Source organism: Manacus candei, unplaced genomic scaffold (assembly GCF_025592945.1).
Source record: "Manacus candei isolate 608988 ecotype Guabito, Panama unplaced genomic scaffold, ASM2559294v1 h1tg000028l, whole genome shotgun sequence".
NCBI classification, from domain to species: Eukaryota; Metazoa; Chordata; class Aves; order Passeriformes; family Pipridae; genus Manacus; species Manacus candei.
Window position 1 is genome coordinate 2052606 of NW_026138076.1, and position 72089 is coordinate 2124694.

A 72089-nucleotide genomic window follows, 5' to 3' on the forward strand; every position below is an offset into this window, starting at 1 on the left:
TTTTGCCATCTTTCTAAATTCAAGGGAGAGTTATTTCTCACAACCCTAGGATTCTTTCTTTTCATTATACTGCTATATGTGCAACTGACTAGATTACTTGTGTCCTCCTGGCAAAAATAGGTTATTCTGTTTCTATATGTGCATGATTCACCTAACAGCACAGGAACAAAGGAACTATGATTGCTAAAATGCAAAGGCATTGGTTTATTCTGAGTCCTGGCAACATGCTAAAATACATATTCTTCACCAGTCAGTACATTATTGCTACTGTGGAGAAAAGCAGGTGGAATTCCTGTAAAAGGAATGAGAGAAGACAGTTCTGTGGAAAATACTGTACATCCTAAAATGGTAAATAGTCCTCCTGGCATTTTTGTTTTCAGGATACCCGTAGCTGGAATATGTGTAGAGTATAATCCAAGTGTGTGTCACCGATCCTAGGGGTTAGAGGTAGACTTATATGGCAGAACGAGGTATACACCTTGTTTTTTCTTTTCTATTTTTCAGTCATAGTTATCATATATTCAGGTTTCTGTCAGGATTAGAGGAATTGAGCCACTTTATTTTTAACTGCTGTTATAATACAAAAAGAAAAAAAATACTGAAAGTAATGGAATTCCTGGATATAGAAAGCTTTTTAAACTGATTTTATGTCTATTGTTGAAAAAAAAATTTAAAATGAAAAGGTCAAAATACATGGCTTTTTTCCTAAATGTCTGAGCTCTCAACAGGTGTCAGTCTGATTTTACCGATTTTCTATAATATAGTGGTGAAGCAATGGGAAGAATCAAAGTTTGTTCCAAGTAACACCGTGTTGAATCCTAGTAATAAAAAGTAAGATTAGATTGTACTAGAGAAAACATGTCTTTTTAGAATATAGCTTTCTGCTAATTGTAAATGTATTCAAATTTTTCTCTAAAACAGAGCTAGATATAGAGCCCAAAATCATATATTGACCTGAAGCTACCCTGGAAGTAAAGAAACTATCCATTCTTTTCAGCTATAAAGACTTCCTTTATTCAGGGCATCTGCACTTCCTATTCTCTTTTTTAGACCTTTGAATCATAATGTTTCTTCACACTAATTCTAGATTACTGTTTATTACCCTTTTCAGTCCCTTTTCTCACTGTTCTGTTTGATGTCTGGAAGCTTACATGCACAAGAAAGCAAATTAAATCACAAAACACATTTAATTACTTTTTCTGAAATCAGAGAATCATTTCTGCAGCAACATTCTAGGGAATATTATGTGAATATTTGCATTTTTACAACATGCAAACTTTGTTGTTCAGTTCACTCTACAGTAATAAACAATTGAGATTCTATACCAGTTAAGCTTGAAAACAAATATGGACTATACATTATATGTATATAATATGATCTATAACATAAAAGAAATTGCTTGCCATTGACTGAGCAAAAGATTTTCTTTCAGGAGTAAAATTTGTAGTATGTGTGTTCTCACATCCATCCCAGTTTCTATGTGGTGCTGTGCAGTACAACTTCTTTGTGCCCTCAGGTTGTTGTTTTTCAGTAATAGAAGAATTGTTCCTTGTGTGTGCTGTATCGATGTTTGTAAAATGTTTTGAGTTTCTCTGAGATGGAAGCTGCTATGCCAGTATAAAGTCCAGACAATTGATGTACAATGAGACTTCAGACCTGGATTTACCAGAAGAATCTAAGACTGAATCCTGTCTGATAAAGTCTCCATTAATCTTGTGCTAACAGAGATACATATGCCCTCCAGTGTCTTGATTCATTAACATGATTTCCATAATGACATACCTGGAATGAAAAAGTTCACCTTTCTACTCAGTAAATGAGTTGGAACAAATGTAGAGAACATTGACCTTACAGAGAGGCTTCTGGGTGATTAAATTGTTGAAACCATGTCAGTAAATGCATTAGCCACTATAGAAACTTCCCTGTGGTGCTAATGAAGGAGAGAGGATAAAGATCTCTGTAAACCAATCGTCCATGTGTTTCCATCTGGCTAAGACAGAAAGAAAAAATTAAAAGGAGTTTATCTAATCACAAGTCCTTCCTTCCCCCCCCCCCCCCTACTCTGCTGTTGTGGAACAAAACTAAAAAAACAGTGCTGAGACTGTGAATCAAGAGGCTTTTCAGTCTCACATAAACACTCAGATACACTTAATTCATCTTCTGCATTGATTTTTCAGAGACCTATCAGTGGAAATTCCAAGGTGTTATGGTGAAGGGAACCATATAAAAGCCTGGCAGATAGATAGGACCAGTAGTTTTCAAGTCTTTGAAAAAACTTTACCTTTCAACACATCTGTACCAAATATCTTCCTGTAGATCTAGTGAAGGACAGAGGATTTTTAGAGGGAGTTAAAGAACACAGAAAGCAGAACAGCTTTTCACTGGCACTTTTAATACATTATCCTTTCTAAGCTTAGCTTCCTGTTTGCAGATCTACAGTTCTCTGCATAATTCAGTGCCCAGCAAGAAATTCTGCATGCCTGTGCACAGAATATTAAATTACAGCCTAATACAAAAGGGAATCTGTCCCAGTGTACATGAAGACCGGGGTGTTTTCTATGCTGTACTGCTCTTTCTCAGCATATAAGCCTACAAAAATCATACAAAGACATGGCAGTAGCAAATTCACAGGTTCAGTCTTTTAAAAGCTCACAATGGATATAACAAAATGTTCATGAAAGAGTGCTAACAGAGGTTTTCCAAAATCGATTTTTCTTATTCTCTCTGACCACATCTCAGTCAGAACGATACCCTTGTGACCTACAAAATGTCTGAGAGAATAAAAATGCAGCAGCAGCTGAGCAAAGAGCAGAACTTTCCAAGTCAGGAAAAAAGGCAAAAAAAGCAGGAGAAACAGGACAAAGCATCTGACTTAATAATATTTGACAATGTAACTTTGCTATGGGTGGAAAGTTTCAGTCTTCCTAATGTTAACATTTCTTTTCTGCCACCTAACTTGCACCATGCCAAATAATTAATCTTCTAGAAAATATACTCTTGTATGAGACATACTTTCATGGTGTTATTCACATGGTCCAAGACTATTGGCTACTCCATGAAAAGCAGAACTAATGAGTCTTTTTTTCTTATAATTTGTATCTTTTGTCTCTAACCTTTTCCAGCTGAGTTCTCTTTCATGTCATCTATGACATCCTTTACCAGCAAGAGACAGCAATGTTATACCTAGACTGGAACTATCTGTGTGCTGATCAGCCAGCAAGGGTGCACTTGCTGACTTGCTAGAAAGCTGCTGCCAAATGGAGTGTATATGGGCTGAAATCTATTTGTCTTTTTCTCAGCAGGACATCAATTTATGCCCTACCCTTCCCTCTAACTGCTGATTTTCACAATACATGAAGGAACATAAATATCTTCGATCATTCTCTTTCATATATAGCTGAATACAGACAGTAGGGTTCAAATATTATGAAGGGCAGAGGAAGTACAGGCAAATATCTAGACAGAGTTAAATGTAATAGATCACATTTGTTATCTCCTTTAAGAAAACCAGAAAAAAAAGCCAACAACACTAAACCACAATAACTATTGGCAGAGAATAATAGTTTACAGAGCAACATAGAAAATGCAAATGATATATTTCTATTCTGATAAAAGCGTTTTTATCAGAAAAAAAAAATAAATAACTAAATATTTGTATCAATCCATTTACTAAAATTATTCCTATTTGCAGATCTGCTTCTTGGCTGTCAGCAGAATCATTTTCTTTGATTTCTCAAGGCTGCATTACAGAGGGGATGATTAAGCTGTAGATCTTGGATACAGGTGTTTCAGGAGCACTCTTAAAGACCTTCTGATTCCTACCCCTGCACTGCTTCAAAATCACACAACTGGCTGATTTAGGATTAGTCATTTTATTGGAACAGGAAAATGCTGGGTTATTTTGTCCCAGAGCAGTTACTGATCCCATTTTACTGCAGAACTCCAAAGCGGTTATTCCAGTACAAGTGGACCACATGTACTGAGTGCATTATGTGCCATGGGACACTTGGAGGAAAATTGTGATTGTGACTGAGGTAAAAGACAAGAAATCCTTAAATGTGCTTTCCAACTGACCTCCTTCTATACAGTTACCTCTGTAGGAGATGTTAGGGTGGTATTAATTTAAACCTAATAATTTTAGCATTCTCATCAGGTGAAGTGAAAGGAAATTCATCTCTGTTTTTTGATTAATCCTCTTTTAATAGACTTCACATTGCTGGGTAAATCCCAAAGTCTTTACTTATGCTAAAAGACAATTAACTGTTGTTTGTTTAATAATTTCTGCTGTCATTCACTGGTCACATGATCATCAAAACAATGCTTTGCAGAAGAAACCCTATGGTGGTTAATAAACCTGGTAAATAAAGCTCATGTGGCCTAAAGGAAAGTGAAATAAAAAAATAAAAGATTCACATCTTCTGCATTTGGCCCTATAATCACAGTGTCCCATCAAGCGAGAAATTAATCATTATGGCCAAACCAGTTCATTTAATGTTTCTTTCATTTATCATTGACAAACAGCAATCTTTAGGAGTGTGCATCTTAGTATGACCATTCCTAGCTATAGGCTAAGAATTATCTTTTGTATAAAAACTCCACATGATTTCTGGTTCAGAGGGTAACACAGATGAAGCCCATAAAAATGCTGCTTCAAGCATAAGTGTCTGCTTTAGCAGTAAGCATCAGTGCAAATGAAAACTGCAAGTAGACAGCTGGGAATAACTGCACAAAAATCACATGCTGTGTAGTTGTCCTCCACATTGTGTCCCTGGTTGGGTCATATCAGTTATGCTGTGCAACAGTCAAGAAATCATATATAGAAACAAAAAAAGGCATTTTTATTGGCACCTAAACACTTTGTTACACAATTATGCAGAAGTGAGGTGAAGCAATTAATTGCATACTTTTTCAGTACCTGTAGACCTACAGCAATATGTTTCACATGAAATAGTCAAGATAGAATCAATACAGCTTATGTTTTGTATGTAAATGGTTGTTGAAAACATATTGTTTACTTTAGAGGCATTTTTGGAAGGGGAAAACTTTATTCAGGAAAAACAACTGGACCCACTGTGCCTCACACCACTATCTGCTTTAATCAGGTACAGGGCTTTCGGAGGGGAGGAAGATCTGCTGAGAGTGTGATAGCATGGGAGCTATAGAGTTCTAAGGTACTGGGAGGCCTCTCTGCAGTTTTAGACAGAGCCCTCTGTCTGTCTACATTACATGAGGAATAATTCCTTAAAAATACTTAATACTGGAAAGATTTTAAAATATGTCTATCTCTGCTCCAGGGCTGCCAGCTGTGTGTTGAATCTTTTTAAGATTCACCCAATGAGACTATGTAATTAAATGCCAGCAAAGTTGCCTAAGGGCAATAAAATCCAGCCGTTGTCTTTTCAGTATTTTCAAATGCGTTGTGTGATTGAAATGAACTATTTTTTCTTATTTAGAGAGAGACTTGTGTGTTTATGAATTGTGTGAAATCTAGTCAATCTGATAGTCACTATTAATATATATGTATGTGTACAGATAAAGTGTCTATGGAATTGGAGAGCTGAAACAATAAAGGCTCCCACCGAAAAGGTAGGACTTCCCCCTACAAAGGCAGCTTCAGAGCATTTCTTAGATGGGCACACTGTGGTGATGTTGCTTGGTAAGAGTGAATGCTTTTATCTCCAGGAGAAAAGGCAGAGAAGTGGACAGGAAAGCATTTGAGGACGTAGGGAGTGCAAACATTAAAAATGTTATTTGGTAGACAAGCAGAATGCCACCAAAGAAACATTTGACTATTATCATCTTCACCTCCTACATGAAAGGGCCCTTGGGCAAACCACTTAGGTCAGAAAAAGATCTTTTCTATACTGCTTAAAATGTATTTGATTTCAGAAAGGCTTTCATCATTAGTCTCTTTACAAGTGATACACACTTCCTAGATACCTGGATTTCTTCCTGTGTAGCACACGTATGTGTGCATTAGAATGTGCATTTCTCAAAAGAGAAGAAGTTGCAGTGTTTGTGTTCTACGTCCAAGACATCTGTGTTAAAAGGAATTAAGTACTAAGGAGTTACACAACCAAGCCATAAGAAATATAAGAACTGTGGTTGTCTGAACAGTTTTAGTTGCACTTAGTAATAGCATCACCACCTTGTCTACTCTACAGCTAAGAATACACAAGGGAAAAATGAATTTTAATGAAAAATATTGAATAGTTTAATCTACAAGGTATCTATAACTTGTAAAATTTGAAAATTATTTTATAGAAGCATTGATCTGAAGAGATTGCTTTAAGAACTTGTTTCATTTGGCTTCACTGATCCTTATCTGTGTCTTGCTTTGCTTTACATTCTAACATCTCTGTATTGAACAGATGTTTGTGATATTTCTATTTAATAATTTTTAGTAATTTAGATAGAATTCTTCACACTGCAAAACTCTTCCCTTGCAAAATTTGACTGAAATTAAACAGCATAGGTATTTTTTAGAAAACTCAGGCTTATATGGCAGGAATGTCTGAAAACCATAAGCTGTTCAGCAAGGTGCTAAACATTTCATCCTGATCAATGTCTGATCACCTATAATATGCTAATATTTTAACAGTTGTCTTTTTTAACCTTACTTAAATAGTACAACTTTAATTACAGAACATGCAAGCTTGGCAAAATAGGGCTGAATATGCCACCAGGCTGTTGTTATTGATCTTGTTGCAATCAGCTTCTGAAGTAAACAGATATCATTTAAATGGACAAGACTATCCCTCTCAAAGAAAGGAACAGAGATTGGGGGAAGGTTTGTCCTGCTTTGTGTGCTTTCTCTGTACTTCTGTCCAGCCTTTTAAGAGTTTCTTGTCCTGTCCTCAAGTGACTATAGATTTCCATGGTCTTCAAAATCTTCCAGAATGAAGAGAAGCAGCATGAGGTTTCCTGGGCAATGCACCAAATGAAAGTACTATTAGTGGTGCTAGTAAAATGATCTTTTTGTTTGACTGCTGCCTGGAGATGAAGCCACTAGAATTAAACATTATTTTCATAATATACTGGCAATATTTCAACACTCTGAGACTACATGGCTAATGAGAGTATTTGGGGATGTGGCAATGGTGATGAAAATGGAAATTGTCTTTTGGATATTCACACTGGAATACAGATCAATGGACTGTAGTCAAAGGTACTCTGTTCCTTGTGAAGAGTTTTTTACTGTGACTTCCCAAAAGAAAAGTATCTTCCATTCTTTTCTCTGATGAAGTATTTTTTGTTTGTTTGTTTCATAAGGAGACACAGTGGTTGTTAGAAAGAAAAAAGACAAAGTGAATAACGAAATGAACTTGGCCTCTTCAGCTAGAAGATCCAGGGTTCCATCCCAATGCACTTGCACTCATGGAGCTATTCTTGCTCCCTTATAAATACATGGAAAAACCTGAGTATTTAAGTAACAGTATGAAAGTTCTAATATAATATAATATTTCTATTATACATCTAAAATTTCCCTTAAATTTCTTCAGGCTTGATCAGGAATTAAATTGGCCTCTTGCATGTTTGAAATTTTTATTGTCTTTTTTACTTTCCACTATAATGGCCATATAAACAAATGTTACAATCTTCAGCTGATAGGGAAAAAGCCCACACCTCAAACCCCCAGACATTCTTAATATCCTACAAGATCCTATTTCCTTATTCCTTATTCCTATAAGATCCAAATCAATGTTTACTGAAGTGACTGGAATATTCTTTGATGATTTTAATACATGTTGTATAAGGCTACTTAATAGTTTATTGTGAACTTTTCCACCCCGGTCGCTGGTCAGTGCTCACTGTGCGGACTTGATGAGAATGAGACAGTTGCAAGGTGCTCTTTTAGATGTACTTGCATAGATTTGCAAGCACAGCATCTCATAAAACCTGCTGTAACCTATGTTTAGGGACTTTTAGGCAGTGAAGAATATAACTTAATTCCCTTTGAGACTTCTTTAGGAGGAATTGACAACCCATCTTGCTTTGTGAAGATATTTGGCTTGACAGTATATTGACTTTATAGTTCTTCTTTCTCACTCACTTCCAGTGAGACACATTTACCACTGAATGCTCAACATAATGACATTCCTTAAGGTACCAGAATGAGGTTCCCAAAAAGATATTTTCATTTTGCTGCAAAGTCAAATTTTTTCTTTTAAAACATTTCAGTGAACATAAGCCAATTAACCCTTTTATCTAAATGAAACATGTACATGGATTGAATTTGAAAAAGAGAAATACCAAAATCTTTCTTCTTTACCTTGACGATATGATAACACATTATACCACTGTACTTTGATAACATACAAGGTAATAATCTGAATAGGTCAGAAAAATGTGTGAAAAATTGCATCCATCATGCTGAAAACTCTTCTGTAGAAAATACATGTTGCCTTAGAGTCATTGAAGCAAATCTTATTTAAATTGGCTTAAATTCCAGCACTCTGTCTTTTAGAATCAGGTTTAGTTAGCTTAAATGTACTCCATCTAAAAGACAGACTCATAAATGTGCAAAGGTCCTTTTTTTCTGCACAGTATCACTTTTAAAAACTAAGTTGAAAGGTAGATAGCTCAAAGCAGATTGCTGCTTAACTCTATATAGTCTTGTAGGTATGGAAATATTCATTAGGAAATCTTTTTGGACAGCAATATGTCTGCCTCTGACTTTATTAGAAACAATGAGCAAAAGAAAGAGTTCTGAGTCTTGCTTTGTGTCAATCATTCACATCAGAATCACAGAATATCTCAGGTTGGAAGGGACCCATAAGGATCATTGATCCAACTCCCAGCTCCTCGCAGGTCTACCTAAAAAAATCATATGACTGAAAGTGTCATCCAGGTGTTCAAACCTATTGAGCCAACATTTGCTTTTCCTGGGTGAACTGCATGACTCCATAGCTTCAGAGTCATTCTGAGCAGGGTTTAACACCTTGCAAAATACAGGATCATTCCTTTGCCCTGCTCTCCCACTGCTACACAAAGCCTGATAGCTGTGGAGTTCTCCTGGAAGGTGGTAATTTATTGTTAACATCTCAGAAGCAACTCTTCCTGTCCATCTGCCAGCTCATGGAATGTTGTAACTCATGTGTGAGTCTTCCATGTCTACTGGATCTAATAGTCTGTACATGCAAGCAACCATGACCCAGAGCAACTTATACAACTTGATTGTTTATACTTCATGAAAACTTTTTTTGCTTCTGTTTCTCTATTGCTATTGGAAAACTGTTCCAGAGCTATCTCATCTGACAGGTAAGAACTTGTAATAATTCTTGTTCTGAGTTTATTCCTTGGACACTCTTTTTTGTCTTTTTGTGACTTTGCCCGTTAGTTTAAACAGCCCTTCTGTCTCTAGTGTTTAACTGTGCTGTGTTTATATGGAGCAAACATGTCTCCTCTTGAGCTTTCTTCTATGAGATCCACAAAGCCAAGTGTTCTTTTAGCCTTCCCTGTAAAACAGATTATCCAAACTTATGATCATACTGGTTCCTTCCCCATCTACTTGCTCCAGATAGAGAGTGATTGTTCTTGAACATGTGACAGAATTTTGAAGGCTTAGTTAAAAGAAAATTCTGAAAGTATTTTGTGTAAAAGTAATGATTACTTACTTACCAAAAATATTTCACAGAATACCTAGGATGAATTTCTATTTCCATGTAGGCACATTGTATTGTTGATTCTTAGTCCTGACAAATTTATCTCCCTTCTTTCATTTCAATTTCAGAGTTTTTTACTAATAATGTAAATTAATTTAATGCAAGTTCCTACATGTATAACTTTGCATTTTCACATGACTTACTTTCACCACAATTCCATTTCTAGAGTTCTCAGGGTGTGACACTGAGATTCTTTTTTCTGACCTTTTCTGGGGTCTACCTCAATCAAATTTCAGAAGTGCAAGGTGAAAGCTACTTTAAACTATGCTGGATCCAATCTGTCATTGTGTTGTTCCTCTTCTGGGTCACTGTAACTTCATGGAGTCGAATTGAGTTAGGAATGTATGCATTTGGATTAGCACATAAAGTAAACTGAAATAATGAAATTCTGCATTTTTCCAAAATTAAGTTCTGATAGGGTGTTATTTCGAGTTTCGATATAGTACAGTTAAAGGCTAATTTCTGTTGATGTAATCCAGAGCTAGTACAAAATAAAAGTCCTATGATAACTCTTTGTAACTTCATCAAAGATGTTTAATCAATTTGAAATAATTTAATGGAAGTTGGAAGCCTGATTAGACTATTCTCTAAATTAAATACAATATATAGAGAGAATAGAAAGCTTGTGACACTATGAAAGTTCCCTATTTGCAATGATGATTTTGAGAAAGATGGTTTGAGTAGGAGGTTGTTAGAAGAAATGACTGAACTTGAGGCATATGAAAGAACATACAATTGGTTAATCAAAGAGTAATGTAAAAAACAGATTGTAAATAAAGTTCTCTGAAACTACATTACAGAAAAATAAAATATTTCAACAACGTAACAGTGGTCTAAATATAACACAGATTTGAAATCCTTTTCTGTCATGGAATTTTAACACAGCTCTCAGGATTTCAAAATGTCAGTCCATTCTAAAATACTTCTGAGATCCCAAAGTTGCCTAGAGTCCCAGGAATGCACCAAGCAGGTTCAGATGGAGTCGAGGAAAAGCAGCTCCTTATTCTTCTCAGATACCAAGACTTTTTTTTTTGTGAGAAGACTGTTGATGCATGTGCAGCAATAGAAACAGGTAACACAGGATAAATTTCTTGTCTGGTCTTTCTACTTTCACTTGCTCTCAGAGCACAAGTTAATTCTCCTGCTAGAGTGTTTCTTATGGCATCTGGGAGGGCCAGCTGTGTCCTGTGGGACGTCATGCGTAGCATCACCAGCCAGCTGACGGAGGCAATTGTCTTGCTCTGCTCTGTGCTGGCAGGGCCTCATCTCAACTGCTGTGTGCAGTTTTCGGTGCCCCAATATAATTTTAACAAGATTCCCAGGCAGCAGAGAAGATGCCTCTGGAAATATGTTGCTGTTTGGATAACATACAAGGAGAGCTCTGACTCCAGGAGCACTGAATACCAGCACCTGCTGTGCATCTGGCAGCAGGAAGCAATGAGGCCAGACTTTCAGTAACTTCATGGTAAGCCGACTCAGGTAGAGGAACTAGGGCTTGATGAGTCAAGGAAATGCAGGTATTCTCTGTGGGGGTCACAACAGAGTTAGGAGGATAAGAAAGAGGAACACAGACCGTATAAATCACTGCAAAATGATTCCTCCAATATACATAAATAAAATCAGTTCAAAAAAAGATTATTGTTTAGAGTAAGTTCCTCAGAAATTTCCATGTCTAAATGTCTCGGAAAAAAGAGTAATATTATATAAGCAATTAAAATCTACTTTTGGTTTCTTGAGTTAATATAATTTTACATTTCTGTGAAATTATAAGGAGTGAGGACTCTAAAAGGAGTGAGTCTGTAAATATTAGAGTTCCATATTATTGACAGGAATTATCAAGGGTTCTAAGAAAAGAGTTTAGCAGTAAATATGACTTGAAGATAAAAATTCAAACTGATTACACATGAGATACCTCGCACATAGCAGAACACGTAAGTAAACATTGCAAACTTAGTTATCATATCCTCTGTATCTGTCATAAGATTGTCTCTCCAAAGAAGAGAATTATTTCCTGGATATCAGAAGTGAAACTCCGATTCCACCAACACTGACAAAATAGACCCTGGCTTCCAAGGAAGAGAAGTATTCTATGTGTCATCCTGATCAACAAGATCATAGAATTAAACCCCTGAAAGACTTTCATTTCATTAAATAAATTTTATACTATTATTACAAATGAAACACAAGAATTTTGTCTGACATGGACATCCTACAGACAGTGGCACTATTTAATTACTGACATCCCCATACAGCAGAGACATGGTTACTTCATAGTGCTCTGCACAGGTAAGGGTAACTGTGTGGAACTGATAACACTGTCTGGACCACAGTTCAGTGTACTTCCTGACTTGTGATAGAGCTTAAGTTTCTGAGGGTTATTCCTGAGTCATTAAAATAACCAGGGAGACTATCTAATCCCCTCTAAACATTAGACTGGAAAGAGTCCCTGGAAAGGATGATATTCTGGAATTAATAGACAAGTGAGGAAATATAAATCAAAATGTATCAAGTAATACAGCTTATTGTCCAAAACAAAAGCTCATATAAACTGCTGGATGACAGATACTGTGATTTAGACCTTTTTCTTCCTATTATAAAAAGTTTTTAGAACACCATAAATGAAATTATGTATTTTCAGAAGGAATGAAAAGTACCTTTTGTCTGTTAAAAGTGCTTGTAACTCTTTAACACTGGCTGTGTGTAAGTCCTTTGCATTACTTGGCACTGGAATAGGTTGCCTCGACAAGTTGTGGATGCCCCATCCCTGGAGGTGTTCATGGCTATGCTGGTTGGAGCTCTGAGCAACGTGGTCTAGTGAAAGGTGTCCCTGCCAATGTCAGGGGAGTTGGAACTAGATGATCTTTAATGTCTGTTCCAACCCAAACCATTCTATGATTCTATGATTACCACTTTGTATAAACCCCTTGAATCTGTATAAAATAATTTTGAAATGCTTGTAATTCCAACACCTAAGATTCTCATGAGTTTCTCAGGTTACTCTTCTTTCTTCATATACATCTCTAAATTTAATGATACATTAGGGCAGATTACATGTCCTACGGAACTTTTTAGACCCCAGAATACAAGTTGTGCTGTACTGCGTCAAACTGAATATCCACCTGGACCAGGACTCTGATGGTGACCAATATTGGATACACAGGGAAAAAGTTTTAAAAATCTGAGGAAGGCAAAAGCTTTCTCAGGTTTTTTCTCCCACCTTATGTCAAACAAATAGAGAGAATTTTTAAAGCTAGTATTGGGCTAAAAGCACAATGTTTATCTGCCACTGATGGCCCTGTTGACTGTGAATTTTTCCAGTCCTTTCTGGAACTCACTTTTAGCTTTCACAGGATTATATGTCACTGTCCCACAATCGAATAATGTTGTAGTAATAATCACTGTAATAATAACATAATTACCTATTATTAATTGTTATGGTGTATTACAGAATCACAGAATATATTGAGTTGGAGGGGACCTACAAGGATCAGTGAGTCCAACTCCTGGCCTCACTCCAGCATCCCCACGAGTCACACCATGTGCCTGAGAGCATTGACCAAACACTTCTTCAACTCTGTCAGGCTTGGTGCTGTGACCACCTCCAAGGGGAGTCTGTTCCAGCACCCAACCTTTTCCTAACATCCAAACAAAATCTCCCCTGACACAACTTCAGGCCATTCCCTCGGGTCCTATCACTGTTTACGACAGAGAAGAGAGCAGTGTCTGCCCCTCTTCCCCTCACAAGGAACTAAGTAGTGTATATACATTGTTAATTGTTATAATGAATATTTGTAAACTGCCATTTTAATTTCCTATTCACTGCCTTTATATTATTTATGGTTCAATGATCAGAGTAATATATACTGTTGCAACTATTTATTCCTTACAAAATAATTTTGCAAAACATCATAAATCATCCTTTCTTCATGGACTCTTTTCCAAGCTGAAAAATTGTAGTTTGTTTATTCTCTTCCCCTACAGAAGAGTTCCAAACCCCTGATCATCCGTGGTAGCCTTTTTCTATTTATTTTTTCTGCTATGGTAGGGCCAATGCTGTATATATTGTTCAAGAAGTGGGCACACTTTGTATTTACATGCTGGCATTGCTCTTGTTCTTTTTTCTTTCTCAACACAAATGCATGTTGGCTTGTGTTTTTTTTTTCTTTTTTTCCTCTACCAAATCAAAGGAACTGTTTATCACTCAGCCTTAATCTTAAAACCTGTCATTTTTTTTTTTTTTTTGAAACAGGAATTTCTTGGTAGGAATTTCTACTTATTGTGTCCCTCAGAAAGAACTGCTTAATCCATTCAACACATACATCTTCATCAGTGATGAAGGAAAGTATTACATTTTATAATGAAGCTTCATATATCAGCAAAGTATTTGCTTTAGAGTACTCCTTTTTCAAACTTTAAGCTGTAACTGTCCAGAAATTGTCCTGTTGATTCATGCTTAGAGGAACAGAAGTCCTAAATTTTAGTAAGAATGTGACATGTTCCTTCCGGAAGTACTTCAGTGAAGGTGTGAAACTATTTTGTGGTCTCTAAGGATGCATCCACAAACCTTTTCCATAACCAGTGCTCTGTTTAAGTTTGAAAAATCTGTATCTGTATTCTTATAAATTCTATTTTTGTTTTTGCTTTCTGCATGGAATAAGCACAAACTTTACTAATTTATTTAAAAATCAATATAATACAGAGAGCAAATTGCTTCTATGGCTTACTTTATGGTGTTATGGCTTGCACAGTATTGCAGTAAATGCAGAAACGTTAGCACTGTTTAAATCAAAAGTGAACATTATAAGTTGTTTATAGACAGCAAGCTCAGCAAACAACAGTAGTATAATGGAAAATAAAAACACATTGATAAAGTACTTCATCATCTAATCATTTGCTGCAGTTTGTTTAAAATTAGGTTTAGAAATGTTGGGTAACAGGGGGACAATACTTTCTTACTCTGCATGATTTTAAATAGTGTGTATTCTGCTTTTCTTGTATAAAAGCTGTTATCTATCAATATAGCTAGAAACAGTGATCTTGCCCAATGTTCATTAAAAATAATAATACCTATCTATTCAAGACTGTTCCTTGTACTTCTTGTGGCTTGTAAAATGGTTTTTTATTGTTTTGAGCCAGTGACCACAAATGCTTTCCAGGCTTACCAAGAGTAATGGCTAGGACAGTCTTGCTCTGCAAATGTGACATATTAATACCTAAATGTATTTATATTACATTCCACCAACAAGTCATGCGGAATTTGATTAAACGCAAGTAAAGGGTAGCCCATAGATTTAATGCTTCAGCAACATACAGGATTTAGTGGACATGGGCCCTCAGTGATTGTTGCTGTGACAGAGGTAGGAGGTAATAAAGGAAGGTGACCTTTTTCTGTGTATTGGCTGCACCTCTCCTTATTCCATGTACTTACTCCTCCTGATATGTGGATTCAGCAGCCCCTCAAGGTCTGCTTACTTTGGCCTGCTGAGATCTGATCAGAAAAAAGATAGGATGGTCTTCCTTACACAGTAGTATCCTTTGAGGACATATGCTCTAGGCCTTGATTATCAAGGAGAAAATTCCATGTTCTCCTTAACTGGACTAACACTTTTCCTCTCTCTTTAATGTTGCTCAGCACAGCCAATGCACAGTGGGTTCTAATCCCAAAGCCCAGCTGGATCCACTCTGACACAGGGCTGAAGACACCTGTGTGTTGCAACGACAGTGAGGCATGCTGCAGAGCAGGGCAGCTGTTTAGCTGCGTGTTAGCACAGAACATAATTTCATTTTAACCACAGCCCAGGTAAAGTGAGGCCAGTGCCGGTCCTGCCATGCTTGCGGCTGACAGAACCATGAGGAGCAGATATGGCTGTAACATTCAAACATTTGGCTCAACTGGATCTGCACTACCTTGTGAAATGCACACATTGCCATAAAATTAAGCCCTTCTGCAGAATTCACCAGAAGTACTTCCAGTGATCAGACTTTTGTTGTTTATTGTGTTAAACATGGCCTGTAAAATGAAGTTGGGAACATTAATAAAAAAGGTTAGGATTCACAAAACATCATAATAGAATTAAAGGTACAGCTATCACAGAATCCTAGAGTTATCTTTAAAAAATAGTGATTATTTTTAATATTCTTTGATGCCCATTTTTTTAAAGTATCTAAATGAATAATGGAAATAATTTCCTTCAACTATATTATTATCATGTCTCACTGTACTTAAGCAGATGCATGGGACTAGTTCTGTTCACTCTAAAGGGACTAAGTTCATGCTTAGCTTTAAGTACATTTACACATTTTGTTATGCAGGCGGTGATATTTCAAGAAAAAATATCAGCTTCTCTGCATAAAATAAATGTTAAGATATCATATAATGTATCATTTTCTCCAACCAATCAGTAAATAAAAAGATTCAGTATGAAAAAAAAGGTGTATCTTTAGACTATGGGTTTCTTGCTGCAAGAAATTTTAAAAAATATGTTCAATTATCTGGAGGTGCCATTCTTTATTCCCAGGCAAGATTTTGTCCAAGGGATTGTTATGGACTGGGCAAACTTCTTGCTTTTACAGCTTGACTCAGAGATTTCTGGAATGGCATAGACAACTTGTAGTTGAGTAGAACACGTCTCAGTATGTCTCAGGAAGTCTAGTTATTTCCATAGGAAATAGTTTCTTATTCTTTGTATGGTTAACATAGAATTAACATGCTGTAATATTTAAATTTTTTGTATTGATATTGTGGAAAAAATTATACAATCAACGGATGAAAAAGAAATGGACACCTCAGGAGACAGAGAATGATGCCAAGATCAAAGAATAGGAAGAAGGAGATAGTAAGAGAGCACATGTGTAACAGCATATGTTTTGTAGCCTTCCAGTGACAGCACTCAGCTTGAAGTAGGGCATAGCTAAATTAGATCTTAAAGATCAGTTAGGTTTAGTGAACTGCCATTTTGAATACTTCATTAACTAATTGGTATTGGCATTTTGGCAAGTAATTAATGCTGAATTTCATATAGAATGGTTTAATTATTAGAATTTTATTCTTACAGATATGATGGCATAGTTATAAAATGTTATCTCTGCTAGTAATTCCTCTGAATTGGACATCAGAAAAAAAGATGTTTTGTGCACTCCACTTTCTATTCCTCATTCTTATTTAATTCAGTTAAGGACTAAAAAAGGAGTTGTCAGAGAAGTCACTGGACTGGGATGGTGACTTGTCAAAGATAATCCTACTGCAATGGTGTAAATTATATTGTACTGAACTGCTTCTGGTTGAAAAACAAGAAAAGTGAGAACCAATTTCTAGAGATGCTGAATAGTTTGAAGGTGAGTATGAATTGATAATTAAAGTCTCTTCTATTTATAATTGTAAGCCCAGCTCTTCAGTGTAATATTCCTGCGGCAAAAATACTTTTGACTGTATGACCAGGAATATGAGAAAAGTGTTAGGTATCAAGTTGTGAGAACTTAAAAGAGCAAAATAGCTATAGAAACAGTTGTGTTTTCAAGGTCCTAATCCAGCAAAATTTGTATTTAAATAATAAGCATTAAGCAATTCCTTTATGTTCCTCCAGTGCAGCCCCTTGGACTTTGAACAAGGCCATGATGTCAGTGAGGTTTAAGTGTGTTTTCAGAATAAATATTTATGAAGTTTTGAGTATTCAGTAATGTCAATCCCAGATTATAAAACAGACTCAGGCTGTAAATAAAATTTCTGCCACTCAATTTCCCCTCCCCCTTGACAATGAGAGAAAAAAAGAAGTTAATTTTTGTTTCACTGACATTTACCCTTAGAGCCTTGAACATCCCCTTTGTTCACAGACCCTCTGAAGCTCTATTCCCACAGATGTTAGACTGGAAACACTGAAGTAACTTGTAGTTTCAAAGAGGGGTAGTCTTTCCTAAAGGGATATGGGAAGCAGGGGCAAAAGACAGGTAAAACTTGCTGACCTGATGGCTGACTCCTTACATCTATTTTTAGGTTGAGGCTGAGGTTGCTCCATACTCTGAGCAGATTCTGGAAAATCAATTATTTTGTATCAATCTATTCAGTAATTATAAAGGTTGCTAGCTTTAGCAAGAAATAAAGTTTGTGGGTCATGTTTTTCTTTCCCATTGGGGCACAAAAATAATTTATAACTTTGATAATCCTTTTCTTTGCAGCACTTGCTTTAGCATTTAATTGAACTGTGGACTTCTTAAACCTCGGGCACCTCCTTCCTGCGCCTCCTAAATTGCTGTTATTAGCCCAAGTACCTTTCCTTATTTCCTGCAAAACATTTACCAAAACAACCTTATCTTCCTCTTGTGTGATTATTTCAAAATCATCTAATGTGCCTTGAGTCAAAGACAATGAGAGATGTTCCTTCTGTGAAGCAAGTTGTTCAAGCTGTTTGCAAGACTGGCAGCCTCTCCACGAAATGAGGTCAGCATCCGTATTTGTGTATCTCCCCTACATTTCTTCATAAATTTATCACGTCATCATAGCTGCCATTTAAATCAGAAAAAGAGACGGGAGATAAGGAAGAGAGATTATTCTATAAAGTTTGTGATATTCTATTTGCTCCCTCCCCATGATACTGCACCTATGACGGTCCTCCTTTTGTTACTAGAGAAGACTTGATGCCTCTTCTGTGTGTTGGGTCTGGTGGTTAACAGCCTTCACTGAGACCCCTTCTGGAGCAGCTCGCTAACATGTGCCTGTTCTTTATTACTGGTAGATTTTTAGCCCTGATTGACTGAATATGACATGATTTGGGAGTAAAGACATGCATTCTTTCCTTTTTATGTCAGTATTTCAAATCTGGAATGTCACGAGTTTAATTTGCCTTCCATAAGACCTCAAGGTAACAACTCTAACCTGATGTTGAGAGAATGAATTTGTGGTATGTAAAATGACTGCCATAATGATAGAGACTTTGTTAAGCTGAGACAGGCTGACTGGCCCATTAAAATCTCCAAGATTAAAAGTACGTGTCCTCTGTCACACTAAAAGTAAATAATTAAGTCCTCTGTGTCATGGTTTGATTTTTAGATTTGAAGAGGACTTCTTAAAAGAACCCCCTTTTATGTAGGTTAGTACTGATAATGACAATCTTCTGAAAGAATTCTGAAATATAGTTGGAGTTTCTATCTTTTATCCTTTACTAGCTCTTCCATAAGAGATGTTGAGAAAGTTATCTTTTCTTGTTTCAAAGTTCATTTATTTTTTCCTTGGTCAGATTGTTTTTCTACTGCTTTTTTTTTCCTCCCCAGACTTGTAAAAGGTGTTTTTATATTTCAGTCCTCTAAGTTTATGTTTCATGCTGAGGGAAAATTCTTCTGAGTAAAAGTTAAGCTACGTATACTATATTATTCAAAATAGCAGATTGCAGTCATGTGTAATTATGTTTTGTCAGGTGTATCTTTATCTACAAACTGTTTAAAATTCACAGAACTCAGCATAAAAAGTTGTTTGACTCTTCCGGTATTCTCATTACTCTATTGAGTTCAACCTGTCTCATGGTTTATGCTGTTTTCTGTCTGGAAAAGGGAGAGTTCATTCTTGTCTTTTATGCTACATGCTATTTTAATGTAGATAATAAATCATGTAAGAGCTTCAAGAATTTCTTCTATGAAAGGCAAAAAAGTTTTTCTGAAGAAAACCCACACCAAAATAGGAGCAGAGAGAAATAATTAAATTGTTTTTTATTACTTGTACATGTTTTAAACCCAATATATTTCAAAATCTGCATGATGCTAAATAACAAGCAGTGGAACTACATACCACATTAAGGATTTCAGGAGTTCATTAAAATGATTTAATCTTTTCTTGGGTAAAAGTCAAAAGAACTGGCAAAATATCAGAGCTGAGACTAACACCTAGACTGTTGCCATGCCAGTTGCTGCGCTTGCTACAACAGATCTAAATGAGTTATTCTTAAGGCTCCAACATGAAAGTATATTTAGCATTTTAAAAATACTTTTCCTTGGTTGTGAGGGAGTTTTGCAAGAAGTGCTATGGAAATCTAAGGAACATAAAAATCTTTTAAATCATCAATGCTTGAACATAAGCAATGCAAGCAGGCTTTAAATTGTCTCACAGACAAATGATACTTCCTGCTGAGCTGACCCATTCCATGACACCATTTAAGTAGATTTTTTTTCCGCTGTTTATGATTTCTTATTTGTTCTATTACACTTCAAAGCTGTCTTCTATAATTTCAGACAGCTCCATAAACTTTCATCTTCAGGACCTTGTATGCTTTACTTAATTAAGTGATATACAGGTTTTAAGATCTGGAGGTTGGACATAAAGGATTATGTTAAATGATATAGAGTTGATCTGATCCATGGTTATTCTTATTTTGATCTCAGTTAAACAAGGATCTGTCTCTAACTACCAAATGGAGATGACTTTTTCCTAATTCTATTCACATACAGGGAATTATTTCTTGTTATCAAGCAGCAATTTTACAGTAATCTATTTGATATATATGTAGTCTGAATATATAAAAATGTACTTTGAATAAAGAATACATTATATATTCATATATATGAATATATACTCTGAATATGTAAAAGAATATTACCACCATGGAGAAAGAAAATAATATTTTTCCACTTTCAAGCAAAAACAGAAGCATGCTTGTTTGAAGAAAACCATCCTAAAACCCCAATGTATGGGGAAAGAATCATCTGCTTTAAATATATTTCTAATCCATTTCAGATACCAAGATCATATAGATCCTCTTTTCAGGAGTTGCCTTCCCAGAAGGTGTATCACCTTTCAAAGAGTAGCCCTCATGGAAAGTTATATATAGGTAGAAGATAATGTGTAGTATATTTAGTACTGAGTGACATACAAAGACTGTATGATAAAAACCACCCCCTTGTAGAGATTTTTAATCTTTTTTTCATCTCTTTATTGCATATCCATTACTGACATTCTTTTTAAGAAAGTAAGGAGTGTAGCGTTTCATCTTAGCAATAATTTTCAGAAACAATCTGCCTGAATTTGTTGATGTGACACACAGCAAATACTAACAGTGAAGAGAAGGAAAAGCTAAAATTTACCACAATCTGTATGCAGAAAGTTGTGTAGTCTCAATTTGTGTTTCACCACTGAAATGAGTCCTCTGATATTTGGCCCTAAAATGTTAAACACGAGGGTACCGCGTGTATGTTAGACAAGCTTATGAGCATACTCAAAAGATGGTTTTCCAAATCTCCCTCTGTGGTTCAGAAGATCATTTTAAAGCAAGGGTGCTAATGCTATCAGAAAATAGAAATTCTTACCCAGTATGATATTAAAAAGTGTTGACACTAATTTATATGCTGAATTTGGTTGAAATGAAAGAAAAATGATGAGTCCATAAAAATTACGACTAGGAAATGTTGAAATACAGTTATGCACTTAGTTGCAACATACAAATGAAGACCATTTATATTTCAGCATTAAGGAGATTTATTTTCACTTGTCAAAAATTGTCAGAACAACGTATTCAGCTGGCTTTGATGTGAAAGTGAATCTCTCTATTGTCTCGTAGGAGCTGTGTATCAAGTGGCACACTGGGCTAGCCTCCTCAGCTGGATTGCCTCTGTCTTCACTGAGTAAAAGTTGCTCAGCCTTCATATAAAACACAGCACAAAGGCTTGACAGAAAAATTCCTTCTCTATATAAGACCTCACTTGTATAACCTGGGCAAAGAGATGCTTCCTTTCTGATTCTGATCATGCTTAGGTAGATATGGTACAGTTACTTAATTTCCCATGCTTATCAAGATCAGCAGAATTTTAGTGTATTCAGACATACTTGGTACATTGGGAACTTTAAAGATAAAAAAAGAAAAAAGGAAAATATAAGGTCAGTCCTTCAGACTAGTAAGGAGGCTGGTGTTTTTTTAAGGATAGAGATTGGTGCATACAATGGTTTTAGCATTTTGAAATTTCAGTGTATGCATCTAGTTCTGTCTGCGTGTGATTCTGAATTCCTTATATAGGCCAGATTTTAATTTGGCTGCCAAATAGTTACTTGCCAACCCCTGTAAGATTCACTAGTTTCTTAAGAAAGTCTCTAGAATCTTGAGTTGCAGAAGTAATTTGGAGACACAATTTCTTCTCTCTCTTTCTTCATTATTTTGTCCTTTGATGGGGCCAGTAGTGACTGCCAGTGGCAGAGGGTTATTGGAACAGTTAGTTAATATGCATACAATATTTGGCATGTATAAATTGATTTACCAGACTTTGTTTAGGCAGCAGATCGAATGATAGGGTACATTCATTTAAGCAAACCTAGTGGAGACTACGAAGCATAACATTTTGTATGTTAATGTTTATGTAGTGGAAAAATACATATGTGGAAGAAATACAACTGCTTTCTCTGACAGAAAACTATTTATTCACCTCTTGTAATGGAAAATAATAGAAGACAGGAGGATGTTTGGGCTGTGGAAACAGTTGTCATCCAGTTAGGGAAGGTGAATGAAAGCTAAAAACAATCGGCTAGAAAATATACGTTAGAAGTTAAATTCGATCTAGCATCTGTGCCTGTTGAAAGTGGTGCAGGCTCTAGAAGTTGCTGGCTGGGCACTGGCAACTCTGACTATCCCACCATTACCAGAGGACTACTCTCTCATGGCTAGATCAGCTTAGATCAAGACATTGAAAGCAGTTTAATTTGCAACCAGGTTGTTGGAAAGTCAAGTTCAACAAGATTTCCTCTGTGTGTGTGTGTGCTTGAGCATGTGTATGCACAGAACAAGAAAGGAAAATTTTCTTTCAGTATATAGTGAAAGAAAAATGATTAATGATTTAGGATTCTTTTCACACTGCAGTAAAAATTAATTAAAGATGTGCTGCCTTTAGGCAATTCTATGCTTATAATGATAAATATGGAAATGTGCTGCATTTTGCAGAATGAAAAACCACTGTCTTTACAACACACAGAAATGAATTGTATCCTCATCCAGTTTTATGTAAACACTGTGAAATTCAATTGTTAAGGGTTCAGCTGAATGTCTCTCTATGATTAAAGAAAAGCAATACGGGTGGTAGCATCTTCAATAGCAATTACATTTTCTCACTTAAGAAGGAATTGGAAAGAAAAGATTTCTGTCATCTGTGGACGTAAGGGGAAGTGAGGAGGAGACGCAGGATGAACAAATACTTTCAGTAGCTAAACATATTACAATTTTGGTGAATGTGTGGAGAGATATTTTTAGTATTGTTTGTTAAACTTAATGTGTTAAATGTGAGCTCTGAATCTATTATCACAAATAGGCCCCCAATGTCTTACCCCTTCTATTCCTATAAAATGAAGCTACCAGAGTAATCTTCCTTTCTATTGACACAGAGACGTAACTCCTCTTTTCAAATCTCAGTGGTTCTTTCTCTATTATTGTATTAAATAAAACCTCTTGTTCTCAGTTTCAAACTTCAACATAACTTTGAACATGACTGCAGCTTTCTTTTCCTCTAGTCTGTTCACTTTTCCTTCCTGTAGCTGCCATTTTGAGGGTGTTGGGAGCATTCCTGATCTTTCCCACTGTCTCCCTGCCTCCTGCACAAGGCTATCCTACAGCCTGTCTAGGATAGCCACATGCAGCTCTTATCTCCTCTGTCTCTGACTAGCCTCTCAGATCAACCTCTGCCATGCTGCCAGAAGTGACTTGTTTAAAAAGTGCCTTTCATCTGCTTTCTGCTTGTTCACCTGTCCTTCAGGCTTGTAAAGCCTGCTGCAGCTTATAATGATGAGAAAGTAAACCAAGGTAAAAAAAAAGTATATAGAAAATCCTCTTCATTAGGAACCCTTGTATGCTCCAACTATTTATATTGAAAAATGCTTTAACACTGCTACTGATTTACTGTTGAGTGAGTGTGTGTAGGTCTCTGTATGGCACATCCACTAGAGAATTTAATTGGCTAAATGAGAATAGAAATATTCTCGGGAACATTTCTTGTTCCCTTAGGAATCTGAGGATAAAGGGAAGGAGAAGGAAAGGAATATAACTGAGAGCTAAGAGTGTAACTCCTTACCAGAGAGAAAACAGAATTGTTTGAGGAACCTGAAATATCAGTGGCGGGTGGGAAGCTGCCTCTGTGCCCCCCTGCAGCCTTGTCTGTGTTTTCTCTTTTGAGAGAATTATCCTTATGTCCTTACTGTGTTGACCAGCCGATGAAAAGGGACTTGCACAACTTGCCAAGGCACTGTAACTATACTGACATCAGTGGAATTACCATCTCAAGGGACATCCCAATCTGTCCATTTAAGAATTAAGAAAAGACATGGTTAAGGAGAGAAGGATATATTGAGTTCATAAAAATTAAGAAAAAATAGATATATTTTTGGCATGAAAGAAAATTGTCCAGTAATATGGGTAAAGATTATATAGAACTAAAAATTCTAGAAAACTGACAGATGACTTTTTAGCACCTCTGAGGATGAATGTTTTGATGTAGGCGTAATGTGCTAATGAATTAGCCTTTCAAATTCAAATGGAGCAAATATGCCTCATTCTAGTCCTAGAGCATGCAAAGTAATTTCTGAGACCTAAAAAGACTCATATGCTTTAGCAAACTATGACATGAGTGGAAATTTCCAGTTGGTCAACAGCAAGAAAATTTTTTGGTACAGGCTTCAGAAGTGGCAGTAAGTAAAATTCATGTAGTTTTGCATCGCTTGGGATCACATTTTACTTATATTTTGATCAGTGTTGTTGAATCTTAGACAGAAAAATAAAATAAGCTAGGAAGAAATGAGAACATGAGTCAAATTTGCTTGTGAAGTAGGTTACAGGAGGCCTATGACCAAACCTACTCAGAAGATGTGTGCCCTTGGGATACATTGATATCTGCCCTCTTCTTGTGGAGTAGAGCCAAGCCTGTCCTTGAAAATCCTCTTACAAATCTTAGAAGCCAAGTAAAGTCTAATGGGTGAGGATATTATGTCAGCTTAATTGTGCAAACAGAAATCTTTAAATCGAAATAGGAAAGATTTTCTGACTACAGGTGAAAAAAAACACTGGAAAAGTAGCTAGGTTGTCACAAAGCCCTTTTCAGTGGGGAATATTTGGGGAACTTGATCCAGCGCCTGTCATCCTCTATTACTGCCTGTAGCCACACGGGCCAGTGGGCTACATCTTAATAAGAGGATTTTCTGTTCCTGCTCTGCAGTTTGCAGCCCATTCAGTTCTGTCTCTGGCTTTGCAAGCCTCTGATGTAAATCAGATCACCAGGATAATATAGGTTAAAAAAGAAACTCCTCTGAAAAAGGGAGAAATGAGAGGTATTATTGGATATAACTGTTTACACTGGCAAGGGAACTGTAAATTGTCTTAAATGGCCAGCAGCATTTCAGCCTTTCCAAGGCAGGGGAGTGAGGGAGCGTTTGCACTTACAGGCAGTAATTACAACTGCTGCTCATTCTCTACTCTAGAGAAATTAAGCTGCTCCTGATTTGAGCTGCAGTTTCATGGTACAAAGTGTTATGTCTCAGTGCCTGTTGACTTTTATTTTTCTTCCTTCCCTCCTGCAGCACCTCCCCTTCTTTGTGCTGTGTCAGCGCAAGTCTTTGTTCATGTTAGGTGAATTGGGAATTAGGGAACTAATCTGACTTTAAAAAAACACAACAAACCTGATTACTTCTATGCCCAAAACCCCTGTGATGTGAGAAATGAGGACTGAGTGTACAGAATTAAATTACTGTAGCATCCCTTTTGGTGTTGGTAAACTTGGGCTTCTTATGTGTGCCTAACAGACAGCCTTATTCTCTACTAACAGACATAATGGAGTCACCAAACGAATGGTGTAAAAAAGCATGACTATCCATCAATTCCATCCTTTCTGCTAGGCACACTGTCACAAAACATTAATAAAATCTTATTGTTACTCAGCTTCAAACCTTCCACATCAGCAGTGCTATGCCATAGCTAAGTACAAAACTTATTAGGAAAAAAGCATTACCTTTTGGATTTTCCCCTAAAGAAGAAATATTTCACTGTTGCATTCATCGCTAAACAGAAACACTATTATTTCAGTAAACAGTTTATAAACATTAAAAGAAACTGAGTGAAGTTTATGGGATTTAAATCTACTTTTCATTATGTGTTAACAGGATTTAGCTCCTGCATGCTATTTCAAACATCCCTCCTGAATACACTTTTCTGCTGTTTTGTGTCTTGAAAGAAGATGGAAAAAAAATCTTTCTTGCCTTAGCTGGCTTTCCTGAGAAAATCAGCCGGAAGACCTGATGTCAATTACAGGATTAAGCAGCTGTACAAGTATCACAGAATATGCTAAAACACATCTTCACTGAATACTTTCTAGTTAGACTATTATTTCTGTAATGAATATTTCAGTTACAAAGTTTTTTCTAAATTTGACTTTAATTAAGAGACATGCAAAGAGGAAAGTGGTTATAACTTAATTTCCTTTTGACTGGCCTCATCATGCATTTCATTCAGCAATAAATTATTTCTTTTCTATGATGTTTGCTGATGTCATTTAGAGTCAATACATAGACAAATGCTTTGGGCTGAAAGGTTAATATATCATATATTGTGCCTTTGCTGTGACAAGCAAAATTTGCAACTCTGTTCTTTATATTTACAACAAAATATTTATCTTTTCCGTAGACAGAAAAAATGGCAAACATTTATTGATCTTATTGACAGATTAACAACTCATTTTTAAAATGCATGATCCTTATATACCAACTTTTATTTTTCACTTCATTGCACCACTTTAATACTTTACTCTTGGTGGAGATGGGTTAAAGAGAAGTCAATTATAATTTGATTGCATAAATGTCATGCAAGAAGTTTCATAGAATAACAATCTTGCAAAAAATGCGGTGGCAGGGGTTTAGCGTGTTATGTCCTCTGAGAACTGTTTGGTAGTTACTTTAGGATGCACAGGAGCATCTCTGTAGAAGGAAAGATGACAAATTCACTGACCTCAGTATAAATGCTCTAAAATTGAAGGATTGAAAATCATGATAAAAAGGAATGTTTGGTGGCAAAGAACAGGAAGGAATGAAAAGTTTCACTTATCTGAGAAGATGAAATTCAGTGGCTGATAAGATATGAACATTATAGAGTCTGTAAAATCACTGGGGATATGGGAGAACAAAGTATATATTTTAGTAGCTGCCAAAGCTGTGGTATAGCTAGATCAGTGTATAAACTAAATTGAAACAAAGCCACGGCAATGACTTGTCAAGATTTCACCATCAAGCAAAAATGTGGCAGCAAATGAGGCAAAAGTGAAGATTAGAAGCTTTTGACAGATTCTGAGTCAGCTGGTGGCAGTCACCAGCGTGGAGGTTTGCACGGCGTCTAGCCAGGCGTTCATATCAGCTATTGCTTTGTAGAGATTATTCTTACTTTTTTGCTCATATTATAACTTCACAGAGCAGGCTGCACTTTCAGCCAATAAGCGAAGAATGTATCAATAGAAAATTAATAGAGGACTGCTGCATGGTTCAGCAAGATGATTACAAACTGGATTTTTTTGTCTGTAATTTCTCAAGTGCTGAAAAAAATTATCTTGGTTAGAACGATTACAGTCAAGAGAAACCAATTAAACAGATTTGTGTCCTGTGGAATGTCTCAAGTGTATTAATCTCTATGTAAATTCTGTTTTCAAGCAGTCAGAAAAAGCCCCTTTAGAGCCATTCCTTCCTGAAAAATGGTAAATAAAAAGTGGAGGCTGTTGGTAGATTCGTATGTCTGAGATATTTTTCAGCATTCAAACACTTTAAGAAATAGAAGATAGTCTCTATGAAAATGTAAAATTAAGTGATAGCCCAACTTTTGACCCTGCTGATGAGCCATCTGTGTGATGTGTTTTCTGTGATTGTAGTGTTCTTAAAACAAAACAAGGACGTTATGCATTCAAAACCTGCAGTATTAAGGTTGTGAAGTCAAGCACTCAGAAGACAAGAAATTCCATTTTAGGGTCTCCTCTGCGTCTTATTTTGCACCTACCCAGCTGTTTATGTTATTAGCTATTCTTTTAATAACGTACAAATTCTATTTTTGTTACATTATTTTAGCATATTTAAACACTTTTGTTTGTTTTTTTTTTTTCTTTTGACTACATAGACAAACAGTTAAAAAGTCCTTATTTCAGTAAAAATATTCTTGATGCACTGGCAGGCTGTTTGTAAAGCAGTAGCATGTTCTGGAATCACATTCACAACTGTATCAGGTCTTCCTGTTCCTAAACAAGGTTCCATCTCAGGTCTGTCTGCACTGACAGCATCCCCTATAGGCTACCTGAGCCTCCTTCATCTGTGTCCTATATATCACTCATGCACGTTTTATCCATGTTTTATTATATATATGCAAAGTGAAGCCTTTCTATAATGCAGGATCTTTTCAGGATGCTGTGTACTTTATACAGTGTGAGAAAGGGTTGGGGTTTCAGGGTTTTATGTGTGGTAGAAATGGTGCTGACTGCCTTATACCCTGTGAAGCTGAGAGATGTTCCAATGAAATGAGTAGGGTGAGTGTGAGAGAAGGATGTAAACGTCACCCTTCCTGCAAGTGTGGCCGGGTTGTGGGGCAGGACAGGCTGGTCTGGATGACAACAAGGACAGAGATAAAGACTTCAGGTTTTTTTGGGTCACCAAACTATGAGGGAGGTGGGGAGTGTGACAACATGCTTCACTTTACACCGACACACTACCACCATATAACGTTTTTTTAAAATTCTTCTTATGCTGCAATCTGTTAGCAAAATATAGCTCTCTTCCACTTAATATTTTCTCTTAAAGTAACATATATGGTTCCTGAACTTTTATGTTGTTGTAAAACATAGAGCACACTTTTATAAATTCAAGAGAGATAATCAAGCACTGAACAAAGACATAGATACAGACAATTATGAAGTTTAAACTGAGCTGTGAAAGTGAATAGGCTATACCTATAGAATCTTGCTCAGTGTTTCTGACCATTGACCTGAGAAATGTGGGTCCTTAACCTGAGAAATGTGGGTCCTTAACCCTCACTGACACAAAGGAAGCATAGGATAACTTTAATGTTGACCCTTGTTATTGGTGTAAATGCAACCTATCTGCTCAAAAAGATGGTTCCTATACTGTATTACACTGAACCTAGAACTCAAAATCTAAATTCAGTCAAATTTCAATGAAGAGAATGGGCAAAAATGTGTCATGTCACTTCAGAACTATTGGTTTGAGCTCAGTTACCTGCAAGGCTTTGTGAAGTTTCTCGGAGAAAAGAACAATTGAAAATGCTTCAGGACAACAGAAAACAAGAACCGCTTAGGAACCACTTAGAAAAACAGTTAAAATGAAACACTCATTTCCCCAAAAGTGGACTAAGCCTGGTTAACCTGTTGTCTTTGTTTGAATAATTTTAGAGAAATAATTATACCACAGTATTATCCAGGCAATTAGTAGTTAACCTGCTGAAGACAAAGAATGGTACAGGAATTATAAGGAAGTGAGGAATCAGCTAAAGCAGAGAATGAAAATGGATTTTGTTAAAGGGGATATATTAATGAAATTCCTCCAAGATCGGTCTTGCAACTGATGTAATGTAAAATTTCCATTAATAATCCCCACACAAATTTGAACTTGAACACAAGGAAAATTCTCAAATGAATCTTTGGGGCATGGGTGAGGGAATAGTAATATGTGCCTAAACCAATAGATCTGTGATAGGAGTGGAGAAAAGTTACGTCCAGAGGCTGGCTCAAAGCACCTAGGTTAGCTTCCTGCTCTGAATTGCCTTTTTTACTACAGAGAGGGAGTCAAGATGCAGCAGGAGGCTTATCTTCTCGCTGTAGGGAGTAATGACATTGTTTATTATACACGGTTGAAAACCCTACATTCAGGCCTGTTCTAGTTCTTGTTCACGATGTTAAAACAGGGCTTGAACATTGACTGCGAAACCTGCAAGCCTTCTCTGGAGACTCTACTTGAGTCCATAGATAATTTAAATGTACATGAAAGGACTTGCCTAAAGCCAATGTATTTCAAGTATTCTAGATCTAGGTCTTTAAATGATGCTTTTGCAGTAAGTTTCCTTTTGTTCCCACAAAATACATTTGTAGGACAGTATCTAGTGCTCAGTCTCACCAGTACTCACCTGCTGCTTCATTGCGTGCCATGTACCTGCTTAAGCACTAATCCTTTCCCTCACAAATTAATGAAATTAAATTAGAGAAAGAGATATTGCTCTCAGCTTCTCACCTCCAAGTCTGATGCTCCTTTTTCAAAACTTGCCTTGTTTAAAACAAGTCAAACCCAACTGTTCTTCTCCCCAAATTTTAAAAATCTAGGTGAAAATCAATAATAATTGCAGCAATACAGAAGACACCAAGGAATAATAAAAGCTAGCTGCAATTCTTTTGTCTCTTTTTGTATTTGTTTATGATTACTTCTCCGGCTCCTGGCTGCTTGTTGCTATGCCTTTTGTCACAGCCCATACTTCCAGGGCTGAGTGTGCAGGGCAGGGGGCAGTGTGGGGAGGATGGCTTGGTTTTGGTTTCTTTTTGCCTGGGTCATTTCTGTGGTTTGGTTTACATTTTGGGGCCACATGTGACAGTATGATGGGAAGGTAACAGTTTGCAACTCAGTTTAAGAAAAGAGGCAGAATGGCCCAAATTTTCTATACTTTCTGAAGTTAACACATGAAGTAACAGTTACACTACTCTTTTCTTATTCCCGCTTCCCCCTTTCCAGATCTGACAACATAATCAGATGGTCCTCATTGATATATACCATTGATCTTATTGATCAACTGTTATAAAATATCCAAATTTCTTTCTCTTAAGGGAGTCAAATTCAGCTACTAGTGCAGGTTTGAAGACAAAATACTTGTTTGGTTGTTCTATAAAAAAAGCACCATTGTATATAGAGGTTGATCATGTGTTTTCTAAAAGGAAGTGGAAAAAGATATCAGAATGCATAGAAATACCTATCATACAGCATGAGACTAAATTGGTTTCTTCAGACTATAGAGCAGGGGCTGGGAGCTAGTGAATGTTTCTTGTGAATAGTCTGGTTTTTTGCCATGAGGATGAATGATAGGAGATGTTTAGCTTTAAAAAAAAAAAAAAGTATTGTAGAGCTGCAGGGATATGTACAGTAAGGCAATGAAACGTGGAAGAGAATTCCAGCAAAAATAGTGGAAGTTAGAAATGTAACAAATTCTAATCTGAAGATTGATTGGTTTATGAAAAGTGTGATTTTGTGGTTGTTATGATATACATGGTTTTGTTGTGTATGTTAGAAAATGTTCTAACTCACTGACTCCAGTGTAGGCATATTCTGTTTTCCCAAATTATTGTTATTTATTCTGGACAAAAGCATTTACTATGTTAGCTGATGTCAACCAGCCAAAGAAAGAACTTACACCTTCATTTGACTACTTAATTTTGAACTTTAACCCTGATCCTGCAAGAATTTGTATGAACTTAAACAAATGCAAGCATCTATAATTATTGCAGTAAGAACAAACTCAGCATATTGTGAAGTACATATGGGTTACAAGGAAATGTGCTATCACCACCTATATTCAAATAAGATCTCAGAAGACTGTGTGCTGTTAGCTGATAGAATACTATTCAGCTATTCAGTTTACAGAATAACATTCCCAGCAGCTGTCACCATATTAGGGTCTTGAGCTAGTCTCCGTCTGAGCAGAGTGTAGCAATTTGGCAGGAATCGCAAATGAGCAGCAATCATTGACTTTCTGTGTGGGATATGAATGGCAGAGTACTTTGAGGGTTAACCCTGAAATGCAGCAGATAATTTGAGAAAGATTTTTTTTAAAAATATTTGAACAAGAGACTTCTTCAAAACAATAGATTCTGAAATAGGAAATGCATAGATAAATTATGCATTCAAGTCAAAGGATCTCACATCATATAGGAATGTTCTGTCTCTTAGAAGAGTGTGCTGAAAGGGAGACGTCAGAAAATGGAGCAGTCAGAACAATCCATATTTTCACATCCAGTTTAGTTTTGCTATAGTCCTGCCCTAATTATTTAAAACCAGACTAGAATGAGTGTCTGCCAGTCTCTCTATTTATGCCACCTTTAAGTTTTCTATGTAGATGGTGAATAAAGTTCCCATGATGTTCTGTGAATTAGATTCTTGTTTTAGGATAGGTACATGATCACCAAATTTATTTTGATGTAAGATATTGTAAAGTCAGCCAAATAAAACCACTTGAGAAATCTGGAAAAGACTGATCCTTAAGGTAAAAAGGTCCAAAATCCATCGTCATGCTGCTGCCAGTAAGCTACTGTTAGCACATGCTTCAGCATATGCCTTTCTCAATTTGCAGATGTTGCTGATGCTTCAGAGGTTTTGGGGAGTAGAATGCATAAATAGTAGTTATCACTATGGTCATTAACTTCTGGGTTTGGAAAGTCTTTTGCATTATGATCGAGAATTTTCTTCCAGATGACAGCCAGAGGCAGTAAAAGATGGATAGAATCTTTAGGAAGATAGCACTCATACATAATTGTATGAAAAATTATGATGACAAGGTTGGGCTTAGGGTCTGTAGTGTAATGTACTGAAATGAAATCCATTTCTATACAGTTCATGCAGGACTACTGCTATTTGTGGTAACCATCTTTGCAAACAACAATATACTATCCCTGCATGGAGAGACACAATCTTTTTCTGCATGAGTGTTTATTTTTAAATTTTTTTCCACATAACCTAATCTAGTTTTCAGATATAAACATAGTTTGCAGGGGGGATTCATATGAAGTTAATACAGCTTCAATGGACTGTCCAATAAGAACTACATCAGATTCTTGGCATATCTGTGGACAACTGCTGAAACCAGAACATACATAAAGATCTTTTAAAATATATTATTTTACATAATTATATTTTTGAGCCATAATTTTTATATATAAAATAAAATCATTGTAATTCTACCACAAATAGTTAAACGGGAAAAAGAGTAACTCTTTTTAAATAGGAAGTTCTTGTAAATCCAGAACAGGGAAAACATAGCTAATGTTACAACTCATTTTGATTGCCACTAGTCACCAGCCTGGGTTGCTGACTGAGGAACATGTAGCAGTCACCAACTAGGCTTGCTGATTAAAGACATGCTTCTGATCCACCTTCTAGATGCAAGCTGAAGCAGCTGAGAGGTGGAATCACCATAGAATCATAAAGTAGTTTGTTGGAAGAGACCTAAAAAATCATTTACTTTCAACAAGGTCAGGTTACTCAAAACCCCATCCAACCCAGCCTTGAACACTTACAGGGATGGGGCATCCACAACTTCTCTGGGCAACACATTCTTATCTCTCATCATTTCCATAGTGAAGAATTTCTTCCCAAAGTCCTATCTAAATCTACCCTCTTTCAGTTTAAAGGCATCACCTCTTGTCTTATAACTACATGCCTTTGTCAAAAGTCCTTCTCAGGCTTTCTTGTAGGTTCCCTTTAGGGGCCTGAATCCTCAAAATGAAAGCAAATTGCTAATCTCTCTTACTGGGAGATGCTAAAGCAAAAATGCACCATATAAGTCCTAGTATTACTTTATTATCCAATAATGGAGGTTGCATTAGATGTACTTATCACCTACTACTGGTAAGTAAAACTGCAGCTGAGCAACCCTTGTCAGGTCTCACTAATTACTGCAGAAGAGTCTAGATCCTTGTATTATGTCTTAAGACCCTAAGGGTATTTTTTGATGCTGCTGTGTCTGTATTATCTCCTGTTTTCTCCTCCCCTCTCTTTGAGCCTCTTTGTTAAATTTGAATAGATCTGTTTCCTATTTCCTTTCCCTGTCAGGGCTGGCAAGTCCACCACACAGAGCTAACCCTTATCTTTCAGATCTTGAAAATCTTGTGTCGCATCTCCTGCTTCTTCCTTTGTGACTGCAGATACTTTTAAATTGTCTAACTTTAATCAATATGATGATTAGATTAGATTGCCTCCAAATTACATGTTTGTCCTTGCAACACTAGTTTTTCTTTGTCGTTTCTTCTCTACCTAGGTTATCTTTGTACCCACACTAGCTCTGAAATTTACTTTTATATAAATGTTACCTAAGACTTCTGGAAATGTTTGAATCTCTTTTACAAATACAGATGTGACTGTGACCTCATCCTTAGGACTTGCCCTGGAAGAAAGGATAGTATTGACACTTTTCTTAAGGTAACAGAGAATATCTTTGTCTCTGATATAATGCAAGAGAAAGTACTTGCTTGGCAGATTTCATGTGGGCTGAAAAATCAAAATGTGTGTATCCTTGAAATACTACATCTTAACTAGGAAAGTCAAATAAGTGTCTGTTGATATAAATTACTCTCCTGATATTTTCTAATAAGCAAAATAAAATTTGAGGTGTGTCATAAATAAAGAGATACTTTACTAAGTGCCCAAGATTTGTGATAATCACAGTAAAAAGATGGTGTGGGTAAAGTGTTGTGAAGGCTTCCAATGCAAATTTGGAAAAAATTTGGCCCAATTATTAGGACTAATTTTTACAGGGGACTGCTAGATTGAAATCATAACCCATACTTACCCTTCCCAGAAACACTACTTCTGACACCATAAATGATGTTAGACCCTTTTCTTTCCGGAATATAGAACTGGATTATACCTCTTTATTGCTTTCTGATGTGTCTTTTATTTTCCCAAACAATGCAAGGACATAGTGTAGACCTTTTAAGTTCTACAATAAGAAGATAATCTATTATTCTATATTAAAATTTAGGAAAAAAAAATGAGAAAAAAATTCCTTTATTATACCCGTAATGTAATTGGAAGCAATGCAGAAAAATTTAGATGGGAGGTCTACTGACAAGCATATGGTAATAAATCAAAAATGCAAATGAAAAATCAATGTATGCACAAAAAGGAAAGATGTCACAGAATTCTAGCCAAGAAGAAAAAAAGTTTGGGAGTTGTTGTGTGAAAAGTCTGTCAATTCTTTAGTTCAGTGCAGTTGTAGTGCTGAAGAAAAACATGTTTCTCAGATTGTACTGTTAGAAGGATAAAATCAATGATGGATGTACTATTTTCTATCTAAAATTGTGGCTGTACCTCACCTTAAATATAGTGTGAAATATTGGTACAATGCAACTTTCCAGTGTATGTCACTGACTTTCAGAGCTCAAAATAGTAAAAAAGAAAAAAATTGCTCAGAGTGTAAGGATTTAAACAGGAGAAAAGTTTAAATTGGATTTTATTATAATTGCAAAATGAAAAGATTCAGTGGAATTTACTGAAGTTTCATAGTTATGGCGGTAGTTAGTGAGTATAAAATTCAGTGTCATTGCTGAAATATAATTACACAAAAAGTACCACAATACATAGTTTGCTAAACTAGTGGAAGCAAGTAAGAAGTAATAAAAATAGGTTCAGACACGTGATAGAAAGCATAATGTTATACTAAGGATAGCTGCCAAAAGAACCAAAAATAATGAGAATACAAGGGCACAGTCTTTGTCGCAAAGACAGCTTCAGATTGTGCTTCTGCATTATCCTTTACTGGGAGGCAATGACCAGTTGAGAAGCTGGTCTGTAAAAAAATGATGTGAGAAAAAGATTTATTTTTTTTCTCAGAGCCTTTTTTCAGTGATCCAATGGAGGTGAAAATTTGAAAACAGGGAAAGGCAATGAGCACTAATGAATAGGGCAGGTGAGCAGTGTGGTAAAGCTGGGCTACAATTTTCAGAAAGAAGTAGATAGGCGTCTGCACTGCTAAGGCAGAGAAACCTAAAACAAAAGGAAAAGGAAAAGGTGACAATGGTTGTCAGCATCAGAAAACATTTTATACAGTATTTATTTGGCTATAAGAAGCAATTTTAAATTATTTTTCTGAGAACATTGAATTTATATATCTCTCATAATCATAATAACTGCATCTTAAAAACAATAAATTTGCTTATCATCTTAACGTGACTTTTATTTGGGAATTTTGCCCACATGAGGGAGAAAAATATTGCTTACATTTGCAGAGGAAGTTTGATTCAGAGCAGGAAACTGTAAACAGCCTCATTTTCTCACCTCTGAGCAGGCTTTGCAGGTTGCTTATAATTAATCCATCTCTAGAGCAGATTTCTGTTCATATTCATTTGAGCTTTAAACTTTGTGTTCCTGAAAGCAAGTCTGAATACAGGAAGTGGTGGAAATGCTCACAGACATTGGGTTTATGCAAATAGTATTTACAGTGTGTAACTAGGAAATAGACAGTGCCAGGAAGCCAGGGACTTTTGACTCCAGACTGTATACAGGAAAATAAATTGTGTCAGGGATCATATAAAGGAATTCTTTACTTTATATGATTCTTTACTTCCTCATTTGAGAGGAAAGAGGATGCTTCATGTGGAACGCCTGAAAATCTGGACAGGTTTCTTGTATGTTTTCTAGGTTTCCTACTCATAGAGCTCATAATCTTAAACTAGCTAATGTTACAGACAAGCAAAAGATATAAAATATTGCTGTGCAGCATCTGAGGTGAAGATAGAGCTGAAACTGTGTAATCTGGTCTGGTAGCTGCAGGTTGGAGCAAAATTTTATATGAATCTGACCGGATAGGAGAAGACACAAATGAAAGAAGCTGTAAATGCCGCTTTGGCTGTAAATGAGATGATTTAGTTTCACTCAGATGGTTGTGAGTGAGCTGGTACTGTTTACAAATAACACTTGTGAACATCAGGAAGCCAGACAGTGATTAACTGGGATGCCAGTATCAGATTTCAGTTGCCTTTATGGATTGAGTTTTACTAGTTTCACTTCCAAGTAATTGTTACATTTTTGCACATAAAAAACTGCTGTTTCATAATCCTGAGCACTTGTGAGTAGGAGCAAAAATTAGAGAGGACCAAAATGATTAACTTCTAAATTCTGGCAGTAAATATGATTTAAAAAGAAGATTTGAGGAGGATAGAAGGATAGCAGCATAGGTATTGAGTGGTTTTTTGTTTGTTTCTTTGTTTTTTTCCCCAAGTACATAGCTATAGTATTAATTTTTTAGTCTTAATGATAAATACTATAAACATTTTTAATAAAAATATATTTTATTTTTAATATATGGTAAGAGCAGTAGCTCCTATAATTAGCTTTCTTAAGGCTTTCCCTTAGAGAAATACTTCTGACTTCTAGCTAAAGTAAATTTTTTCCTTTTTACAACCTTTCTGATTTTTGTTTATCCCTCCAACCTCCATAAAATTTCAGTTTTCTAAGGGAAAGAGGTTAGAAGAAAGTGGGAGTCCATCAACTATCTAAACACCATACAGAAGAAAATGCTTTATAGAGAGGAGAAATCTTTCTCTGTAAAATGATAAAACTTTTCAGCTGAAGCTTGATGACCTGTGAGAGAAGAAATTAACTTTGATATACATACCTTGAAACTGAGATTAGTACATTTTCTTTTTTTTTTTGAAATGATATTTTTAAAAATTTTAAGAATGTCTGGAAGGTTTAAAATTGACATATGTGAAAACAGTAAGAAATACAGGAAAATCAGAAGCAGTTTCAGTGATGACAAAGCTGAGAATTGGTGAAGAACAGCATTTCAATTCTCCGCACAAATCAATGTGCCCATATTTCTGACTGCATAATTACAAAATACGTTATGTTCTAAAGTGAACATTTACTGAAATTGCTGAGAGAATTACCAAAGTAGCTGGACTCTCTTAAAGTGTGTTGGTGATGATCATTACGATGATTTTGCTGACAGGCATTCCTTATTACCAGAACTGTAAGGCTGCATTTTCTAGAAAGTCATCCAAAAAGAAATTTTATATCTTGAACTCTGAAAGAGAATATGAATACTTCACTATGCAAGTAACCGAGCTGTGCAAAAAATGTGACGCCAAATTAAGGCCTGCGAAGTTTGAAAAGTTTTAGCTAAACTAAAGTATTCCATGCCACACTTTTAGTAGAAAGCCTTTACTGAAACTTTTGTTAAAGCTGGATACATTGTTTTTAGTAAGTTTCCTTAACAGACTTAGTTTTGACAGATGTATTGGCTTTGCCTGGCGAGGTTTTGGTACTGGGAGGGCAACAGGGGTGGCTGCTGTAAGAAGCTACCAGAAGCTTCCCCCACGACTGACAGAACCAGTACCAGCTGGCTCCAGGACGGACCCACTGCTGGCCAAGGCTGAATCCATCAGTGATGATTGTAGCGCCTCTGGGATAACATATTTAAGAACAAGGAATATCTGCTGCACAATGACAATGGGAAGATAGGAGTGAGAATATGTGAGAGCAACGGCTCCGCAGAATCCAAGGCCAGTGAAGAAGGAGGGTGTGGAGGTGCTCCAGATACCAGAGCAGAGGTTCCCTTGTAGCCCATGACAAAGACTGTGGTGAGGCAGCAATCTCTTTGCAGCATATGGAGGTCTGTGGCAGGACAGAGATCCACGTGCATCCTGTGGAGGATCCCATGCCAGAGAAGGGGGATGCCCAAGGGCAACTGTGACTTTACGGAATAGCTTGCTCTGGAGCAGACTCCAGGCAAGACCTGTAGTCTTGTGGAGAGCGGAGCCCAAACTGGAGCAGGTTTGTTTTCAGGACTTGTGATCTTGTGGGGTCCCATGTCAGAGCATGTCTGTTTCAGAAGGACTGCTCTCTGTGGAAAGGACCCATGCTGGAGAAGTTCACAAAGAACTGCAGCCTGTGGGAAGGACTCACATTGCAGAATTCATGAAGGACTGTCTCTTGTGGGAGGGACCCCCTGCTGGAGCATGGGAAGAGTGTGAGAAGTCCTCCCTACGAGGAGGAGTGAGCAGCAAAGACAACATGTGATGAACTGAGCACAACCCCCATTTCCTGACTCCCTGTGCTGCTGTCAGGAGGAGTTAGAGTATTTGGGAGTGAACCTAAGCCTGGGAAGAAGGAAGGGGTGTGGGGAAAGCATAGTCCTTTAAGATCTGGTTCTATCAATGACAGGAACTACTGAGTTATTTCTTGACCCTTATCTCGACCCACGAGCCTTTCATTTTATTTCCTCTCCCCTGTCCACCTGAAGAGGGCAGTGATAGAGATGCTTTGTTGAGCACCTGGCATTCAGCCAGGGTCAATCTTCCACAGCAGACAATTGGACACAGTGAACTTCAAAGACCTACTTCACAGCTAATCTGTGTCTTCTGATCTTTTTTTTTTCTTTTTTAATTTTAGAAGGAGCATGAGTATACTGACTTTAATGTTCCTAATTAATGATACTGCAAATAAGATATTTTGTCTTTTTTTTTCTTTTTTAACCAAAACAGTTAACTACAGAAATATATATATTCTTTTCTTTCAGAGAGCATTTTAGACTAAAACCAGTGGGAAAATTTTTCTCCTAAGTTATATTATTGTTAAAGTCAATGAGTTAAAAGAATCCTAACTCATGTAGATGAGAGCACACAGGCACAGTTTGTTGCATTCATCTGGGGATCTGAAATCAAAAATAATGAGACACGCTCCAACCAGGGATTCCACCCACTCCATGAAAACTCAAAAGCAGTTTTCTCTCACATTTTATAGTGTTTCAGGAGGGAGGAAAGCTCCTTGCAGACAACCAGGGTTGAAGAAGAGCATCCATCAATTCTGAGGTTAGCAGAAAGACATAAAAGAGGGAAGTTGCCCTAATCATCTATGAAGCAGCCAAACAGAAGAGTTTTAATATCCAGACCCTTTTTTTCTTCTCACCTCCTTCCTGGAAAGACAATATAAGTGGGAGTAAAAGAATCTAAAGGAAGAGATATGTTGGTGGAATTCGTAACGTTCCTGGGCCTGGGTGTAGAGGGGACCCAAGGACTATGCAAAGGGCCCCAGTAAGCTCTGGGAAGTGTTGGACCTATGGGCGTTAACCCAAAAATTAAGGTATATGTAAGGTTTCTCTTCTTTTTGGATGTAACTGATGTTTAAAATGTTAATTTTAAGTAATATTTAGTTAAACTTACTGCTGGAGATTTTTTTAAAGCCATCCTTGTAATGCTGAGGTTAGAGTGCTTGCTTGCTTTGTGGACATATGAGGTTGGAAGAGGAATACTAATGAATGGACTAGCACAATAAAAAACTGAAATATATGCATCCCGACTTCTCTCCAGGTTCAGTCAGGTGAATTTTGAGGCTTAGTGATTACAGTCATGCATAGGAAGGTTATTAACTTCTGTAAGTGAAGATGGCTGCGTGCCACATTGTTACCATATGTCTATGTTTATCTACATATTCTCCTTTTTCCCATTCAGAAGTCTTACATAGATAGAATTTGAAAACTGTGAGCACTTACCCTGGGGTATCTAAACAGGTTGAAGTCATTCAAGGAACCTTTTATCTACGTCTGAGGTTATATGGACAGATAACAGAAAAAGGCTATATGCAGTGACTGAGTTGCATCTTGGAAAAATCAAACTCAATAAATACATACTACACATCTCAGGCAGATTTCTGTCTTCGAAATCCTGTAAAGATATATGGGAACTCTGGTTTTCCCCTCTGCATAGATGTATTGAAATAGATGAAAATTCCTGAATTTATTTTATTTTTGCTTTTGACTAAGTATTTCATTCATATTCTTTTTTCTTTATCCACTGGGAAGAAATATGAGAGGGAGAGGAAGGAAGCAGCAAAATCTAAGAAGACTTGGGAGACCAGGTTTTATTCTTGAACATGCTATACTTTGAATCAAAATATTTCCCTTTCTACAGCATTTGGAGATCCTAGGGCTAATAGTGGTTCTGTACTGAGGTTTTATAATTAATTCTTGTTCATATTTAAACTTTCTTCACTATTTTATGATTCTAATTAAGAGAAAAGTAAGTAAAAGGCTGTATTGGAACGACTCACTGTGGTGGGTTGACCTTGGCTGCTGACCAGGTGCCCACCAAGCCACTCTATCACTCTTCTTTCCAGCCGGACAGGGGAGAGAGAATAAGAGGAAAATAGCTCATAAGTTGAGATAAGGCAGTTTACTAAAGCAAAAGAGAAAGTTTGCACTTGCAAAAGTTAAGAGGAAAATAACAATGTTTATTCTCTGCTTCCCATTAGCGAGAGATGTCTGGCCACCTCCAGGGAAGCAGGGCTTCAGCAATGTGGAGCAGTTGCTCAGAAGGCAAACGTAAATAATGAATGTCCCCCCTTCTTCCTCCTTTCCTTAGCTTTTGCATCTCAGCTGATGTAATATGGTATGGAATATCCCTTTGGTTAGTTTGGGTCAGCTGGCCTGGTTGTGTCCCCTCTCAGGACCTTGCCCTCCATTCAGCAGGGAGGAATGTTGAGAGACAGCAGTGATACTGTGCCAGCACTGCTCAGCAGTAGCCAAGACACTGGTGTGTTATCAATACCTTTTTAGCTACCAATGCAAAGCACAGCACTGTCAGGCCTGCTATGGGGAAATGAACTCTATCTCCGCCAGGCCCAATACACTCACAAAGAACTCTTGTTCAGCGGTGTTTCAAGTTTCTCACTTCCTTACTGTAAATTATGTTATTTTCATTCAGAGACTGCAATCAACTATCCAACTGTAGAAATGCAAATTCAGTTAGAAAACTGTTCAACTCTTCATTTTAACCATAATATACAGCTTCCTTTTTCTTATTCCAAATAATTTCCTTCTTGTTTCCTATAGTCTTACTCTATGAAGTTGCAATACAGGTCAGAACATAAGAATTTTCAATGTCTTATAGGATATATTCAGAGGCTTGTTGTACTCTCCAGAAATGCAGTTGGTAATTGAGGGTTTTTTTCCCCCCCTAATAGGCTGCAAGCTGAAAAGGACACTCCATTTTACTTAAATAGTCTATCTGACAAATTATGCTCTTTACTTCTACTTAGGAAACTGTCTTTTACATTAACTAAACATCACCTCCCTACTTGGCCCTACTTGACATTTAAAGCTTAAGCAACTACAGCCTGCTCCTAAAAAGTTTTCCTTCGATATAAATTAAAATGACATGGCATTGAAAAAAATCATCCAGTATCAAACAGTGCAGTGCTTGGGGATTTTTTTTAATATTGTTCATGTATAAATAGAGGAATTCAATTAAAAAATAACCTAAAGCACTATGAAAACTTGCAATATTAGCAGAATACAATGTAACTTGTCAGAAATCTCACCTCATGTATTGTTGTATATACATAAACACAGGTACACGTATACATGGGCACACATATATGTGCCTAAAATGCTCCTAAACAAAGAATGTCTTCTACTCTCATGATTGTGATGGTTTTATTTTAAATGGGATTATCTTTTGCTTTATTTGGCTAATTAGACTTACTACAATAAGCTTCCTCAACAGCAGTATCCTGGAATTTTAAGTTCTGTAGGATGCAGTTACAGTAGCTCGCAAAGTAAATGGTATGAATTAAACTCTTCAGATTTTTACTCATCACCACAAACTCAGTTTTACCATCTACAAATCCTAAAAGTGGTATTTGGTACTTGAAACTACCACTGAATGAATGACTTCAGCAGATTCTCTGTAACTTGCCAAACTGCCTAAAGTTAAGTCTAATCTCATTTGAGCTCTGTCTTTAGTTCACCATCTTTTGAAGGACAACAGGAATAGATCAATTCCTCACAACCATGTGAAGTAAAAATGGAACCTTCTTCCAAAACAGGGTGGAACATAATTATGATTAGACTTTTTGGGCTCACTTGAAACCATCTCTCTGCATCTTCAGAGGATAATGTATGGCAAAGATGACTTTTTTAATACACAGCTGTGTATTAAGTTTAACTTACACTAGACATCTGTTGAGCTCTGCTTTTTGTTTTGTTTCACATTCAGTATGCATTTTTAAAATAGCTTGATAATATTAATGAAAAATAGTTGTACTTATATAGCATACATCCAAAACTATTCTGTTGTGCATCAATTGTGTACTTGTAGGGGTAGAAGATCACTACCTGTAGCACTTGAAAATCCTTCCTCTTTCACTGTTAGTGGCATTACTGTCTCAGGTGGAAAGAGTATAGTGTTAGTGAAATATCTTGTGACTGAAATACTGAAAAGTTAGATATCAAATATATTTAATTCATATTGTCCATCCAGGAATCTTAAAGATCAGACTAATTTTATATTGTTTTTTGTTAATGAAAATTAAAAAATGACATGCACCAATGCAAACTCCTTTTTCCATTCAATTTTTTGTTATTTTTTTTTAATGCCATTTACAGCTGTTCTTTTGGGTTTAAGCATTTCTTTGCTTTTGTGAGTAAACAAGATTTCCTGGAATTGGGGTGATAGATTTATTGATATGTTATTGTAAGTGCAGAAGTATTTGTTTATGTAAAATATAGTTGCGAATATTTTAAATCATAGCCTACCTACAAACAGCTGTATTTCCAACTGATGGGAACCACTGAGTATTGAGATTCTTATAAGTAGTTTAAACAAAGGACTAACCAGTATGCCTTCTTGGATCTGGTGTGCATTACATGCATAGGAACAAGTGAAAGTCATTCAAGAGCTTAAAATTTAAAATATTTTTGAGACATCAGAAGCTAAGCATAGAATCACAGAATCATAGAATGGTTTGTTGGGAAGGACCTTGAAGATCATTTAGTTCCAACCACCCTGCCATGAGTGGGGGGCCCCTTCCACTAGATCGTGTTGCTAAAAGCCCCATCTAACCAGGTCATCATCGTCATGGCTGGGCTTCACGATTGAAGATTTGGGAAGGGCTCTACCCATGTTTGTTACAAGCGCGCTGGTGGCTAAAAAGGCCAATACGAGACAGATATGTCCGATTGCAAAAGGAGCAGCAGAAAGACTCCTTAGGTGGTAAATTCTGCAAGACACGATTCTTTCTGCATTGTCTTTTCTCCTCAAGGGTGATCCTGCGTGCTTTCTCAAAGGTATCAGCAGCGTTATAGATGGTGTGTCTCCAGACCTCCTGATTGGAGGCCAGGGTAGACCAGTTATGGTGATCAATATGGCCAAGGCTGAGATGTTGTTTCAGGGAGTCCTTGTATCTCCTCTTCGGGGCTCCTCTCATGCGGCAGATGTATTAGTCATATAATCTGACCAGTGGATGTTTAGGATTGTATGGAGACAGCGTTGATGGAAGTGTTCTAGGAGTTGCAGGTGGTGGCAGTAAACGACCCATGATTCAGATCCACATAAGAGAGTAAACAGCACTATGGCTCTGTTAACACTGATCTTTGTACTTTTCTTCAAGTGTTTATTTTGCCAAACCAGGTCATCAACACTTCCAGGAATGGGCCATCCACAGCTTCCCTGAGAAACCTGTTTCAATGCCTCACCACTCTAACAGAATAATTTCAGTAAAATTGATCCTGAAGAACTAAAAACACCCAGACTTGCACAAGAACATAAACTATTAATCAAATAATTTAATTTAGTCTTTTTTCTGCAGCAATACACTATTTGTTAAATACACTAAAGATGCTGTCAAGTCCAAAAAGAGTATTAGAGAAACACGTATGTTGCTTACTGATATGGTATACACAGTTTGACAGTTATAGAACTAATTCAGGGAAGTACTTAAACATGTGCTTAACTTTAAACACTGCTTGAATCTCATCAACTTTAATGAAATTTAATTGCATATGCAAGCACCCTCAAAGAATAAGATAATTTCCTGTCAATAAATTTTTTAAAGAGACACTGCTATATGAGAAAAAGCTTTAAGTTTCCAGTAATATTTCTGCCCAGTAACTGAACTAGTTTTACTAGTTAAAATAATTTTAGCTGATTTGTTTGGGGAATAGAAAAAGTAATGAGTGCTTATCTATTTTATTCTCTCTTTAATGCAGGTGAATGGAAGAAGTAAATATGAAGCATAGCTGGTTACTTTTATCCTTAGTGAAACTCCACTGGCTTCTGTGGAGTGTAACTAGGGATGAATTTGGTCTGCTGTTGGCAGAATACTTGTTCTGACTGCATGCAACAACACAATTTAATCAAAGCATAGTAAATATACCATTTAGGCACCACACTTTTAGCATTTTTGAGATCCATAGGAAAAACATGGAAGCACATATGGTAAATTGCTCCCTGGAATTGATTGTTGGGTTTGATTGTTGTCTACAAGATTAAAAATAAACAGAAAGTTTTTAAATCAGGAATTTCAGAGGAAAACTGTAAGAGTTGATAAGCACACTTAATATACTATCTAGATGGACCACTGGTTTCATCTGGCATGTCAGCTCTTATGTTCCTGCAAATAGCTTTTCAGCACACAAATGCCAAAAGAATTTGGTTTCAAGCAGAGAATAGAACAAGACTTTATTTTAAAATATTTTGGTTTATAAACGTTATAAAAATAGAATGATCAATTTTAGTAGAGTGCATACATGTTAAATGCATAAGTCCAACATATTTAAGAAAACACAAATTACTTCAGCTTCCTACCTTTCTGGTGTTGTGGGAATTCAGTTGCTTCCAGAGTCAGACCAATCAGTTTCTGATGATTTTCAAAAAAAATGCAGACTTAAGGTTTATTTGAAGTTGAGCTTATTTTGTTTACTGTACTTCAGTGTCAAAGTGCATGAGTGTTCCGTTTTCAAAAGCAATTGGTTTTTGAGATCCAAGGGGCAACTACTAAACCATTCAAGCGCGTAATTTATGGACCTGATGCTTTTATTAAAGATCTATGAAATGCTCAGTTTTTGAAATTGGAAATATACTGAAAGATGAAACATCCTTATAGACGAGGAAAGTACAAGGTGGATGATCTTTTAAGTGCTTGAATACTCAAGGAATGTGAGAGCTGTACTAGTCGTGTATTTGCCTCTTGCATGTGCATTCATTTTAGATATTTTACAGAGTCTGTACAACTGAAGCAAATTGACTTAAGTGTAAATTCAAAGTAGATCAAGTATTGCACCAAGGATAATATTATTGCATGGCAACACCTACTATAGGATCTAAAGATTGGTCAACAAAAGAACCCGATTTTTTTTGACATCTGAAGTCAGACTACTTTTGTATCACTTGTTTTTTACGCATCGGTTTAGCTTTTTTGAAAGTTAAGATGGAGAAACACTATTTTTTTCTCAAGTTATTATCAATTTCTGACAAAAATTTAGTCAGGGCAAGGTATGGAAGAAGACAGCTGTCATAAACTTGTTCTAGGGCATTAATACATAAAATCGCAAGGTCTCACACTTGCTCCATTGAAGAGCTGTGATTTCTGTCATTGTCTGCAAGTTACCTTACAAATGAACTAAGCTACTTAATCTTTCTTTTCTTTTTTTTTTTTTTTCCCACTTTTCCTCATGGTACATTCCAACTATGCCCTTGACTGGCTATGACCACCTGTTCTCCCACACCTGTTTCAATTTCTAAACCATATGTTGCAGTCACTGACTAGAACTGCTATAGATATGTGTTTTCTTGTAAATATTTCACAGACTTTCTAGTCTCTGTGATTAAAAATACTTTGAAAGCATTGATTTTGCTGAAAATCAAGACTGAAAATACTTTCTCAATATTACCTCTGCTCCTTAGACAAGGAATTATAATGGTTGATGAATCATAAAAAATCGTTCTAGAACTATTAACATATTGCTGCCAGATATTAGTGCTATCTTTCCAAAATGAACTGTACTGTGATCAGTGGTAAGGAAACGGAGGATACAATAACTCTTTTTGTAACCAAGTACATTTGCAAAAAATAATTTGCAGGATGACACTTCATAGACTGATTAAGTGTTCAAAAAAGTTTTGCAATGACGTATTCAAGCAGAAAATTTCTTAAAATTACTTTCTGTTAGGTAATTTGGATAGTTGGCTAAGTCCTTTCCTGGTGTACACTAAACCTTTTTAAATTCTTTTCAATGAAGATGTAACAATTTGTACCTTGAATGCACCAAAGTACATAAGTGCTCCATCCACGGGGATGGATACCTGTAATTCCATAAACTTTTAGAAATATGATATGCTTGGATATTAAGCTACAGTGTACCTTTCATTCTCTTGGCAGTACAGTAAAAGCTCATTCAAACTATATTCTGTCCCTTAAACTGTTCCCTGAACAGGAGAGCTTCTATACTCTGGAAGATATATGGATGCTTCTGGTAGATAGTAAAAACATTTCTCATTAAATTAGTAGGCTGTGTATTAGATCCATTCTTTGAACTTTCAATCACTTCCTACACTGAAGTGTGGATTCCATTGCCTCCCATAAGCATATATCTTCACCAGCTTATGCTGAATTGATTTTGAAAGGAAAAGAAACTGTTTTGTATAGACATGCTTTCTGAAGCCATTTCCCCATGATGGAGATGGAGATGGTCTTATGAAAGCCCTTTATGCTTCACTGACTTTGATCTACTGTAAAGCATTTGGATGAAGTGGAATTGCTTGCAAAATGATTTGTTATGGCATGGAATCTATGCTTCAGTTTTACCCTTCATAATGAACTAGGAATGTATATTTATTACACTATGCAGGGCTAGTGAATCATCATGGGTGATGCAGAGCTGAATGTTTAATTAATTTCATGGATGAACTAGAGTAATATTATGCTCTTTGCCTATTATTGTTGAAAGAGTAGCAGCTGCTAACATAAAAAGTCAATTATGTTTCTAACAGCTTGTACTCTTGACAAATCAAGGCTACTGGAGGTGGTATGCATTCCTTCTTTGTCTCTGTACTTTCTTCACCCCTTTTGTGCTTGTCTTTTGCTTCCCCATTTTTCTTTACTGTATATTCAGTTCACTGATTACTTATTCAGATGGAAAGTTGTAGTGTTAGAAATAAACCACGGCTTCCTTTCTTCCTCTTTTCCCCCTTCCTTTTCCTTGGATTTCTCAATCCCATTCATCTTCATTGTCTTTCTGTCTTGGTTTAAATGCAGTCAATAGAAATGGCAGTATATGGAAACAAGAGAAACAGGAAAAGATAGTGCTTCAGACTATGACTATTGTAGTTTAAAAACAATATTCCTGACCACAAAGCTCAAGGAATCAAACCTTACAAATTTTTAGTGTCTAAAAACTTAATTGTAGCTTAACTTGCTCATTGATCTATCAGAAGTTTGGTTTATTATTTGTCAAATAATATTTATTAGAAATTCATAGCAAAAGTTAAAATTCCTTTCGTTTTGCAACATAGAGTATCCACAAAGTAAACAAAGTAAACAAAGAAATACTGATCCTTATTTAGGCCAAGAATTTAGTTTTTAAAAGACTTGCTCTTCTTACCGATTTTGCCGTTATTTTAGAGGACAAAAAAAAAGTCTTTGTGGTATTTATCTGCTGGAAGTTACAGGATATAAGATGGAGTAACTTTTCCTCATTTTATTTTGATATTATTTTCACTTTGCCATAAGGTAAAGTCCTAGATGTACGAAATCTAGTTTCCAGATGGTACCTTTTGGTAGTTGGGATCTAATATTAACTGAAAACACTTCATTATCTTTAAGTATCCTCTGACGGACTTCTGGACGTGTAAGTCAGTAGTAGGCACAAGGGGAACTGGTTTTAGCTACTGGTGGCAGCACTGCACTGGTTGACTCAGAGATTGATTTCTGCCCCTTTCTCCCTTTCCATTTAAAAGGCTTAATCTGAAAATGCTTTTTTTTTTTTTTTTGATTTAATAACAAACTTGGGGTTCCTTGTCATTCCAGTTCAAATTAGACATTTTCTGCTTAGAAACAAAGGACTATGGCTCAGTTCTCAGAGTTGTAATTAGTGAGTTCAATGCAATGAAGATAAGTTAATTAAACCTGATGGAACTTGGGTTATCATCCATGGTTTTTCAATATGAATTTTTCATGTTTTATTTTATTGTAATTGTCTTGATCTCTAACACCACAGACTCGCTCAGATGTTTTCATACCAGCTTAGTCTTTCCATATTTCTTCCAAAATCATATTCTTTCTTGTGTTTTCATCCATACACCTAACTAAAATAGCAAAATGCTTTCCTTGGGCTGCTTAGAGACATTTGGTAACATGGAGAAAAACAGAGTAAGCCTTTTAATTGGTAGTTCTGTCTATGGAAACAAGCAACTAGTTTCCAACACGTGAGATGTGACAGAGAAATATATCCAAAGATGTTAGGCTGGGGCTAACTTATGGAATCTGATTATGGAATGTATAGAAAAAAGAGCTCAGCATTACAACCTGGTCCTGTTGCCACAAAACACCAGGCTGAAGCCATACTTTAAATGAAACAGAAAATTCAACTCAATTAGGAAATTAAAGTGTTTGGTGTAAAAGGGAATGTGATGGACCAGTGACTAAAATCCTTTACTAAGCACAAAGTCTGACTTTCTAAGAACTTACTACTCAGTAGTCAGAAAATACATGTGCAAATGTGTTTCTGTTTGTTCATGCTATGCTTCAGACAGGGAAACTTTATGTATTTGACTGAGCTGTGCTACTAGGATTCAATCCATGCTTCGTTTTAACTCTGCCATAGGAAAAAAAATCAGTAAGACTCATATTCGGCTGCTGTAACTTTCCCTCTTAAGGACTTAACTGGTATGCTTCTGTCCTTACAGGACAATGGCTCTCTTTTGAAGGAGGCTAATAAGCAAAAGCTAGACTGGATGTCAAGGATAAACTAAATATCAAGGTAAAATCTGGAATGCTCCAACATGACAAAAAATATAAGCAAAAGGAATCACATCTCGATATTTTACTCTCCAACAGTATTGAAAGAGCCTTAAACCAAGATCCTCAAGGTGGGGATTTGAGACTTTTTTTCTCCTCCCTCTTTAAAAAAAATGTTTCCTTATTTATTATTTTTTGAGCAACCACACTCTGTCATGACAGAACTCAAATATTTAGTGATTTAAGAGAAAAATAAGATACAGTATTGATAGATAAGTATAGTTCACTCCACATCCTTTACTTTCCCACCTTCTAAAAGCAAAGTGTAATTATAAGAATGCTGCTGCCAGGAGAGCCATCCACAATAACTCTCCTTACATTCAAGTGAAAGAAAATATATCTGTTTTTTCTTTTTCTTTTATGTTTTTTTTTTTTTGGTGGAGGTTGGGGGTGGAATGCTATATGCCCAAGGTTTGATATGGATGTTTTTCCAATCAGAAAGAAGCATACATTTATTTTGCTACTGGAATACAATTGCATTCCGGTAAACACTGAGGTGACAAAACCCCAGGGTACTTTCCTACAGCCAAAGGGTTTATAGGTTAAACAGTCCCACGTTAGGTTAAACTCAAAGCAGGTGCAAGTTATTCAGTGGGAAGGTTGAAGAAAGGTTCTCAGAGTTATAGCCATTGATTCTGGTTAGTGATATAATGATTAATTAGATGTCACTCAAATAGAGATGTGTCAATAACAGCTTGCTGGGCCGCAGTAACAGGTATCATTAGGTAAAATTTAGTGTGAGCTCTAAACCCTCCTACTGTTACTACCTTTCTTAGTAAAGCTTAGAAGCTGTTAACAATAGCAGAGCTGCTTGGCTTTCACTGAAATTCAAACATATAACAAGATCATTCATTGTCACCGGTTCAAAGGTATCTAGAAGAAGCAGGAAAAAAGAAAGACAGAAATGATGCAGCTAAGGTAATAAATGAGGCTGTCCTGGGAAGTTTGGGAGTAAGCTAGCCTGAGTGTTTCCTTGTGGATCTGACTGTAAGTGAAGGCCTGGAGAACTTCACCTGCTACAGCTCTGTCTTGTCTCTTTTATGCTCAGTGTCCTAACGATGGAGACAAGGTGTTGTTGGGGCATAAAATTTTTCTTTAATTCTAGCCTGGAATGAATTTTACCTGCTTTCAGAATTCAGTAAGCTTAGGGATGGACATGGAAAATTTTCTGTGATTTCCTGTAAGTACTCCAGGTACCTGCATATATACCTCTAGAAATTTAATTTTATTTACTGTTCCTTATTAAATATATATTCATGTCCAGCCAGAAGAAGGAAAGGTAAAGGTACAACTCAACTGCAGCTGCTAGGACTTCTTAATTTCTGTTTGATTTTGGGGCTAGCATTGAGGAACTTAAGCCATTTTGATTTCAGTAAGGTCTAAAGTCCTCACTGCATCTGTGAATTGGGGTCTTGGTATGTTTTCACTTTAAATCTCTCTTTTTAAAAATAAGTTTCGCTCTGGGATGAAGAGTAGGTTATCTCTTCACAAAATAAGTTCTCAGTTTAGAAATTCCATAGAGGTAGAGGTATTTAACATGCAGATCATGTGAGTTCCTGGACCTGGAAATCTAAGTCTGCAAGATCCAAAATACCCTTTCTACTAAACAATCTGTCCTTATTTTACTGGGTTGTAATTGTCAAAACTTGCTGAATTGCAGAATACATTTTTCTCTCTGGGAGCTCAGTTTGTTCTAGGGAGTTTAGTACTTTTTTGTTTTGAATAAGAAAACTCAATCAAATATAAAATTTGAATGAGAACATTTACAAATTTAAACCTCTCTATTTAGCAATATCTTTAAAGGTAGACACAAAAATGACTACATCTATTCCTGCCTTTAGATGCATTTATCTGTCATTCCAAAATTATTCCAATAGTCATTAAATGAATTCTAGATCTCCATTCACTGTCTGTCTTGTCACACGTTGTTTTGAATCATAATTTGTTATGCTGTAATAGCTCAAGTAGACACATTTTCTTTTACTTGTTCTTTACTGTAAAACCAGAAATATTACTCCAGAAAAAAGATTTTTGAGGAGCTAAAACAACCAAGGGTATGATTAAAATTCAACCTTAGTTGTTATCTATGGTATATGCTTACCTAGAGGCTGTCTCTCACTGGTGTAATACTTTAAGAAAATTATTTTCTGAATAAACCTGAAACAAAATGGCTATTGAGGAAATATAATGAAGCACTACAATAGCTAGTATTTTTTTTGTTATGACACTATGGTAGTTTCTGTTCTGTTTCCCAATGTTCTAGTAAAAGAATTTTAAAAAAACCCCAAAACAACGTATTTTTGAGAGATCTTTATTTCTCTTCTCCATGAGATCCTGGAGTACATTGACACTGGTGTTCTAAAGTAAAATGCCTAAAATAGAGGGTAATAATACACTGTCAAAGGCATTACAAATCAGATATACTCCTATTTTTTTCAGTGTTGATTTGTTTTTCTCTTGTACAATGTGTCCTCACATAATAATAGTAGAAAAGGTTTCTTCAGAAACAAAAATCACAATATTTAAGATTGGTCTCAAGAAGTTAAATAATGCTAAAAGCTAAATATTGGAGGTTGTAACTAAGCACAGCACACTACAGAATTAGATTCCTAGGAACACTACTGAAGAAAAAGAAAAAGCTTTTTTTTCTTCTGTTTCTGATAAAAGTAGGAAACCCTGCTGAATCTGAGATCCTTTATTCTGGTAATTTAAAAATAGCAGTTTATGTTGATCCTGAAATAAGTATATATGGGATTTGGATAATGATTCTGACCTACCTGAACTGTATAGTTTAGACCAAGTCTGATTTCAATAGTAGTGTGATATCCTCAAACAGTAAAAAAACTACCACTAAAGTGGTAAAAAGATCCTAAATGCTAACTGTTACAAGTGTTAGAGAGCCATAGGAAGAATATCCAGGAGCTTTGGTTTGGTTTTCTTTCTTCTTGCATCCTAAATTTTCTTTAAAGTTGCTAAGTATTTTTTCCTCCATATTGCACTGTCATCTTGAGTGATTTAAAATTGTGAAATTTCATGGAGGGAAAATATTGGATATTAAAGGCTCCTTCATCTATCAGAGAGAAGTGATGGTTCCTCCACCTCTTGGTATTTCCAGATCAGTCCTGGATGTTTATTTCTGAAAGGTATGATTCAATCAAACCCATTTATTACTGTTGTGACTACAGGAGTAACTGGGTATATTGTTTAGCTTGAGATACGTGCAAAGACAGGCTAAATGCCTCAGTGATTCCTCTTGATCTTGAAGCATTTTATTAGACAAGTCTTTTCAAGTGGAATATATTTTAAGAGTTTAGGTTTTATAGAAAACCATTTTATTTTTATTTTTTAAAGTGTTAGTTTCTCCCCTGAGGCAATGTTTTACCACAGACATATTGTACTGCATGTTGATAACTGTTTCCCTTTTAAATTGGTTTCTAGTAGCCCTATGATAAAACAGGGAGTTTGATTAAATTCTATCCATCTATAATGATCTTGCTCTATATGTTTATATTATATTTTTCACGATCTTTCCACATTTTGAATTGTGTGAATCTGAAACAGCTCTGAACCACAGGCCAGCAGGGAGAAATCCCATCTAGTATAATTTTCTGGGATCATTGCTTTAATGCAGCTACAGAGGCACATGGTTTACAGCATAGTCGGAGAAAGCTTAAGTCTGTGTGCCAAGGCCATATAGACCATAGAAATTCTTGAGAAGTGCCTTTTGCCCCCTAAGAGCTCTAGCTAAAATTTTTTGTTTATATTTCTACTGCATAATTTTAAGGGCATTTGGAAGAGAGAGGCAGAATTTTTTGTCAGAGAATCACAGGGTGGCTGAGGTCAGAAGAGATATCTAAAGACCAGCTGGTTCAAACCCCTGCTCAAAAGCAGGGCCACCTATGGCAGGTTGCTCAGGGCCATGTCTAGTCAGATTTTGAATATCTCCAGAGTTGGAGAATCTTTGAATTCATAACTCTCAACTTTCTAAGCTCAAAAGAGGATTTGGGGACTGTCTGAAACACATCTCTGAAAAATAGTAGTAGTAACATGGTTGTTTTCAGTCTTCCAAATTGTTCTGAAGGAATTTCTAGAGGCAGCCACACCTGGTGGACTGGGAGTCCTATAAAAGCACGTACAGCCCTCACATGAGTTTTACAGTTAGCCTGAACCTATTCCTTCCCTCTGTGATCAAGACAGACAAACCTGCTGTCTGCTGACCTGTTCACATAAAAATGTTTTTTTCATGTTTCTTCTCTACTTTCCCATGTTTCTTCCTCCCCAGTTCACCTTGGCAACCCTCCTTCCCCATCTTCAGTCCTTCCCTCAAACATGCCATAAAATTTTTTGAATGTTCCCACAATTTACTTAAAACATCCCATAAGAATTTTTACACTATCCACAAATCCTCTTCCCCACTCCGTTCCATGATAAATCCTGTACCCTTGGATGTGAAGGTCAAAAAATAAACAATCCCAGGTTGGGGGTGAAAACCGGAATCTTTATTTAACACTTACTTCGCAACATAAAGTCTTGGAAGCAGGACATGTTAATGAAGAGGATGGGTTACACTAATCAGGGGATGGATTATGATAACTAGATGATTACAAAATTCTCTGCTACAATTACACAAAGTGGTTAATATTTTCCCGTAGCGAGGGCCACATGGGGGGGAGAGAACAAAGGGGTTTCTACATTGTCTGACAACATCACCACAAAGTCTTTCATATCTTCCTGAAGGAGACAGGACAATCAAACAGAGCTAAATATTAATGGGTCTTGTGATGGAGCTTCTCAGAGTAAGGAGTTTCTCCCAGCTCCTGCTGTCCATGGCCTGCTACATGATCCTATCCGTTCCTTTTCTGCTGATAGTTGAGTTTTGGATTCCAACACTTGGAGGCAATAGTCTCCTTTTAGTCTGAAGGCCTCTGAGAGAGAGAGAGTTTCTGCTGTTGACTCATCTCAGTGGGATTCACACCAGGGACAATAATTTTCTCTTGATAGTTGTAGAGGCAGCTGATTCAGTGTGCTCTAATTTTCACTGATTAGGTTTTCACTGATTGTGTTTCTGTGGGTCTTCCACTCATGACTATTCCTCAGATCCTTGCTGTGTCTTTCTGTTCAATTTATTTATCCTTTCATCAGAGAGTCTCCCAGGAAGCTTGCTTTTAGAGGAAGCAAATGTAGACTTTTAAAGAACGAAAGAATATTTCGGTTTTTCTTCCTCCAGCCTGCTTTACCTATTTAAGGAAGAAGTTACCCAGTTTGGAAACTGAAATAATAATGTGTCCCTAGCTTTTCATTCAAATCATAGGAAGGATAGTGTGGGGAGTTCAGCGTCTTTCAGGTTTTCTCTAATCTGTTCCAGAGAAGCAATGTCTGCTATTAAATTCATATCTCTATGTTCACTATTGCTGGATTTGTGCACTCAATTCCCTGATGGTCCCAGGTTGATCAGATATAACACGGTTGCATTTCTGTTCACAAAGGCCACCCAACAGAGTTCTATGCAGGCTTTCCACAGCAGTGGAATGGGTGATATGTGATCTGGAATAATATCTATATGGAAAAAATTAGCTTTTCAAAATTTTTTAATCCTTTTGAACTGACAAAGAGAATTTTTCAAAGCTTTGTCTTGTTCAACTGACTTATTTTACTTCCATTTTTGGTACCTTTCTACTTAATATCAGATTGACTGATTCATGGAACCACAGTGTAAGCTGTAGCTCTGGAGAGTGAAAGTGGATGGGTATAAGAAGTAGCTGCTCTTAGGGAGTGTGAGAAACTATAAAACAGGAACATTAAAAGCAAGTAATTTTTATTTGAAGAGTGAAGAAATGTGCTTCACCCTTTTTCCACTAATTCTCAGAAAACATCATCCTCGATCTTTCACTCAATATTTAGTGCCACATAGTTTGCAGATAAATTAATTCTTCCACTTCAAAGTAATAGGATGTTAAGCAGAACTTAAAAAGGCAGTTTATGTTCCACTTTAACCATTGAATTATCACTTACTCTTTTTGGTTAAACATATACCTATAAATTTAATAAAATTGACTCATTGACTAATGTCATTTTTGAAATGTCCCCTATTTGACCTAAGTTTTGACATAAGTTTACTACTTATCCTAGACCTTCTACTGGGAAAATAAAGATAACCTGAGGTCTTAATTTTAGTTGCTATCTGTTAGTAATGAGAATGTTCATAAATAAGTTTCAATGGGTAAGTGGCTGAAATTACCATCATTTTTAAAGTTAGAAGATGCTGATTAAGGGATTACAGGGTGACTTTCATTTCTTGCTCTTTTGAAATTCATCTAATTTCACTGACTTCAGACCCTTTGTAATTGCTCATGGATAGTTTGATGTTTCATGAAGCCAGCAGTTAGATAGGGAACTCCATCTTCCAGAAAACTTGTTTCATCACTGTTGTGTTACACAGGTAGAAACACATTACTGTGATACTAATGTATCTTGCTTACTAGTTTAACAGAGTGTAAGGTATTGTAAAATGACTTAATTTCACTTCTATTATATATATTATATATATATTTATATATATAAAAATTATATTATATTTATATTTATATATATATTATATATATTATATATAATATATTACATATATTATATATTATATAATATATATATATTATATAAACTGTATACTATGCTTCAAATATGGTGAAGTTTAAAGGCTCCCTTTAGTGCTTCAAATAATTCCCTTTGTTATAATAAGACCAACAGGCAATGGCAAGAGTACCTTACAGATACTCTATGTAAAGTCATATTCGTTAAAAAGCTAGGCCGTGATAGCACATATGCTTACATTTAAAAAAAAAAAAAAGACTTCCTAGTTGATATAGACCAATGCATTAAAGAGCCCATACAAGTTAAAAAAGAAGTGGTTATGGTTTTAAAGCCTAGACAATTTTAATTTTTTTTCTTATTATCACTGTTAATAGTGTGCTAGCATTACTGTTTTCATAGGGAAGGGCAGAGTTTACAGTTTTCTGTAAAGCCTTTACCAGGTCTGCTATATGTAGCAGAAGACTTAATATGAGAAAGAACTGCAGGAAAAAAAGAGGCTAATTTCCCAGTTATGCTTTTTAAAGTGAGTTTTATCATTCCTTCTGCTTCAGAACTCCTACATGATCCTGTACAACATGTCTTCAAAGACTTATAACTTAGTCATATGTGAATGAAGTTCACTGGGGATTCAAAAGGCTCATCCATGACATGAAGACTTTTGGTTACCTGTTATCAGCATCACCAGCACATTGATGCATTGGATGACAACATCACAAAATCACAGAATATTTTGAGTTGGAAGGTATATATATGGTTTTACTTTATCTACTGTGTGTGCATCTTCTGTGTTTCTGTTCTACATCTAAAAGTTTTGCAATTTGAAGAAGTCTTAATTTTATACAGCAGATTTTATAATTGTTACTGCTATTGAACTGCACAGAACATCCTTAAAGGCAATTTACACAGCATCTTTACTGGGGACTTGTTGTAGCTGGGAAACTGAAGTTCATGCCTCCTCTGTATCTCAACCTTTCATGACTTCTGGCAAATTAATACGCGGAGGAGAGTGCCATTTTACTTGGCTGATTCTTCCTTTTCTCATGTTACTTTTTTGTTACTTTGAGACTTTTTTTGCTGGTAGTCAAAGATGGTCTGTTTACTGGGTGGTGCTTACATTCATTATAAAACAGGAAATAGCATAAAGTATAAAAAAAAGAAAACTTTAGAACAGTCTTAAGAAAATTAGGAAAACTTGAAAAGGTCTTAAATTTTGAATCAGAAGGCCTAGGAGTAGCCCAATGTAGGAACATGCTGTTTAGCAGATCTGAATGTCTAGATGGACTACATTAAAACATAGTTCTGAAATGACTGACACTTGATTTGCATATATTATGAAGATGCCTCCTACTAGTCCATGGTAAAAACTAATTGAGTTTTTCCAAGGCTTCCAATTCTCTATTATTTCATAAAAGAGGTCGGGTTAAAAGCAACCCTACTTCTGCACTATTATATAGATATACAAGTAAAATAACTTCATATTAAAGGAATAAGTATTTGTGTATTTAATTATCCATATTAAAATGAAAAAGAAGCGTGCAATTCTTTTTGAACGCATTATATAGCTGTTAGTAACACATTATTTTAAAAGGGTTATTACATACCATGTCTGCAGTGTTCATTTCTCTAATGAAATGTTGCCGACAACTGAAATGTTAAATTTGTTGTTATTGAGGGAAAAATAATTTTCAAAGAAAGTTTGACGTTCTTCCATAGGAAGCATGAACACTTCTAACTGTCTGTGTTACTAAAATATAACTTTGTGAATTTTAGTTGTGTGGAACTGATAAATAGATTTTTCTTTTTAAATGTATCTCTACAGAAACAATGAATTACCAAAGAAAAGTTTAACAGTTAAGCAACTAGTATTTTTATAAAATGATTTATAATTATACTACCCTCACACTTTCTTAAGAAACTGGTGCTTATTTACTATTGCTTATTTTCAAAATTGCCTTTATCATTTTTTTAAATAACCTTCTTAAAAATGTTTATTACCATTTTAGAAAAGAAGCAAAGTTAAACTTTCCACATTCAAATGGTTAGAAACTAAATCCTCCACTGATACATAAATACCTATATGTTCTCTACTAAAATGAAATTTGAGCATGTAAATACCAGAAATAAGTGACGGCAAATATTCAAGCTTATAGTGTGGGACAGTGCTGTCCACAAGGCAAGTACTAAAGGCTGTTTATTGGAGTCTTCCTTCAATAACTGGCCGATATCTCATACCAGCCTATGGTTAAGCTGTGTTAATTTTTTATGATTGGTCTTCTTTCAATACGGACATTGCTAAAATTGCAGCTACAATTTATTCTGGTAGGTTGATGATCCCTCCTGCCTGCCTTGGATACCAGAGGTATCCAGCAGTCTGCTGTGTGACATCTGCATCTATCAGGGGTGTACAGAGCAGTGCTATTGCGTGCTGCCACACCAACAGAAGAAACACAATAGTAAATAGTGCCTTTATATATTGTATGCAGTGCTATAAAGCTTTCAGTGAGCTGTTTTTGGTTAGTGCAAAGGACAGCTACTGAAATCTGGAAGGGATGTTATCATGTTGTCTGTGCACTGTACTTTTTTAGTTCCTCCTGCTATTTAGGAACAGCAGGGATTTTGGCTTGTAGCTGTGGGTTCTCAGCTGGCTCCTCCTGGAGCAGGTATTTCACTAATGTGCTTACTGGTTTTCTTTCTATCTAATTTTTGTATGTGTGTATATATATATATATTATTATATATAATTATATATATATATATAATCTGAATTATGGGTCATCTACTCCCACCACCTGCAACTCCTAGAACGCTTCCATCAACACTGTGGCCAATACATCTGTTCTAGAACAAGCAGCAATCACAATTATTGAGACCATGTTGATGAGAACACAGCTGCGCTGGGCAGGGCACCTCTCCAGGATGAAGGACCACCACCTCCCTAAGATCTTGCTCTATGGTGAACTTGCCACCGACTGCCACATGAGAGGAGCCCTGAAGAGGAGACACAAGGACTCCCTGAAACAACATCTCAGCCTTGGCCATATTGATCACCATAACTGGTCTACTCTGGCTACCAATCCGAAGGTCTGAAGACACACCATCTATAACGCTGCTGATGCCTTTGAGAAAGCACGCAGGATCACTCTCGAGGAGAAAAGGCAACGCAGAAAGAATCGTGCCTTGCAGAATTTACCACCTAAGGAGTCTTTCTGCTGTGCCTTCTGCAATTGGACATGCCTGTCTCGCATTGGCCTTTTTAGCCACCAGTGGGCTTGTGTCAAACATGGGTAGAGACCTTTCCGAAATCTTCATCCGTGAAGCCCAACCATGATGATATTATTATATATAATGAGATATATATAATAATATATATATATAATAATAATATACATGTAAAGAATATATATAAATGTTCTCAGAGTTCTGCTTGGGTTGTCTGGTCCCATTTCAGGCTTTCAAAGCTTTACAACAGTGATATCCTGAAATACAGCAGCATAATAAACATGTAGATATGTGAATAGACTCACTGAAATGATGGGTTATGGTAAAAAGTACTGGAGGAAAGGATGTTGCCAGAGAAGTCTTGCTGATAAGATTAGTGGTAGTGCTGATACTGGCTATGTTAGCATGACAGACCTTCACAAGCTCTGTTATAATAACACTGCAATTCAGTTTTAGACAGAAAACATGAAAAGAAATAAAATTAGCTGATTGGTCTATTTCTGTATTTATGATCTTCACCACTTACATTTAGCAGTAAGAATACAAAAAAAATAAGAAAATGCTTTATCTAAGAAAGAGTTTCTGCATCTCTAATGTTCTTAATTCCCTTGCCAAGTCCTCAAATCGAAATTATGACCTAAAAAATAACTTTCATTTCCATGTAGCCCAGAAGCTATAGATTACAAAGCTCACCACTGTTGCAAGGCTGTGAAAGAGTTAAGTTTCCACTGGGAATAAAGTATGTCCTATAGTGATGGTGGCCATGTCAGGAGGAAAGATTTCAATCTCTTTGTATGCCAAGAGTTTTCTCAGTCTGAGACACTTGGTAGGCAGCTATTTACCACTAACTCCAAACGATATTCAGGTGACAGGCCAATGAGGAGTCCCAGCCAAGGTGTGTACAGAGCATGCTGAAACCATGACAATGAGGTTCACACAGAATATGATGTTGTGATAACTGCTTTTTGGTGTCAGATACCCTTTTCTAGGCTTTAAAGTAGAAATCAAAATCCCCTAGATGCTCACTGATCTGGGTGTAAATGGATACCAAGTCCTTTAGGCTGTATGTTCAAAGTGGCCAGCTCTGTTATTCTCACAGCTCCAAAAATTGCAGGAAATGCTCTCTTGCAGCTGCACCCCTGAAGGGTCCCTGTTTTCAGTGAAGCCTTTATCTTGATCTATACATCCAGCAAAATAATGTTTGAGCTTCATACACAATTAACTTACTGTGTTGTCAAATCCATAATTTTGGAAGAATGATTAGTCTCTTGTTTCCAGCACTTTTCAGTAGAAGTGACTTTGCATAAATAAGATTAAACCAAAAATAGACTTTCATTGTCTTAGTAGAAACAGCCCCAAAATCCCCAAATTCTGGTTAACCACTTATGTCAATAGATTAGCAATAGCATTCATATTGACATTATGAAAATTTCACTGCTTATCACTTTAGTTTAAAATACCAACTCCACATGAAACAACTGGATTTGGTGAGTAGTCAATTTTATTGCAAATAGCTGGTCACAACAGTTGACTTAAAAATGAATGAAACCCAACCCAAAGGTGTCCTACCAGACTCAGGATAGTAAGCCTGATTCACAAAATCAATTCAAAATAAGAGAGTTCTACACACCAAGACAGATCTAAAGGTGAGCAATACTGATTTTGACAAAATAGGTTAATTTTTAATCTACATAATTTTGGCAAAATAATTAGCTAGGAAATTGAGTTTTAACCCCAACTATTACTGCTCATGATTTGGGGATTAAGTACAGGCAAACTAGATAGGAATCCTCAAACCTTATAAATAATACAATTTCACAAACACAGCGTTCTGGGAAGGAAAGACCACCTTTTGTATTTAGCTTTTCTCCTTGTTGTCCTAATTCACATACCATGCTATTTACTGTTTAGTGTTGCTTAATCTTAGGAAACTTCAGTCTGAAAAAAATGTTAATATTGAAATCCTTTGTGTCTACAGATATGTTAATTGGTAGTTCCAGATGCTTTTTTTTTTTTCTTTTCCTTTTCTTTGATACAGTAGTGCTTAACTTGTCTTCCTTTCTGGAATGAAAGTTAATCCTTTGTGTGAAATAACAATAGCAAATAGAAAGACAGGTAATTATTTCCAAAAACGTGAACTGATTTGTTTGAAACTGAACATCTGTGGACTAAGCCATATCAAATTTAGAGAATGCTTCTGAAAAGTGGATGTATAGTAAATCACTAGCCTGAGGGCATGCAAAGCCTGAAAGACCAAAGCGATGTCCCATTTTACCCGTAACAATCTGCTATAAATGATTTTGTAAGTTGTAGCAGTATTTCGGATTGTAGGAAGAATAAGTAGTGCTTATGTGCAGTGCAGAATTCTTTATCAGTTGCTTTAATAGGAAAGAATGTAATCCTTTGTGAAAAGACCTTCGTTCGTAAAAGTGAAATGGTTAAAATGTTATAAAGTGGATGACTATTCTTAATTTTTAGATTACTCTAATTTGGCATCTCTGTTATCTAGCAAATCCATATGCAAAAGACAACTGCCCAGAATATTAAATGTAACCTCTAACTAGATAAGAGGAGCCCTCAGCTCCGTAGATGTATTTTTACAACTACTAGAGCTAAAATAGATCTCAATTAGTGAACAAAAAGCTTTCTCAGGGTTTTTCTGATGCTGAATTGTAATAGAATGTGAATTCAGTGAGGATTAAGAGCAAGTTCTTCAAATGGCTTTAGGAGTAGGAGCACCATATCCTGAAATCTCACTTTCTCCTGGATTTAACTCTCTCTGTGAAGTTGGAATTCACAGCCTCAAACTGGACTTAGGCACATTATCTTCTGGGTGCCAAGAAAGTATTGGCATTTTTCCTCTAATGCATGGTGCAAAGCAGCAGGCTGTGGTCTGTGCTATGAACAGACCAGCTGGTGAGGGCGGAGGGCAGCGTACACCCAGAGCTTCCTCAAATGGAGGAGCCCACACTGTCTGCTCCATCCTCACAAGGGGATAAGCCAGCAGGCATAAAGCTATGGTGATATCAGATGGGGAACAGACTCTACCTTTGAGTGGTTTGTGCACTAGATACAGTGGAGAAACAGGATTTGATGCAAAACTTGGAGCCCAGGTCCCCTGTATTGTGGTCTGAGGGTTTTCTTCTCTGTGTTTGCAGAAATCTCTGCTGCATCATGACACAGCTTTAACACAAGGACTGCAGAAGGTATCTGCTGCCTGGAGCCAACAGGTGGTGGACTGAATCACTTTTGGCTACAGAGAAGAGATTTGACTTGGACTCCATTAAGTGACTGTAGTTGGAAGGCAGGAGTTTGGGCTGAACGACTTTTGTAGTGATTTCTATTCTAAGCTTTAAAACTAGAAGAATGTTAAACAGTTATTGTATCAAGAAGAAGAGAAAATGAATCTGTAGCTAGTGATTAAAGTTTCTGCCAACAGAAAAAGAACTATAAAAGTAAATAAATACTTTTTTTATAAAACCTTTGTCCTGTTAAATGACAGAAATCTACATTCAGCTAGCATAGTGTGATTTATGCTTATGGTATCAAGAAAACTTGAGGCAGAAACTAATTTTCCGCATCCACTGAACTTGCATTCATGTGAAAAAATCTAATAATTGTAATAGAACTACCTGTGGGAGTAAAATCCACTGCAGAGTATGAAATGTCCAAGAAGGTTTAACATATGCAATGTAATATCATACAGATGTTACACAACACAGTTTCACCCTATGAGGTACTGTCTGCTTTCTTGGTAGTTCCACTGAAGCTTACAAAGAATTCAAGTTTTTGTAGAGTTTTCCACCTCTGTGTGCTCAGTTCAGAAAACAGCTGAAGGCTAAACTCTTTTCTTATGCAGTTGTTAAAGTAATGTTAAGTACAGTCAGATATGCATTAAGGACATTTGAATAGAGTTTAAAAAATATTTGCTTTACTTTTTCATTAGCAAGAAGTGAGTTTGAATTCCTTTCCCCCTCCTAGGATTCTAGCTCCAGCTATCTAGAGCTATCTGTTATACTTTGCATGAAGTTACTTAGTGCTTACATGATTGCTTCCAATAGTTCTGCTGTGATGGTAGTAATCTCCAGGATGGAGCAGGACTCTATTGCTGTTTTCCATGCATGTACATCTTAAGGCAACCGGTATATTGATTTCATCAACCTTGAGTATTAATGCTGACTGTAAGCCAAACACTGCCTTCTAGAGAACTTTATGGAAGTAACATGATTTAGCCCTTTCTACTTTCAAAGCCTTTGAGCTTTTCTGTGCTATACATCTATGTATCTATCTCTGTTGTATTTCAAATACGGATGAAATCGATTCATTTGACTACACCAGTTGACTACAATATCGCTGGTGCAGAAATTAAATGGGGATAAGTCTATGAGTAGACTTCTCATTTGCAAGCCAGTATTATTGCCTTGGATATATATGCACTTCCCATGTGGTACATTGAAAATGTCACAGAATGGAATATTACGTAATAATAATATTTATTATTATTTGTGAATCAAAATGTTTATCTCTTTTATACTTATTTTTTTATTATTTATAAAAGGAGTTTGTAGGCAGAAGGCATTTTTGTTGACCATGTTTTCTGTCCACCTACTGAAGTCAGGTGCACTTAGTGTTGCTGAATCCGGTAACCTGATAGAAGTGAGACTTCTGCAGCTTCTTTTCCTGATGTTAAGCCTAGTGGGCACACGTATTCACAAATCATATATTTATATTTAGACATGTCCAGCTACACAGATCAAAACAAAGAGAAACATTCAGCACTCACCCAAAAGAACCCAGCACGTATGGCCTTACCCTGTTACCCCCTGTGGCTGATCAGGATGAAGATCAATTAATGGGAATATATATATACACATACACACAGTGGGTCCCTCCAGCAACCACACTCAGACACTCGGTCTGTGCAGTAGCTTCCACTGGATCACAGGCTCTCTGGCACTGGGGCATGCAACCTCCAAGGCTGGTACAGATTGCCAGGTCCCCTTTTGCACACACAGGCCGAGAGACACACAGACACCTGCATTGTGGATCCATTCAGTAACCAACCTTACACACTCAGCCTCCGCAGTGACTGGCCTGTGTACCTGATCTCACGTTGTTGCGCACACACACGCTCTCTCTCTCCTGTTTGATCTCTGGACCCCGTGGTCTCTAGCAGTCAGCCTTGACCTTTGGGTCCCTCCAGTAGCTCTCTCCCTCATGGAGGTGAACACTCAGATCCACCCAAAACTTGTGTCCACTTCTGTACCTGGCTGCCAAGCCATGTATCCTAGTCCCTGACTAGTTCAGATATTTGTTGATGATTACATGGTGACACACTTAGTTGTAGTGTGCACACAGCCTGGTGTCTGCAATTACTTGCACCACAGATGCAGTCCCTCTAACCCGTGATCTGACTTCAGTTACTGGCACTCAGATCCTCCCCTGGCAAGCACACACAAGTCCCTCACTAAGGTAAAGAGTTAGAAATGGGATTTAATAAGAAGAGGACAGACTGTGGTGATGGGCACAGGGCATGGCCAGGCAGGCATAAGGACCCAGTGGAATATGAATATATAAATATGACTATTTACACCTGACCATCTCCTTTTATCACCTTATTAATCTATTTTCCCATGCCTGTTCCATCAAACACTTTGATTCTTCCTTTCCCCGTCTTTTGGCTTCTCCATTAAACTTCTTATAAGTCTTATGTAACGTCAAGAAATTTCTCCTATTCATTCCATCACAAGTTGTGCACCTCTCTCAGTCTGAGGGGTGTCAACACCCAGCCCACTGGGGTGAAGCTCCCCTGGGACACCTCAGGATGAGGTAGGGAGCTGGTGTGGGTCATGGAGTTACTGAGGTTCCCCTGCCTGACCCTGTGCCTCCCACATCCTTGTGTGGGCAGAGGAGCCTTTTTTTCACATTACCTGACAGATATGTGTAGAAGTGAACTTGCATCTTTCTCACATTGGTTTTGAATGTGACAACAGCTTATTTCAAATAGCAGAACAGCAAAGATACAAATGAAAAATCCAGAGGAGACTCTGTATACAAAATTTTCCAGTCAATGCATGTCAATGGTTGGGCTGTAACACCCCCACCTCCCCACACCGCTTAGCAACAACAGCTCTCTTGGTGCAGCTGACAGACCTGTGACCACAGCAGTGTTAATGGATACCACTGTAATTCACAGGTAGTGTTCATGGGATATAATCTGGTCTGACACTATACTATGTAGTGCATATTCCCTGTTCAGGAAAATGTCAGTTCCATTCCTTTCTGTATAATAATTTCAGCAGCTCTATTTCTTTGTGTAGGAAGCTGAAAGTCAGTTTGCAGCTCAAAGGTATGAATGCATTACTTAAAGTAACAGATCTCTATAGTCACAGTCCTTAGACTTAGAACCCCTCAGAACCTACAAGTAGAAAACATTGTTATCTACATAATTTTAAAAAAAATCAAGATTACAAAATTATCAGCTAAAAGGATGAAAATTCTGTATAGGTTGCATTTTTTATGTAGTCCCTTTGGAAAAGTTTTCAAATAGTTTTTGGTATAAATCTGGTTAGAGGCTTTATAAGAAAGAACAAACAGAAATGAATACTGTTTAGACCTTTAAACTTGTTGATATTTTTCTGAAGTGTGGCAATAAAAGCATGTAGCATATCATAAAAGGAGTAAAAGGAAGCACAATTACCCAGTGTTTCTAAGACTGGGTCTTTTGGCTTCAAAGAACTATTTTGTATGGGGCAAAGAAAATGATGATTCACAAGAACTAACTATAGATTGTTTTATGTGAGTTCTGGATCTTCTTGTGAGTATGATCACAATCCATTCACCAAATTTTAGGCCATTTTATATGTTTTTAAATAGTAGTATACTTCTGAATTTTCTGGGTGTAATAGCTATTCATGATACTTTTATATTTTTACTGTAAGTATCTAACAAAATGGCAATGGCTTAAACATTCCCAAATCATCTTTTTTAAGGTTTCATGATATGCTGCACTCAGGGTTGTTAGAGTATTTAGGTGCTTTGCTGAGTGTAGAATACACTACCCTGCTGGTTTAATCAAGATGTCTCATACAACTTTAAGAGAACAGTCTAAGTCTCCTGAATTTCGGAGCTTGCTTCTTAAATGACAGCTGCTGAAATCAGGCTGAGAAATTCATACATATTCATGTATATACATCCAGATTCTTCCTGGATGTGATGGCTTGAGAAGTGAAAGGGTAAGAAATAGAAATTCAGATGTATATTGTGAAGTTATGGAATTTTCTCTTTCTGTGGTCTTTCGGTGGCTGAGCAGATAGTTTTAAGGAGTAGAATAAGCATCACATTTATTACCAGACATTTTTCTTTATATAAATGTCACTCATGGATTTGTGTCATATTTTAGTAAGTGGGATAATAAACATGGAAATAGTTCCCTCTTTGTGACTGTTTCTCTAATTTACATACTCCCCTGTTTTAGAGGCACTTAATCCTTTACCACTTGTCTAAGCAGCTGTTATTGCATCAATGTACCCCCAACATTTTGACTTGAAGAAGTAGCCTGGTTCTGAAGTTAATCTTGCAGTCAGTTGCACTTGTTACACATGTTTTTGTTCAAATGGAAGTTTTGTTACACACAAACCAGATGTTCACTGGAGGAAATTAAATTGGGAGCTCTGCTCTTTCTATGCACTTTGTCACTGTACAAGGTCAAACCAATGTCTGATCCTTCATAACATTTATATGGTGATGGTGTTTGGTCTGCAGACCAGGTTAAAGCAAATCTGAAGGGAAATTGCAGGCTGTGCATGGTGTTGATGCTGAGTTTCATCACCACCTGTTTTGATCTACTGATCTTCCTCTGTTGTGCTGAATTACTTACTAGTTTAAGCTAGGTTGATAAATACCAACAGAGATATAGAATGAAATATGCAGAAACATTGTATTTTTCTTAAAAACAATACTTGGTTTAGAATATTACTTTTTAAGTGTTATTTTTCTTCATTAAAAGCTGTGCAAAAAGCTGTTTTTCTCCCAGTGTATGAACACGGATGTGAAGGTACTGAAAGCAAAGCACTCTGTCTTTGATCTTTCCTGACCTAATCTGTAGCTCATTTGACAGTTATGGAGATAACAGACAATCTTTGATGAATTTGTTCCTGTCTCACTGAGATAGAAAGTCAATCCAATTCTCCATTTCTCAACTCTGTGTGATAACAATTAGGGCCAATGTCTTGTCATCAGTGTTCTCATGCAGGCCTTTCATATGGCAATCAGTATATATTGAATGAAAAACATATACCACAAGAAAGTAGATAACAACTCTGTCAATATTTTAGGATCAAGTGCATCAGGATTCAGTGTCAAAAAAAGCCCAAAAGTGAATATTAAGTTATTTTTTTCCATTAAGAATACAGAAGTGCTGCATTTGAATGTTATGTGAAGGTCATGCTGATCTAGCAACATTTTAAATGATCACCATAAAATTATTCCTGGATATTAAAATGTAGGGTAAAGTGCATATTTTGAAGCTATATTACTGGATACATGTTAACCTAGTCAACTCTATTTATAAGCACTTTCACAAGGAAGATGCATACTGAAGAAAGAAGCTCTTTAATTTGACTGCAAAGGTATAATGAGATCCAGGGATCTTATTTCAAGGTAAAGTGAGATAAATTCAAGGTTGATAAAGCAACTACATATTTCTAAAAGTAAAAGTAATTAATCTTTATAGAATCTTATCTAGGGAAGTTATGGATTTTCACTGCCTGAAAACTTTAAATAAATCCAGTGTTTTACAAAAAGAGATGTGCTAGTTAAAAAGGGGGATATGGGCTTATATGTATTATAATGGAGAAATTTCTATTGTGTGTGAATATCAGAGGCTAGACCAGATGATTGTCATGGTTCCTAGGACTCAAAGGCTATCAGCTTGTCTGCTAGTAACTCAATCAAGGTTTGTCTTCTAAAAAATGAGAAAAAACCAGAATTTATCACTTTGTGTTTTAGTAGACAAGGACTTAAAGCAATAGATGCTCAATTTAGAGTGCTTTTGAAGGCAAATGTTCTGTATTGATAAAGTTAAGCAGTGACAGGTTGCTATTCTATTTTGAATTCATGAGCGAAGTGTCATCAAATACTTGGTGGGTTTATCTTATGGGCATAAGAGTTTCAAGTTTTTACAATACTTTGAATTAATGAACAAACTATCATTGATTATTTGATTTGTTCTTAAGAGGTGGGTGAGTAACATCTTTAACAAATGTCAGAAGTCTTGCTATAATACCAGGAGCTAATGAGTAATTTTGCAATAAAATAATTACTATTATTATGTGTTTAAATTACAGTGTTATCATTTATGAATTCATTCTGCAGTACTACCCAAGTTAATCAGGTAAAAAAGTGTTAATTAGGTTAGGTTATTATTTGGATAAAAAGGTAAAAATAGTTCTGATCTATTTATGTTACTGGTTATTTCTGATTTTAAAATCAGACAACCTACAGGGGAAAAAAAACAAATAAAAATGTGAAAGGGAAAATACGAGGCAATACTTTCCCAATACAATCAGTGTATATGCATGTATAATATAACATATGTATATAGGTCATACATGTATATTATAGCATTTGGAAACTTTCTACTTAATTAAAAAAAACCCCCAAAACCAGCATAGAAGAGTCCCTATCATTCCATTGAAAATTTTCCAAACCATTCAAAATAAATGAGAAGAACTGACACACAAATCTCTTTGTATATAATAGAAAAAAACTCCCAAGAGATTTCTTAGCAAGGGACATTTTAAAGAATGGTCAACAGATTTGAAGATGTCAAAATATTGAGGAATAATTGAAAGACAGGAAGAGGAGAAGCATATAGACAGAAACTTTTACCTTAGATTTGTAAGAAATGGAACACAAAATATTCAGATTACATGAACTGTGAGAAACTTTTTTGAATTTTACTTATTTTCAGGTTTGCTAACAATAAAATCAAGACATTCTGCTACAAGTGCACAGGTATTTATCATTTGACTAGAATATATTTGTTGCTAGTGGCTTTAAGTAGAGGCTAACATTGAAAAAAGTCAGATTTTAAACTGTATGAATGTCTGACAGAGACAATATGTGATACAGTAATATATAGTTTATCAGAGCACTGATATTACATTCTGTAGAGCTCAATACAATACATTTGTACTAAGTATTGTATTGCAAGGACAGTTAAGCAATAAAAAAACATCAAATATAATTCTCATTGAGTTTTAGACCTTTTTACAGGATAATAATGCATAAATGATTCTGGGATTTATATTTTTTCACAATATTTGATTATTTCAAAAAAGTGTAATTGCTGGGCAAACTCAAAGCAAATTTTGACAATTGCTAAAGACAAGATCTCAGAAAGAATTTAAGTACTTGGAGTGGTAGAGTAGCATATTTTGAAGTCTTAGTCTGAACCTGTGAGGTCCAGAGCTCCCACAGAGCTCTTTCTTATATTTGACAGGTCTGTAATCTGTAAGCACTTCAGTTCTTGACCTTAAAGTTGTCCAGATGCTTAAATCACTGTTACTGCAGTTGTCAGAAGTATCTCAATCCCTGGTAGTTCAGTAATTCAGCCCTAACTCAGGGATCCAGAAACCAGGCACCTACTGCCTTCCTTCTTTGAGGGGTATGATCTGCTAAGCTTCCTCAGACTTTCAGGTGACTGAGCGTTCAGTGATAGCTGCTGCTTCCTTTTAAAGCATAGCTAGAGGATAAACCTCTCTTTTCACTTAGAGATTTGGTTATTTTAATATGACAGTGTGAATCCAGGTTCATTTCCTCCTGTCCTGAAAAAAAAAATTAGAAAAAATCTTAATGCTTCTTGTCTCTTTTGACTCAACAACTTGTTTTAGACTCTGTGAACCTCAATGCAGATGTTTGTGAACAAAAATGCTTTCCATTACAAATACTAAACCTATGTCTCTATGATGAATTCCTGAATCAAAGGACACAAAAGTAGACACAAAAGTAGACACTAGACACAAAAGTAGAAAAGCAAGTTGAAATGTAATCCATACAGTTTTCCCTGACCGTATGTTTTATCCAACGATGACATGATGTCAAACAAATGCAGGTAAGTCTCTAGGACCACACTGCATCCAGTCATGAGTTTGAAGACCTGAGAACTCTGGTGGGAAATTGCTGACTTTCTGATGAACTTGTGTAAACTATCTACTGTCTACTACAAATAATCACACTGTCAGAAGACTATCAGGTTGCCAGAATAACTTTTATATAAAAAAAAGGACTTAAAAGGAAATGCTGGCAACTACGGGATGAGTCTGACTTCCATTCCTTGCAAAATAATGATACAAAAAAGAACATGATGAAGCACAGGTGTAATCTCATTGTGTTAGAAGACAGGCAAAATGGAATTCTATGAAAGAATGAGTAAGCAAGTGAGTAAAGGAGAGAGAGAAGACATAATACGTATAGATTTGGAAAATAATAAAAAAAAAACTACTTTAGTGACTTTATAGGAAAGGAATATAAATGTGGACTACAACTTACTCTTAGATCCCTTTTCAGGGGGAAGAAGAGTATGGATCCCCATAGATTACTGATGGGTTCATTTTTATTCAATATTTTCACAGATGACTTTGAGACTGAATATGTAATCAAATATTCAGGTTTGCAGATGTTACTTAGGTCTCTCAGGCAGTTAAACATTGCACTGATGATAAGCAACCCTGGAGGACATCACAAAACTGAAGTATTGAGCAAAGAAATGCAAAATGATATATCATGTGAATAAATGGGAGGTAATGGAACCTAAATCATGCTTACAAAATAGTGAACCTGGAAATGGAAGGTACAATTCAGGAAGAATGTCTTGGAATCACTGGCAGTTTTCTGAAATCATCATCTCAATGTATTAGTATAAAAAGATATTCACTGAAACTAGCAGTATGAGAGTTTAAGAGAGATAGAAAGTACTCCTTATGCAGTGGTTAGTGAGTTTATGGCATGTGTTGCCACAGATGGTTGTGGAGATAAGTAATAACAAACAGGTTCAAAAATTGATTAATCAAGTTCCTGGGCAACATGTTGATAATTGGGTAGTGGAATCAGGGACGTACTCCCTGCAATTCCTGCTGTGAATGTTGGGAGAAGGTGAGGAGAATGGATGGTAGGTTGTGGAAGGGCTTGTGTATGCTCCTTAAACACTACCTTCTGCTTTTGGAGAGAAAATATGGGGCTATGTTACTGTTTAGTGATCTTCCATGGGATGACTATACCAGTGTGTCACCAAAGTTAATATGGAGAGTCCAGGGAAAAGGCATCAAGGAAACCTGCACCACCTCATTCTCCACAGTCAATGAAGAATAGTTTGAGGTAACTTTACCTATATAAATATTGGGAGATTTTTATAAAAAAATTAACAAAACAAACAAAAAACCAACAACAAAAAAACCCAGGTAAAATTTAAGTCTAAACTTGAATAGGTACACTTTCTGACTGATCTAGACTCCGATGTTTACATATTAGAAGAAAATAATTTGAAGTAGATGGTTTAACTACAATATACTTTTGCTATATATTTGATCAGTGATGAGAAAATAATATTAATGAAAATTCCTTGTATTTCTGGGGGGTTTTTGCCTGGAGGATATATCTCTATTAATTTTTAGGGGAAAATTCAAATTTGGAAGGATGACTCCAGCTGTCTTCTGAAGTCACACCTATTTTAACATCAGTAACTTAGTCATCTCTATAATGTTTCCATTTTTTCTTCCTAATTATCTCCATGTGAAACTTCTGTCTCTTCTTGATTACATTCTAACCTCTTCTCACCTTAATTTAAAGTTTGGGGGTTTATTTACCAACCTCTTATCTTACAACTCATTAAATTTTAAAACATTACATTTAAACCATATATATATTTATATAAACATTTGTCTCTTTAAATTTCTTCCAACAGACTTCAAAATAAATGAATTGAAATTCACATTTTAGGTGCTAAAAAGTATAACCGAATAGGAAGAATGGAGGCACTTTTTTGATATAATAGTGTAAACCAAAATCATTTTTAGGTCAAAAAATCT